The sequence below is a fragment of the Phymastichus coffea genome, unplaced genomic scaffold (assembly GCF_024137745.1).
Source record: "Phymastichus coffea isolate CEN01 unplaced genomic scaffold, Cenicafe_Pcof_1.1 PCOF00013, whole genome shotgun sequence".
In the NCBI taxonomy this organism is placed as follows: Eukaryota; Metazoa; Arthropoda; class Insecta; order Hymenoptera; family Eulophidae; genus Phymastichus; species Phymastichus coffea.
Window position 1 is genome coordinate 3,074,934 of NW_026706824.1, and position 72,089 is coordinate 3,147,022.

The 72,089-nt window shown below is 40.4% G+C and overlaps 2 protein-coding genes across 2 annotated transcripts; both read left to right on the forward strand.

Moving 5' to 3' along the window:
• The first annotated feature begins 6,969 nt into the window (after positions 1–6,969).
• On the forward strand, positions 6,970–8,064 carry LOC131673441 (uncharacterized). The gene has a single exon (XM_058951449.1). It carries the CDS (start codon positions 6,970–6,972, stop codon positions 8,062–8,064), a length of 1,095 nt encoding a protein of 364 aa, XP_058807432.1.
• A 23,841-nt stretch (positions 8,065–31,905) lies between these two features.
• LOC131673449 (coiled-coil domain-containing protein 1-like) lies at positions 31,906–32,370 on the forward strand. Its single transcript, XM_058951461.1, has one exon. It carries the CDS (start codon positions 31,906–31,908, stop codon positions 32,368–32,370), a length of 465 nt encoding a protein of 154 aa, XP_058807444.1.
• The last annotated feature ends 39,719 nt before the right edge of the window (positions 32,371–72,089 follow it).

The following is a 72,089-nucleotide window of genomic DNA, read 5'->3' on the forward strand; positions in this document are numbered from 1 at the left end:
GCTGTTGTTGAAATCTCGGTGTTCTTGGTTCTCGCTGCCTTTGTCGTGTAACTCTGCGGGCAGGGGTAGCCTCTGGTTCTGGTTCTGGTATCACGACGTCTTTTTTGTTGGTTGCTCCGTGTTTCTGCTGCCGCTTGGCGTTTCCTCGGTGCCATCGTGGAAACGAGGTGAACGTGGTTACGGATCCTGAGCTGAATAGAACTGTCTTGCTCAAAATTTATCGAGGTTCCTCACCCGGGGCACCAATTTTAAGGGTTGAGGATTGAGCAGGAACCACAGTTTTTTTTTTTTTTTTTTACAATGAAATTAACACAACACTAGAACCAAAGTTTATTTATAGTTCGCAATAAAACTTAAAGATACCGCGCCAGAGAATCAAAATGTCACAAGGTTGAATTTTAATACATTGTGATTGAACCACGATTGAAGAAAAAAGAAGAGAGAGCCTGCGGAGGCACGCTGCGCTCCCTTTTAAATACATTCGTTGCTATGTATAAAACAATTTATCGTGCATTTACGCTGTCAATTTTTAATAAACAAATGCGCATGTATTCACGACACTAATCGTTCTTCAAATTTAATCAATAAAATTTTCATGGTTCCGTTTTTATCGCATATTGCCCTTCTTTTAATTTTTTCATAATCTTGATTTCTCTCTTTTTCGTAAATTTCCCGCAATTTTGGGCCTTTTCGTATCACGCCTTCTCGACTCGCCCTCACGACCTTATCTCTCTCTCCGTTCTCCCCTCTCCTCTTGCCTGCACCCCCGCTCGCCAGCCTACCGGACCGAAGGTTGATTTAGTCAGGTTTTCCTCGCTAGCCTCCCTTCCCCGTTGAATTTGCTCACGATACGAGGGCTTATCCCTCGTAAGGCCTGCAGCCTCCGAGAGCATTTCTCGGAGCTGATATGACGGCTTCACGGCGACGTTTCTGCGGAATGCGCAAACGTCCACGTCTATGGGTCGAGCTAGTGCTGAGCAAGTGGATAGTGAATCATTTCGAGAAGACAGGCGTGAATAGGCGTATCGTTACAAATTTTTGAGCGTAGTCGCTACATTTTTCTTTTCTTTTCGCGTACAAATTTTTACGAGCGTATTACAAATATGAAGATGAAGCTATGCCAAGTGTTTAGGCCCAGGGATGGTTCCTGGTGCATGTTTCACGCGCGTTTTTTTTTTTTTTTTTTTTTGAAATAGTGTAGTGTGCGCCGCTTACGTTTTTAACAAACAAAAAGTTAATAACTTTCGATAAAAAATGTTTATTGTTTATTGTTGTAATTATTTCAAAATTTTAATGCATTATAAGTATTTTGAAAAAAATCCGACTTCGATATCTTTATTAGTTTTTAAAATATAGCCGTTTGAAAATTTTTTATCATTTTTCTTTAATTGTTAATAACTTTTGATATAATTAATGTATCGTCTCCAAAATTTTGGAAAAATCTCAGTTTTATGTGTACAACAATTGTGCCAAATTAAAAAAAAATCCGTAACCTAAGGGTTACAAGTCAATCGAAATAGCCAAGAATTACCCAATTATCAATATTTTGGGCAAAAAAATAAACGAAAAATCGATATTTTATCACTAAAACGTAAAAGTACGCGATCACTCCTATACCAATTTAAAGATCTTGTAATGCTTAATCTATCATAAAAATTTGAAAAAAAAAAAACGATGGCTTTTTTGAGAAAATTGAGTTTGAAATTTTTTCGAAAAATTGAGGTTTTCCCTCCAATTTTCAATATTTTTGTATTCTGCATGGCGCATTCGAAAGAGTATAAGAAATACAGTAAAACAAGCTATAAATAACATATTTTTATAACCACTACTAATTATGGAAATAAAATACAACGATATGTAAAAGAAACTAAAACTTGTATTAGAATCGTTGAAAATAGCGTGTGTATATAATATCAGCTCATGAACATAACTAACTAACTAATAATAATACAGATTACTTAGCAACCAAACAATCACTTAGTAACCAACAAATTGGAACTTATCGAATATACTACATTGCTCCTCCTTCATTCAAATTGTCGCTCCGACAATCTAAATAAAACAAAATACTCAGAAATCTTGACTCTTGAACCTTGAACCTTGAATCGTGAACCTTGAACCAAGATGTCAACTTTGTCAAGCGAGTTTATTCTTCCGTTAAAGAACAGAAGCCCGTGTCTTGAAAAGCTTCAATCTTAAACCTTGAATCTTCAATCTTAAACCTTGAATCTTCAATCTTAAACCTTGAATCTTCAATCTTAAACCTTGAATCTTCAATCTTAAACCTTGAGTCTGTTGTGTAATGTTGTAGTGTATAACCTGTTGGATTTTTACAAGGGTGGGGAATTATCATGCTGTGGACCTCACCTTGTATATTACCTTGACATTCGTCTTATATCTCACGGGAAAAACCACAGCTCAAAATAACCGTGAGAAAGGTAAGTGTGTTACCTATCGTGGTATGTAGCTAACCTATCAATATGTACAATCTTCTTTTTGTGTTTTGGTGATTGCTGGATGCAGAAAACCACGTCGTTAATCTTTTTGACGATTCTGTAAGGTCCTACCCAAGTACTCTGAAGTTTTGGTGTTTTTCCTTTGACTTTGCGAGGGTTGGGTTCAAGAACCATACTTTTTGGTTTACTGGAACATGAACATGTCTAGCTGTCTTATCATAAGTTTTCTTTGTTCTTTGAGAAGCAATAGCGATGTTTTGTCGTGCCGAATTGTGTATAGTGTTAAGTGTTGATTTTAACTGTTGTACGTAATCAGTAGTTAACAATTCTTCTCGGTTGGGAGGTGATCCTCGTAATAAATCCAACGGAAGTCGTAGATCGGCACCAGTGTACATTTCAGCTGGTGTAACGCCGGTGGTAGCATGAGTCGAGGATCTGTAAGCCAAAAGATATAAGGCAACCCACCGATCCCAATCTTTTTGATTGTCTGCGATGTATTTAGATAAATAGTCTAAAATTGTTTTGTTCTGTCTTTCTACTTGTCCATTTGATTGAGGGTGTAGGGGTGTTGTTCGTGTTTTGTTAATACCTAACAGATCAGATAACTCTTTTATTAAAATAGCATCAAAATTAGTGCCTTGATCAGTATGGATTTCTAAAGGAACTCCATATCGACATACAATTTCTCGAACAAGCACTTCAGCAATAGTTTTTGTTCGCATATTAGGAAGAGGAAAAGCTTCTACCCATTTCGTAAAACAATCAGTTATAACTAACAGATACTTATTTCCTAAAGAAGAAATTGGAAAACGGCCTAAAATATCCATTTGAAGTCTTTCAAATGGTAATCCTACATTATAAATCTTCATCTGATTATGACCTTTATCAGATGGACCTTTTCTAGCAACACAAGTGGAACAAGACTTACACCAATTTTCAACATCTCTTTTATAAGAAACCCAATAAAATCTTTTACGAATCTTATCTAAGGTTTTATTTACACCAAAATGACCTCCTGACGGAGAATCGTGAGCTTCTTTCAAAACGATATTGGTAAAGTTTTTCGGTACAATCAATTGAAGAATTTTGAACTTCAAATTTGGGCTAATCCATTCTTTATATAAGATATCATCTACAACTAACAACGAATCCCATTGAGACAAGTATAATTTTATAGATTCATCCTCCGAAGAAACATCTTGCCATAAAAGTTTGATGTTATTCTTTTTACAATTTAAAATGGTCTTAATGACATTGTCCTGATGTTGATGTTTTCGCCAATCAGTTAATGAAGACTCTTCAAAACAAATACGACCTACAGTACAACTGTTATTTAAGAATTTAAATTCTAATTTCGCACAATAAGTACAAGATAAACTGTTACAGGGTCTTCTCGAGAGTCCATCTGCATTACCATGCGAAATACCTTTACGATGTAAAACTTGAAAGTCATATTGATCAAGTTTTCCTATCCATCTTGCTAACTGACCATCTAAGTCCTTAAACGAAAGTAGCCATGTTAAAGCAGAATGATCAGTTCTGATGAAGAAAGGTCGACCGCATAAATAATGATGAAAGTTTTTACAGAATCTATAACTGCTAGTAATTCGCGACGAGTTACACAATAATTTCTTTCTGCCTTAGACAAGACGCGACTATAATAACCTATAACGACTTCTCTATTATCCTGATTTTGAGAAAGGACAGAACCTAAACCATGATTAGAAGCATCAGTATCCAACAGAAAAGGTGAATTTAACCGAGGAAAAGCTAAGATAGGTGGCGAAGACAGAGCCTTTTTCAGATTTAAAAATGCAGTTTGACATTCATCCGTCCAAACAAAAATATCTTTTCGATCTGCCAAATTGTACAAAGGTTTAGCTATAGAAGAGAAACCTTTAATGAAACGCCTATAATAAGAACACAATCCAGTAAAACTTTTAATTTGATCTTTGTTTACCGGAATCGGCCATTGAGTTATCGTTTCAATTTTCTTAGGATCTGTTTTCTTGCTGAATTCGGACACTATATGACCAAGATATTCTACTTCACGTTGGAAAAAATTACATTTCTTTTTATTTAATCTCAAATTTGCTTGCCGAATCCTTGAAAAAACAGTCCTAAGGTTGTCTATCATGTCATCAAATGATTTAGCCATAACCATGACATCATCTAGATAGATTAAGCAAATATCATCAAGAATATCTCGAAGAATTTTCTCCATTAGTCGCTCGAAAGTAGCGGGAGCATTGCACAACCCGAAAGCCATAACAATAAATTGCCATAAACCGTTACCAATTGAAAAAGCAGTTTTTTCTCTATCTTCTTCACGGATTTTTACCTGCCAATAACCGCTTTTTAAGTCTAAAGTGGAAAACCAAGAATTTCCAGCCAGTTTGTCTAGAGTGTGATCTATTCTAGGTAAAGGATAAGAATCTTTAACTGTTTTTGAATTTAATTTACGAAAATCAACGCAAAATCTCCACGCACCATCTTTTTTCTTTTTTAACACTATCGGAGAACACCAAGAACTGGAAGATTCTTCAATAACACCTTGGTCTCGCATGTCTGAAATCATTTTATTGACTTCAGCTTTCAGATGAAATGGTATAGGACGAACCGATTGTTTAATAGGAACTGAATCTGTTAATTGAATTGTATGCTCAATAAGGTTACTTTTACCTGTTACATCGTTATCTTCAAAAATATCTTGAAAATCAGTAAGAAGTTGTGAAAATTTATTCTTTTGAGAAAAATTCAACTCTTTTGAATTTTTCTCAAGTAAATCTTGTAGTTGAGCAGGAAATTCAGTACTTAATTGTATAATTCTACAACAAATTTTTTGGTTAACGTTAGTCCTAACAGAGTTTGGAACATTAGAAAAAATGTCATTAATAGAATCTGCAATTCCGGAATTATTCAAAAAATCGCAGCCAAGTATACAATCATCGATTATATCGGCAACAAAAACTATCATACGAACAGAATATTTACCTAAACAAATCTGAACAATAGTCTTAAATTTAATAGGAACACTTTCACCTGTAGGGTATTTCAAAGAATCCTGAATGAGAGGAATGCAAAGGCAATTTTCGTCAACAAATTTTGAATTCAAAATAGAAACATCTGAACCTGAATCAATTTTGAATATGCAAGTCTTATTATCTACCGTGCCTTCGAATTCAAAAGTTTTAAAATTTCTAAGAACTCTACATACCCGAGGAAAAGGAGTAAATTGAGGAGCTCTTACATCAGTAGTTAAACTCGCTCCCGAAAGTCTAACAATATTCAGTTTTCCTGTTGAGAGTTCGGGCAGTGTGTACGAACGTGGTCTTTTTGTTTACAAGCAAAACATTCAACGTTTTTAAGCCAATCCTTAACGTTGAAATCCTTAGCTTTTCCATTCGGAGCTTTCAAGTCAGTTTGTTTGTCTGATATATTTTGCGGTGAAGTTTGAGATGTTTTAATCTCATTCTTTTGTGAAAATGAAGTCCTATTCTCTTCCCTGATAGTTTTAATTTCTTGTGCTCGAGATAAGGCAATCTTTAATGACGTAATTTTTTCTAACTGAAGTATTTCTTTAATCCCTTTATTAAAAGTACCAGTGATGAATTGAGAACAAGCTATTTTATCCTGAACTGCACTAGAACATTCCGAATAAGCTAAAGTAGCTAATCTTTCAATATCAGCAGCCAAAGTCGGAAAATCTTCTCCTAGTTTTTGACATCTGGTGTGAAAGAGTGAATAACTAATAGATTCTAAATGTTTGTCCCCGAATCTTTCTTCTAATTTCTGTATCAGTGAATGAAAAGTTATTGTTTCAGATGTCGGATAACTTCTAAGAATAGATCGAGTATCACCACGTAAGCACGAACCTAAAACTACCATCTTTTTATCATCTGTCCAACGATTAGCTTTTGAAATAAGCTCAAACTGACACAAAAATTCGCAAAGTGGTGCTGAACCATCGTATGTATCGACTTTTAGAGTGTAACCTATCCCTAGATCTGTGAGTGGAATCGGTGTATTCGTTGCTGGATATGCTTGCGCGAGGTTGGGTTGAGTATGTGACAAAATACGTGTGTTTGTGAGGTTAAAGGATAGCGACTTAGCTGGTTGACTTCCCGACGAAGTCGGTTGAACTCTCGACGAAGCTTAGAGAAATCTGTATTACGCGCGCGCAGCTCTGTTACGAGACTCTGCTCTTGGCTGGCCTGTAGCTGTAGCGCCTTTTCAAGTTCACAGCGTTGAGCTTTTTCAGCATCCAGCTGAGCGCGCAATGTTGTCACTTCTTGAAGAAGATCATCGGACATTGCTCGCGACTCGCTCAACGACAGCAATGCCTCTTGCAGAGCCGAGTTAACGGTCGATGCAACAGCAGGAAGTACAGAGTGCAGTGTAGGAGTATCTGGAGGGCCACTTAAATTCGGAAAAAATAAATTAGTACCTGTATGTTGGGTTATGTCTGTGACATCATTGTTGTTCGAAATGTCCTTGTGCCACTGATATTATAATGGATAAAAGGAAAAAAGTGAACATTTTAAAAGAATGTATAAAAACCACACTCAGTATCGAGCATCTAATTTACAAAAGTACACTACCTCCCATGTATAGCTACGAATATAAAATCTTGTATAAGCCAATATCTGTTAATATTGAAATAGGGGTAATATTCCAGAATAAAGATAAACCAAACTCCTTTTTTGAAGAGTACTATGCCAACGATGATAGCCTTAAGATTTACACAGACGGGAGCAAAACTGACGCTGGTCGTTCTGTAGGTAGTGCATGCGTATGTCCCGAGCTAAATCTTGTAATTACTGAAAGTATTTACAAAGTATCATCTATTTATACTGCAGAATGTATTGCGATAAGTCGTGCCATGGACATTGCCATACATAACAAGGAGCGCAATGTTAAGATTTTCTCGGACTCGCTGGGCGCCATATTAGCTTTAAGTAACCCAAACAATACCGTTAAAAGCAATCATTATATTTATGAAATTTTACAGAAAAATGATAAATTCTCTAAGGGTAATAATAGCACAACGTTGACTGTTGTTTGGGTACCTGCACACAGAGGAATCATTGGTAACGAAATGGCTGATAAAGCATCGAAAAAAGCAACTGAACTCCTACCGACGGTCATACAAATACCCCACACTGATTACCGGGCGTTATTTAAGAAAACAGCTGTAAATTCAACAAATAAACTGATAAAAAACCAAGGGCTGACCAAAGGAGTAGATTATTTCAAAAATTACTATGATGATTCGAACACTTCTTGGTACAGTAACAAAGGATACGAAAGAGAGTTTATAACCTCTGTATGCAGGTGCCGAAGCAATCATATTAGCCTCAACGAATCCCTATTTAAAATCAATGTTATTAGTGATCCTAAATGCGAATGCGGCGCAGATACTCAAGAACTTAATCACATAGTTTGGCAATGTCCACTATTTGATGATACAAGAATATTACTACTGCGCTCTCTATCCAAACTCAATTTGTTTCCGCCATTTGATATTAAAACCTTTTTATATAAACCCAATGTCACCGTAATGCGATATATACTTAACTATCTCCAAAAGTCTGGGATCAAACCATAGAACTGCGTATGCATTACTAAAAAATAATTGAATATCTTATCAATCTACACGTTAGTTATAAGCAAACACTGTATTTATAAAAAAAAAAAAAAAAAAAAAAAAAAATTTGTTCTTTATAATATTTAGAATAAGTTTACTAATATGTAAAATATTCATTTTGTAGCTAAATAACTTATATTAGTTAATAAAGCATAATTAAAAAAAAAAAAATGTCCTTGTGTATTAGTGGCGATATCAGAGGCAGCAGCTATTGCAGCAGCAACCGAAGCGGCATCAGCAATATTCGTCGTAATTGTATTAGCGCTTGCCGCTGCCTGCGCTCTTGTCCTCGGTGGTGTCCGGTATGTAGACATAGTTGAGATTCAAACTTAATAGAAGAAACAAATGTCGGATCCCGGACGAGCCCCCAAAATGTTATAACCACTACTAATTAATGAAATAAAATACAACGATATGTAAAAGAAACTAAAACTTGTATTAGAATCGTTGAAAATAGCGTGTGTATATAATATCAGCTCATGAACACAACTAACTAACTAATAATAATACAGATTACTTAGCAACCAAACAATCACTTAGTAACCAACAAATTGGAACGTATCGAATATACTACAATATTAAGTAAAAAAATTAGAAAATATAGAGCATTTTTTTAATTTTAATATTTGATTTTTAAAAAATTTATTTTTTAACCACTTTTTTAAAATACTCGTAAAAAATGATGTAGAGGTCTAATCGAAAAAAAAAATACGTGTCGGCTTATTTTTGAAGTAGAATAACATACTCCACAGCCGAGTCAATCGGAGATATCATTGCCGTAGGCCTGCCCGATCTGAAATGGATCCGGTCAAAAATATCTTATCTTACGCAAAATCATGTATACAGAATATATTTCATTGCCAATTGATTAGAAAAAATTTGCTTGAATGTAAGCATCAAGATATACTTTTACAAATATTTAAACAATACATTACCTAAGCTCCGATTGATTTAGTCCTGTTGAAATGGATTTCGAAGAGCTGTGTAGATGTATGTATGTATGTGTATGGCGCATTCGCGCTTCTCTGCTCTGTCGCCGCTGCTGGCGCGCATAGCGTTCCCTCTTACTTGACTTCTCGACTAGCCGCCGTTCTAGCCGGTACTTTCCTCAATAAAGTGACTTATACATAACTTGTTTTTATTGTGTTTGTGTCCTGCCTCACTGCCCTGCTCCACTACGTACAACAAGTTCCACTTTCAAATTTTCTTAATACTACAAAGTATTGATTCCTAATTCAAAAAGATGCTGCAGATTATTTATCGGATATATGTATGAAGTTTGACATAATAGGAAAACTTACTAAACATGAACTTACAATAGGAATAAGATGCCCTTAATTGTATTTGAAATGTATATTTGAATACAGAAACAAATAGAGCATATACTTTGCAGCAAATTATTGATGAAAATATTAATGTGTGGCGCGACATTCACGAAATTTGTCATAATAACTGTAAATATAAAAAACAAAAAAAAGTATCTCTCCGTATTGATTTAGAAAAGATTTTAATAATTATGATGTCATTATTTTCAGACAATAATAAATTAACTGGATTCAAGATTAATGATGTGCCAAAGGCGAAACTTTCTATCGATGATAAATGTTTTAGGGTAATAAGTGCAATTTTTCATTGTGGACCAAGTTTGGAAAATGGGAATTATTTTAATATATTACGCGAAGAAATTTGCTGGTTTCATACTTCTGATTCTAAATGCATGAAAAAACCATGGCCTAAAGGCTCGAAAGATACAAACTTAATATTTTCATAACAAATAAAAGCATCAAAAAGAAAATGATTATGTAAAGAACATATACAGGGAGATTCAAAAACATATGTAACTATTAATTCCATTCAATTCGTCTCGAAAAATTAATTTATAATTTTGTTCTTAGTTTTTCGATTAAATAATTAGGTAATTAGATAATTAGCTTCAAAGATCTGCCAATCAGCGCACAGCTTTAGAAGAACGGGTGCTTGGTGGCGAGCGCGGAGCAATGAGGGGGGGCTAGCGGCGCGCGGCGCCGCTGATTGCAAGCGGTGCTCAACCCAATCGTGCAACACGGAGCTCCCATGTCTACATACTGATATACATATTCATTGATTGAACGCGTATCAATAATAAGAACGGTTCAATACCGATTGACTTATAACAATGATGCACGTGAAAGCTTTTGTGTTTATTTTGCGAAATAGATTATTTTGTATTCGTGGTCGTCGAATTCAAACTTGCTGTCTTACTTAAGAATTATATTCATTTAATACTGAAAATCGCTACGATCGGCTACTACATCATTGCTTTTTTTTGCATTTGAGAAAATTGCGATCAATAGGTAGAGGCGTACAGTGTGTTTCCAATTAGCTTGGTTATACGTTTTTTTGAGATTAAGAAATAAAATAATAATAAATAAATACTGACAACCCTCGGCTGAAAATTCCCATGTGAGAAATTCACCCCTGATGTGTCATCACACTTGGAAAAAAGTCTCAATTCGCCTGTGCGAGACGATTTACACTAGTCACACACAGAAAATCCATCCTAAAATTTCTCACGCGTGCGAATCGTATCACATCTGAATTTCAGACTATGGGTGAGACTCTAATAGGGCCTATAATAGAAGGAGCTTTAAATCTCAGAGAAAAAACGCGTTTTGGCAAGTAGGCGGCTCGTAAACAAAAATGCTGTCGCTACGATGGCTTGCAGCAACTCGGCGCCTCGAATCAAGTAAGTGAAATTTGAATTTCAGTAATGATCATTAGTCATGAAATTATTTCCAGCACATAATAATTATAAAGAAAATATCGCAATGCTGAAGACTAGATCTACAATACATTGCGCATTTCTGAAATATCATTATCAATCTAACGAGCAAGCTACAATTATCAAAATAGTTAGGATTATTGTAGAACCCATTAGAACTTTAAGTCGTAGTCTGGGAAGCGAAACGCTTTTCATAAAGTGCGTAAATGTGTGTACATCAATTTTTCTAAGTTGAATTAAGAATTATAAATAATAAAAAACTGAAAATTATAAAAGTCGTCGCCACTTTTCGGTTAAAAGAAAGTCCAAAAACAAATTTCCATAATTTTTTTTTAAATCAATATCTCGTTGCACTGTTCCGTATGGTAACTTCATCGTTTAAAAAACCGACATACGAAAGAAGATCCGTAATGAATCAAAGGTGCCGGGCTGCTCGGAGAGAGTAGTGGATGTGGCGAAGGTGCGGATTTTGAGAAGAATAAACGAAACGGGGGATGAGACTGGGGGGCATGAGAACAGACGAACGCAGTGCGACCTAAGAGAATTGCGGACGCAGACGGGGCGTCCCATTGAGGTTTATTTTGAATTTAAAATGAGCAAAAATCTTATCACCGTCGATTTTGGCTCTCAAAAAATTTTAAAAACAGCAAGTTGTACCTTGAAGGGCCTAGAATGAAAAAGGATACCGATTTTTGCGATTACAAAGTTCGGTGTGATACTTTTTCTCGAGCTCACAGTCAAAAACTGGGAAATTCAGTTTTTCGCTTCCAGCAAGGTCGCGCTGGCAACTGTACGCTCCACAATTGTTTTTCGATCTCGAACATGTGTTTCCCATTGTATTTTTCATCGCTGAACACGAAACTGAAATTAAATTGTTTCGACAACTTAAAAGTTCGACAAAATTTGATACGCGGAAACAGAAAAAGTCACCCTACTGTTTTCGCGTTTCCTGGACGCAAGTTTCAAGTCAATTGTCATCACAGCTGTCATGACAACTGCTAACTGCCAAACTGGCAATTTGACTTTAGATTCAGGATCAACGACAAAAAATACAATGGAAAAAACTTTTTTTGGAAAAAACATGATGCTTTCAAAATTTTTTTAGAGCCGATCGACGGTCATAGGACTTTTGCTCTTCCATGATCATAATAAACCACAGTGCGGCCTCAGAAAAGCTGCGTACGAAGCGAGGCTCAAGTAAAAATTTTGATGACGCCGAGGTTTAGGCGAAGAGGGCAGACGTGCGCTAAGCTGCTCTGAGATAAAGGTCACATAATTCAGTGGCTCGGGGAGGAAAAGAAGACGAGCACGACGCGGCCTTAGAAATAGGAAGCTGGGACTTGATTAAGCAGGGCAGACGAGCGCAGCGATGACTGAAAATACAATAAGCGAAGCATCGGCGCTCGGAAGATAGCAGACGAGCCCAGTGCTGTTCGGGAAAAGTCAAAGGAGCCAAGCGCTGGTCAGATGAGGGCGGACGGGCCCAGTGCTGCTCAAAAAAGGAGCGGATGAGCCTAGTGTTGCTACGATAAAGGGGCATGAGTCCAGTGTGGAAATGTAAAAAGGCAGATTAGCGAGGGTAACGTTAAAAAGCGTAGACGAACGAAGGGCTGCGTCTAGAAGGGCAGACGGGCAGAAGGCTACGTCAGAATAGGACGACCGAGCGGAGTGCTCTGCGATGTAGGGTAGACGAGCAGAGACCTAGGTCACATTATGACGAACGAGTGGTGGGCTGCGTCCAAAAGGGTAGACGATCAGAGGGCTATGTTAAAACAGGACAGACGAGCGGAGGGCTGGGTAAAATGGGGAAGACGAGCGGAAGGCTGCGTCATAAAGAGCAGACGAGCAGAGGACTTCGTCGGAATTAGACGGACGGTGGGAGGGATTCGTCAAAATAAGACGGACGAGTGGAGGGCAAGGTGTAATAAGACGGACGAGCGGAGGGCAGAGTATAAAAAGAGGGACGAGCGGAGGGCTGGGTAAAATAAGACGGCTGCGTCTAAAAGGGCAGACGAGCAGAGGGCTGCGTCGAAATTAGATGGACGGTGGTAGGGATTCGTCGAAATTAGACGGACGGTGAAAGGGAGATGTCCAAATAAGACGGACGATCAGAGGACAGCGTCATGAAAGGCAGACGAGCAGAGGGCTACGTCGAAAAGGGCAGACGCGCTGGAGGCTGGGCGGAATAGGGCGGACAAGCGGAGGGCTGAGTATAAAATGAGGGACGAGCGGAGGGCTGGGTGAAGTAAGACGGACGAGCGGAGGGCTGCGTCCAATAGGGCAGACGAGCAGAGGGCTGCGTTGAAATTAGACGGACGACGAGAGGGAGACGTCGAAATAAGACGGACCAGCGGAGGGCAAAGTGTAATATTAAGACTGACGAGCGGAGGGCTACGTCGAAATTAGACAGACGACGAGAGGGAGACGACGAAATAAGACGGAGGGGCAGAGGGCAGCGTCGTGAATGGTAGATGAGCAGCGGGCTACGACGAAAAAAGCATGCGAGCGGAGGACGGTGTGAAATAGGCCGGATGAGCGGACGACAACGTTAAACAAGTCGGACGAGGAGAGGGCTGTGTGCAATAGGACGGACGATCGGAGGGCTGTGTGAAATAGGGCAGAATAGCGGTGGGCTGCATTCTGAAGCCTAGTGTGGCCTTAGAGGAAATGCAGGCGAAGTCGGAGTTTTGTAACAAGCTTAAGACTAGCGCAGACTGCTCTTGCAATAGATCTGGACGGAATTCAGGCTCGGGAAAAAGGGCTATGCACAGTGAGTAATAAGTAAAAACAAATGAGCACCTCTCCGGGGTACATGCAATTTTTGTGTTAATTGTTTGCAGAAAAAATTACAAATAAAAATAATTGCGAAAGAAGAAAGTTTTTATATTAATGTCCCGTATACTGCGTACCCATCCATACTAGCCACCATAAAAATTCGTCGGAAAATGATTGGCGCGTATTTATTTATTTGTAAGAAGAAGATTTAAACCCATGTAAACAACGATGCTTAAAGACGTAACTCGGTTTTAGAAAATTAGTATCCGGCATAACAGCGTAAACTCGGCAAGCTTTTCAGTTTGAATGAAAGATACGGGCGAACTCATGAAACTACATTCACCATCCTATTCTTCGTAAGAAAACTACGTTAAAGTCATGTACGTATACTATATGAGTTGAAAAAAACGTTTCATGGATTGTCGAGAAATTCGGAGGAAAACTTTCGCCTGTGGATCGATCGACGTATGGAATTTGCTTTGTTGATATACTACTGTGGGCAAAAAGTAAGGTGAATTTTCAATTTAAACTTCGCGGGCTTAACATTTCGGGCTAGTTCTTTTTTTCTTGAGTTGGTAGGACTGCGAATGACATCTGGAACAAATTTCATGTCAATGTCATCATCAGTAATATATTTACGCTTGTGTTTACCAAACGACCAAGAGTGCATGTTTCGATTTTTACAATGTCTGATTTAATTGAGCAAAGAAGTGCCATCAAATTTTGTTTGCGGAATGAAATTTCGGCTGCGGAAACGTTGAGGATGTTGCGGAAGGCCTTTGGTGATTCTACCATGTCGCAGAAAAATGTTTATAAGTGGTACAAAGACTTCAAAGAGGGTCGAGAACGCGTTGATGACTTGGAGCACTCCGGACGACCATCGACGTCAACAGATGACCAACACGTCAATAAAGTGAAGGAATTAGTGCTCGAAAATCGTCGGTTGACTGTTAGAGACCTTACTGATATGATCGGAATATCAGAAGGATCTGTGAAAACAATTTTGAAAGACCATTTGGGCCTACGAAAAGTCAAATCTCGTTGCACCATCTCACACTGCACTCGTTCTTCGTGACCATTTCGCCAAAAATTCGACGCATATCGTTCCGCAACCACCGTATTCGCCTGATTTGGCTCCGTGTGACTTCTGGCTATTCCCAAAACTCAAGAGACCACTCCGGGGAACGCGTTTCGAGTCGATTGAGGAGATAAGAGCTGAATCGAAGAAGGCGCTGATGGCTATACCGGAAAGGGATTATTTGGCATGTTTCGAGGATTGGAAAAAACGTTGGCATAAGTGTATTTTATCGGGAGGGGATTACTTCGAAGGGGATGACATTGATGTAGAAGAATAAATAAAGATTTTTCATTTTACAACCAAATTCACCTTACTTTTTGCCCACAGTACTTAGACTTTCAAATAATTTTTTTAACAATGTGATACGTGTTTTTCAAGTATTATTTATCCCAGAACACTATGGTATAATTTGTTGCAAAACTGAACTGCAAATTGCTAGAAACGATAATTCGAATTTGCCAGAAAATTTTTTTGATTTATTAAAGGTTGTTTGGTTCTAGTTCTATTTTTTCAAACTATACAACAAATATAATTATACCATCGTATTCTATATCTGTAAAAATTACATCGAAAACAGGTATCGAATTGTTATAAATAATTTTAGGAACCCTCGAATATTCTACAAATAAAAGTACTATATGCTGATTAACTGAAATAGCAGCTCAACTCACCCATCATATCAACACAAACGAGCTTTTACAAATTGGTGGATCTACCATTCGAAAAGTTCTGTACAATTACATTCTTCTGTACAAAGCATTGAACATTTTTTTTCAATTCCATTATTCAAAGAAGTGCATTTTTTGACAATTTTGACCGCGGGAGTGTTTAGGTGCGTGGTTTTTGCAATTCGTAAATTGTTACCGATCCTCTTCGACCAGTGAGGGTCCAGCTGATTACTTCTATGCCTTTTTTGTTCCCACAGTTCTGTTAATACATACACGAATATAATTTTGTATCTGGAGTACATCATCTGGTGTGACGACGCCATTAGAATTTTGAAAGGAGAGGAGTGCATCTATATTTTTGCCTTCTCTTCTCAACCAGTTTCTGAAAACGTTCACCCGAGGATCATTCGCAGATAACTTGCAGCCATATATTTTTTTAATCCCCACACTGTCTTGTGCAAACCAATATTTCTTGGATCTTGGTTTATGTTATGTTGACTATACAAGCTGAAAAAAAAATGTAATATTCACATTACAAAGAGGGAAGCTGAGAATAAAGCTTCAGAATTTTCGAAGATCAGAGAAAGAAAACTGTCTGACTTTTTTTATATGTTAAACTTGAAAGTATTCACGTCAGCATGAATTTTTTCAGTGTTTTTTTCCGTTGAAATATTAATGGAAAAAAATGACAAAGTAAGTTGCTTATATACGGGCTCTTACAAAGAGCAAAATAAACAAAACGAATTGATAGAGTGTAAAATCTTTAATAATTGAGAGATCGTTTTCGAAAACGATGCCAAGAAAGAATAAATATTATGAAAACCGTCTACGAAGTTAGAGTCGCGATTTCCGTTGAAAAACCTTATTAACCCATTAACGTCCAGAATGTCAAAATTTCTTGCACGTTTTCAAAGTGATTTTTTCCTATGTAATTGGCGTTGAAAAAATTCTTGAACCACTTATTCTGATGTAAAATTGCATGCTCTTTCAGAATCCGTTGCCAGAATCATGATAAAACTCACAGAAAAAGAGATATGCTCGATTGAAACATAAAAAATACCTAAATTTTCGAAAAAAAAAATTTTTAGGATTTTTTTTCGAAGTGTTACGGTGAAGATATCATCTTGCGACCCTGATCAAAGGTGATCATGGGATTTGAAGTTTAACAGGGAATTTTTTTGTTTACCTTGAACCATCGCTTCTTTATAAAATGGCGGAAAAAACGAATTTTTTTTTTTTCAATCTTCATCAACTTTTTTCTCAAAATCTATGGTCTTTAGAAAAAAATTCATAAAAACAAAAATGCCTTAGAATCGCTCGAAGAACATTCTCAAATTTTTTCAGAATTTGTTGAGACAATTTTTGATTTTCCGGGAAACTTGGGAAATGGAATTTTCAAAAATGTCTCCAAAAATTCTGAAAAAATTTGACAATATTCCTCAAGCGATTCTGAGGCATTTTTGTTCTTATGAATTTTTTTCTAAAGTCCATAGATTTTGAGAAAAAAATTGATGAAGATTGAAAAAAAAAAAAATTCGTTTTTTCCGCCATTTTGTAATGAAGCGATGGTTCAAGGTAAACAAAAAAATTCCCTGTTAAACTTCAAATCCCCTGATCACCTTTGATCACGGTCGCAAGGTGATATCTTCACCGTAACACTTCGAAAAAAAATCCTAAAAATTTTTTTTTTCGAAAATTTAGGTATTTTTTATGTTTCAATCGAGCATATCTCTTTTTCTGTGAGTTTTATCATGATTCTGGCAACGGATTCTGAAAGAGCATGCAATTTTACATCAGAATATGTGGTTCAAGAATTTTTTCAACGCCAATTACATAGGAAAAAATCACTTTGAAAACGTGCAAGAAATTTTGACATTTTGGACGTTAATGGGTTAAATAATTGACACGCGAGTGGAAATTATTGGTTGTCCGGAAAGGTGCGCGGGGAGCACAGCGACGCGCGCGGCCAGAGCGGACCCATGTCCTGCCCCTCCCGCGGAACACCATCGAATATACATTAATTTAATATTTAAATTGATGTTCTTTCAGTTGTTTGTTAAAATTGCGTCTCGAAAAATCATAGATTAAAGTAACAATTGTACCTATTGTGACGGTAAACGTCAAGTTAGCGCTAACCATTTAACTTTATTGCTGTCTGTGAGGGCAGCACCTCCCGGGGGGACAAAATACGTAACGAAGGAATTCGGCATGCGAGCAGACGGAACGCACGCGGTAGAATTCGAACGTGTGAAGCCTAGACCATCCTAGTGTCCGTCCGCTTTCGCTACCGCAATCGCCAAATCACGTGCCGTTATCAAAGATACGCCAGATCAGCTGACAATCGAGAGTGCCAGATAGCCGTGACAGCTGCCTCCAAGGAGCCATCCGGACACCAGCCGAAGGCCAAGCAGTACACGAGTGTGTGAGGTTTCGCCATCGAGGGCGAAACCACTGTGTGCGCGCATTGGCGACTCGCGAACAAAACGAACAATAAATAACTGTTCCGTGCTGTGCGACTCGTCGTGATTTTTCTCCGATCGCCCACAATTATAAGGTAAGCTGGCCAGCTTGAATTCGTGATCGCGAGCATAAAATAATAATTTGATACTAACATTCGATGCGTGCATGTAACGGCTCTAATAACAAAGAGCAGCGAGCGTACCGGCAAAGCGTATTGCCGACGAGCGAGCGTGCATGTAAACAAACGCGCGGGCTGACCTTTTGTGAATTTTGAGGGACAATAAAAGATCCGAATTACATTACTAACAAGTGTTTTCATTGATTCTCTCATCTCACATAGCTTCCACTCATTCTAGTACAGGTTAATTTCCATTACTGGTTGACTGAGGCCTATTTTCTCGTGCTCTCCCGAATACGTATTGAGCATCGATAGTTTCGCGCTCCCTTTTAGAATAATAGCGTGAATTAAATAATTAAACGGTTTTTACCCCGTTACACTATACATTCATGTTTTGCGTTACATCACAGCCATGTAATTAAAAAAGTTAATATTTTTTAACAAAGATTCCGATGGAACCTTAAACCAGAAACGAAACGTTAATAAAGAATTTAGAGTTTTTATTTGAACATCAGGGTTAGCTCTCAAGACTAAAAGAATATCAATTTAATCACACAACGATGGAGAGTGGAACAAAATCAAGTTAAATTTAATATTATTTTGAGGGTGCGAGTGTATGTCTGCGCGAGTGCAAGGGCGTATGCGTGTATTCGGACACGGGAGATTGTGCATTCGCTCACGCACTGCACTTTTGCGTGCGCGCGTGCATGTGTGTGTCCTTACGTATACGTGCGTGTGTGCGTGCGCGCGTGTGTGTGTGATAAGATTTTACTTACTTTTGCGTGATCATGCGTACTGCAATGCTTATATCCAACAGCCACACTGGTTTTTCAATGAATTCTCTTACACCACCATGTGACACGAGGAATGATCCCAGACAAAGTGTATCTTGTATAGACACGTGAGAACTTGTGACAGCCTTTCTCAATAGCACTAACTGGCTTGCACTCATCAAGTCCAAATTTACATACTTGTCAAGATTATTTGTCAGAGTAATTTTAAGTTTTAAAAGTTAGTGGAGATGTCTGTGAAAATATAAACCACTGAACCTTCCTTCGTTCTTTGACATGACGTTGATGAAAGTTGATACACCACTTTTAGCCTACTAAAATTATTTCAACTACCGGTTTTACTGCGAAAGTTGTTATGACAGATGTTGAAAATATTTACCCCTTTCCACTGTTGATACCTGTTGCATTAGTTACGAATGCATAGTTTTAATACTTGGGTAATTCTTGGCTATTTCGATTGACTTGTAACCCTTAGGTTACGGATTTTTTTTTAATTTGGCACAATTGTTGTACACATAAAACTGAGATTTTTCCCAAATTTTGGAGACAATACATTAATTATATCAAAAGTTATTAACAATTAAAGAAAAATGATAAAAAATTTTCAAACGGCTATATTTTAAAAACTAATAAAGATATCGAAGTCGGATTTTCAAAATACTTATAATGCCTTAAAATTTCGAAATAATTACAACAATAAACAATAAAAATTTTTTTTCGAAAGTTATTAACTTTTTGTTTAAACAATTGCTAATATCTTAAAAAGTATATTTTTTTTTTTGAAAAATTCTTGCTCCTACGTATTCCTGAGGATTTTTGCTATCGAAATCATTCATAAAATTCAAGGGCCCGACATATCGGAAAGCGTAGCCCTAATCAAAAGAAGATGCCTCGGCGTAAGACTGCGGTAGCGCTCCAGCGGACTCACGGTCGAAAGCGATGTTGATTTTTCCATCAAAATATTTTCATAAGCCAGTGAAATATCCTGATGTACGTTAACGGAAAAATAAATTGTGATTGTTATAAGTGATGCGGGCATATCATAGTACAATTGATATGAAGTAATTCAACTCTCCATTTTTGGCCACATCCACTTTAGCCAACTTATTGTATTATAGTGTCCGTTGCGGCCAGGCTTCATAGACATTTCATTCCTACTCGCCTGCGTGCCGCTAACGCGACTTTTGATATGTGTAATGTTGACACGGTAAGGAACTTACAAACCAAAAAATTTCAAAATTAAAGAAAGAATTCGAAAATGACGACGGAGAGACGCATTTCTTTTTGTCTTCATTTTTTTCTAACGATAATCAAGTTGTATGTCGACGATTACGGCGCGAACTCGACTTCCATCGTGGGCAACAGAATGGCTGGTCAATTCACGATTGACGAGTACGTCGACATGTGATTTATTTTGGTGAGGCTGGGCCTGGGCTTGGAAGATCTCGACGAGCTGCTGAGCTATGATCGGCACAATACGGAAGGCCAGTTAACTCCCGAACCATCGACACCACAGTTCGGTGGTTAAGAAATACTGGTTGTGTGGCGGTGACGAATGCAGATGGAGGTTGTCCACGCGAGCTGCGAATTCAACTGCATGAGCCGATCGTTGAAGTTTTCGAAAAGGACCCGACGAAGAGTTTGCCTGTAACTGCCCGTGAAGTTTCCGAAAATCTAGGAGTCATATGTACGTACAGTATGGCACAAAGAGTCATGCGGGATGATGGACAACACGCATATCACTACAGAGCCGTTCAGGAACTTCGTAAGTTATACATGAAAATATAGATTTCTTTTATTATTTTACGGCTGTTACTGCATGTTTGCTTCCTTGAAGAGGAAGCATTGTAAAGGGTTTTGTCGAAAAATTTTTTTTTTCGCTCTAACTTTTTTATTTCTGCAGTTTTCGGGTCGATTTTTTTTTTGTATTCGATAGATGTAATATCATTTAAGATTGTAGTTGAACTGGAATTCGTGAGAAGCTTTCAAAATCGTTTTTCCAGGTTGTCCATTTTCATTTTTATCCGAGTTCACTGCCTAAAAAAATTTTTATTTACACAATTTGACGTCTAATTTTATTTCCTGTTGGGACTTTTTGTGTTGTAGTAAATTAAAACTTTTTTTTCGGTTTGCTGACTATCTGATAGCTATTATAAGCTTACAAACATTTGCAATGAAGTATATTTTTCGCTATTATTGTTGTATGTCTGTTAACCATTGGCATTTTTAGAATTTACAAGATATCTTGATGAAATTCTGTATTCATGTTCATTTTGTAACTATAATTTTTGTAATATCCTCTAACAATGCAAGATCGAATCGTGAAATTAAGGGGAAACGCAAACTCGGCCTCGTGATTTTCCTGAAGAAGGGCGTGTCACTCGAAATCGCTAGTTGCCAACTTTGGTCATAGCGATCTCAACCAAATTTTTAAATATTCAAAATATGAAATTGCAAAGATTGTATATTTGAAAATTTCATCCAGTTTTACTAGTTTTGATACGCCCATTAAATTTTGACACGAAATAGCGGCTATATCCTAAATAAAAAAAAATCGTTGCTCTGCAGCGATACAAACTTCAACATCATTATAAAAACTAATTTTTTTAGAATGTGTAGTTTAGAAATAAACGAATCGAAATTTCTTGGAAAATTTTCCTCCAATTTCTCGAATAAAACCTTAAACTATGAGATGAGTTTTTTGCAGTAGTTTAAGCTTTTTTGACCAAATGGCAAATAGGCAAAGTAGCTATAGTCTTGAAATCAGCTCAGAAATCTGTGTTTTTTTCTTTCCCTTTGCTGTCACAAATTTGTCAATTATCCCAATAGATTGTTGGCAAATTGATCGACACGAAATATCTCAAGCTTCATTGCATTTTATTCCCATTCATTTTTCACGGAGATCACCTGACAATCATTTTCAAACCGATAGGAGTAACTTCGTCGTTTTGTTTTTCCAGTAATCTTTGATGACCATGTGTTAGAATGATTTTTATGAAAAAAATGAATGATTTTTGTGAAAAAAATTTGAAAAAAATCCATTTTTAATTGTTTGATAGAAAGTTTATTCAAGTTTTGAAGTAGTAGTTAGTTTAAAATAACCTACTATAGTTTAAAAACAGTTTTTCTCAAGTTTTAATTTACAAAAAAATTAATTGATGAATGCATTGGATTTTATAGGAATCTGTTTGTTAAACTTGGATTGCCTACTTGATTTTTCTTACTTCAAAATTATCCATATTTATTAGAAGTTTATGAATTTTTTTAGAAATTTGGGGTATCAAAAGACGTATATTCAAATAAAATACCTCGGCTACTTTACTTTAAAAAGTACACATTTTTTAGCTTTCAAGCTAAGCTCTTATGTAAAATTCTAATCAAGAAATTTTGTTAATTCGCATTCATAGAATCTCTCAATTTTTTTAAGTAGCATAGATAATTATACACGATGGTTATTTTGAATATTACTTATACATTCTCAAAACAGATGAAAGATATGCCCAGAACCGATTGCGTTCTGTCAATTCTTGCTGAATGAAATAGATGCTGATCCAGGCTTTATGGATCGAATTCTCTGGACTGACGAATCAACATACGTACGGAAGGGAATGATTAATCAGCACAATGAGCATCAGTGGGCTCATGAAAATCCGCATGTAGCTTGGGAAGGTAAGTGTTTTGAATAGTTAAAGACCCCATGTTCTAAAAAAAATCAATCCCATGAAAATTTTCCTATGCGTGTGCGTCTTCTATTGAAAGAAAATTTATTTTTAGGATACGCTTAATAATAAACATTTTTTAAGCATTTTTCAAACACTTTTTCTAAACCCCCTGCACGAAGACGCGACTCTGCGCACGCTTCAAAAAGCAATGGTACTCCAAGTCGCATCTTTGCGTTCGGAAAACCGAAAATGGTAAAAAGATATATCTAAAAATGTATATTATTACGAGTATCATAAAAATAGGGAAATTTTAATCGGATCGGCAGTTTATTTTGGAATACGGGATCTCCGTACCGGGATCCGGCCGTGAATTTGTCATTGGGTGCGTTAGTTATGATTTATAAAAAAAACAGTCTACGATTTCTAGTGATTGACAAAAAAATTTTTCTCTATCAAAATAAAATTTGTATTTATAGATCTATAAACAATTATTAATGAAAACGTTATTTAGTTCGTTCGAATTGCTTTATCAGTTTATCCACATGGAGGTCCGATTGGTGGGTGAATATATTAAATAAATATAGCGATGATTTAAGTGTAAAGGAAAACTTGATGTTTTATTAAAAGTAGACTAACTACTACAAATACTTAATAGTAGAGACTTAGTCTACGCAAAGACCGCGCATCTCGCAGAGAGTAGAGATGTAAGCGTGTCGGCAGTTCTAGCGTGAGTGACGATTCACTTGTCATACCTCAGCGAAGATAAGATATATCGGGGGAAGGTAAGTCCCACCCACGAAGTCCGTGAAAAGGGTAGCTGAGGACCAACAGGAAAGCAGGGTGATGAGACGTGTTTTGTCACTAACAACAAGGGATTAGCGAGAGCGCAAAGCAATTTTTATTTATTGCGGGCGCGCTATAAAAATTGCAATTCGGCGCGGCAGTTAAGTGGCAGCCGCGTGACAGCTGAACTAAATTATTTTATTGATGATGGGGAAAAACTGAAAGTTTTAACCAAGTAGATCAACAGATAAAGCACGTCCGCCACACCCCCTTACCAGTGATAACGCTATATATTCAAATAGAGAAAAAAAAATAATATACGTGAAAGATACATAAAGAGACATCAGCGCATATATAAGAAAAGAAGAGAAGGAAGAAGAAAAAAAAATGTATAAACGTATAATAAGCTTAGCCTACTTAAATCTAGCTTGAAAGTTGTCTGGTAATCGAAATTTATGGCCAAAGCGTCTAGGTTCAACATTGTTATCGCCGTTTGCATTCGAAGGTCCTGGCTGCGGCTGATTAGTAAGTGCAGAAGGGGCCTGAATCGGTGGCGTGACAATATCGCGGTTACATTCGATTATAATGTCATAATCGTCGTCGTCTTCGGTGCGCCGTTGTTCGTTTTCATCAAATTTTTCTACGTCGCTACTTACAGTGAAAAGGGTCCTGAGTCTATCGATACACGGAAAAAAAAGTAAGCATAGAGCAAGTGCGTAATTTCGCATCCAACGGCAAGCACAGAAGCCTAGACCTCAGATAGGTAAAGGTTCGACTAATTGCTAGTCGGCACCCACTGTACTGTCGTTAGCTGCAGAACTATAGTATGGGCAGGTCACTATGCGGACGCAGGCCAACTCGAGCGCGCTAGACTTAAATTTGCTCCAGTACGGACTTGGCAAGACCCATGGCTGATACGCTTAGTATGGTCTAAAGTAGCCCGATTTTTACGATTCGAAAACGGAAATGTTTATTTTTTTATATAGAAGCTAACGTTTTATATTTAATTAAGAATAAATGATTCATTGAAGTAGTCAATTATTTCGATATTTCTTGATTGACCTTTTTGGAGAGCAGGTCAAAAACGCCGGACCGCTGGCCGGATCCTACACAGCAGGGAGCCCGGCCGAGTGGCCGCTATCATTTGATCTTCTTACTCTTCTCTAAAAATACCAAGCTACTAGATTTTCAATAAATAATTCTAAATATTTAAAATATATAAAAAAATAAACATTTCCGTTTTCGAATCGTAAAAATCGGCTACTTTAGACCATACTAAGCGTATCAGCCATGGGTCTTGCCAAGTCCGTACTGGAGCAAATTTAAGTCTAGCGCGCTCGAGTTGGCCTGCGTCCGCATAGTGACCTGCCCATACTATAGTTCTGCAGCTAACGACAGTACAGTGGGTGCCGACTAGCAATTAGTCGAACCTTTACCTATCTGAGGTCTAGGCTTCTGTGCTTGCCGTTGGATGCGAAATTCCGCACTTGCTCTATGCTTACTTTTTTTTCCGTGTAGATACGCGTACCTTTTTACCGTTAATATCAATTAAGAAGGATTTATCATTGCGCTCTATGACTTTATACGGGCCGTCGTAGGTAGTTTCCGACGGACCGCGGACTGCGTCGTTACGTAGAAAAACATACGGCGAAGTTGACAATTCTTTAAAAATAAATACTTTTTTCTCGCCGTGTCGACGTACGGGTGAAGGTTTAACATCATTGAGGCGTTTTTTCAGGTTATCAATGAAATTAGATGTTGGATTTTGATCAATGTTCGTTGTGAAAAATTTCACTGGAAGGCGTAAACCGGCGCCGTAAACGAGCTCGGCTGCCGTAGCTCCGAGGTCTTCCTTAATGGTACAACGGATGCCAAGAAAAACAATCGGTAAAACGAATACCCAATCGTCCCCGTCGTGGCATTTGATAGCGGCTTTAAGTTGTCTATGAAGCCTTTTTACCAGACCGTTGCTTTGCGGGTGATAACTTGTCGTACGAATGCGCTTCGTACCTAACAATTTACATAATTCAGCAAATAGTGCGAACTCGAATTGGCGTCCTTGATCGGTTGTAATACGCGCGGGAACGCCAAAGCGAGCGATCCAGGTCGACAGCAAAGCTTTCGCGACAGTAAAGGCTTCCATATCGGCCATAGGAACAACTTCGGGCCAGCGAGTAAAGCGATCGATGCACGTGAAACAGTATCGAAAACGTTGACTGTAACTCATTGTAATAATGTCGATGTGAATGTGCTCAAATCGATTAGCTAATTGCTCAAATTGTTGAACAGGCGCGGAAACGTGTCGAGTAACTTTGCATCGCTGGCACGAAACGCAGGCACGCGTCCATGCTTTACAATCTTTGGTCATCGCCGGCCAAACAAAACGTGAAGTGACAAGCTTCTGAGTAGCGCGCATACCTGGATGAGATAGACTGTGTAGAGAATTAAACACGGCACGGCGCAGAGACGCAGGTACGAAGGGTCGTACGGCATCGGTCACAACATCGCAGTATAAATGCACGTTTTGTTCCGGAAAATACACTTTTTTGAGTTTAAGTACGTATTTTTCTGAATTGAGGAACTCGCATAGTTCTGGATCGGCTTTTTGAGCGTAAGCAAGTGAGTCGTGATCTACTGATGATGCAATTGTTTCAACGCGTGATAATGCATCGGCTACCACGTTTTCCTCGCCTTTAATGTGCTTAATATCAGTAGTAAATTGTGAAATGTAGTCGAGATGTCTAAACTGACGCGGAGAACATTTATCTAAATTCTGACGGAAAGCAAAAGTTATCGGTTTATGATCAGTAAAAATCGTGAACGGTCTAAAAGCGCGTGGTTGCCAATCATTACGAGGTGTGTTCAAAAATTACCCGAAATTTTTAAATTTCGCGGGTCTGGAGAGTCCGATTGACAAAATTTTTTTTTATTGTGTTGGTGTACATGCCCCTGAAGTATGATAAAATTTTCAGCTATATTCACTGTTTACTTTGTCTGCGGTAGTCGCTAAGGTATGACGTGTTTTTATGAGCTCGGCGATTTTCGTTTTTTAAAAGAAATGGATCAAAGAGTTTGTATTAAATTTTGCGTAAAAAATGAAATAAAGTGTAACAAAGTGTGTGAAATCTTACAAAAAGCCTATGGTGAGTCTGCTATGAAAAAAATAAGTGTTTACGAGTGGTATAAACGTTTCCAAGATGGCCGCGAAGAGGTTGAAGATGACGAACGCTCCGGTCAACCCAGCATGTCAACAATCGATGAAAATGTGAAAAAAGTGGAAAAAATGGTTCTGAAGGATCGCCGAATCACAATTAGAGAAGTTGCTGATGAAGTTGGCATATCAATTGGCTCATGTCATAACATTTTTTCAAATGTTTTGGGCATGAAACGGGTGGCAGCAAAATTCATTCCAAAACTGCTAAACTTCAACCAAAAAAACAATCGCATGAACATCGCTCAGGAGCTGTTAACCGACGTCAACGACGATCCAAGTTTGCTTGAAAGGGTTATAACTGTGATGAAACATGGGTGTAGGGTTATAATGTCGAAACCAAAGCACAATCGTCCACCTGGAAGCATTCAACGTCACCAAGAGCGAAAAAAGCACGTCAAGTTCGATCAAATGTGAAGATTTTGCTTATAGTTTTCTTTGACTGCAGGGGCGTGGTGCATCATGAGTTCTTATCACAAGCTCGTACGATTAATAAGGAGTATTACCTTGAAGTTATGCGACGTTTGCGTGAAGCAATCCGAAAAAAAACGCCCCGATTTATGGAAAAACAATTCATGGCTTTTGCATCACGATAACGCACCTGCTCACTCGTCGTTGCTTGTTCGTAATTTTTTTGCCAAAAACAATACCGTAGTCGTGCCTCAACCTCCATATTCACCAGATATGGCTCCGTGTGACTTTTTCCTGTTCCCAAAGTTGAAGAGACCCATGAAAGGACGGTGTTTTTCCTCGATTGAAGAAATAAAGGCCGAATCGCTGAGAGTGCTCAAGGACATACCAAAAAGTGAATATCAAGAGTGCTTCGAAGATTGGAAAAAACACTGGCATAAGTGTATTATATCTGGGGGGGAGGGGGATTACTTTGAAGGGGACCACATAAATGTAAACGAATAAATAAATATTTTTTTGGAAAAACGATAATTCCGGGTACTTTTTGAACACACCTCGTATTCACGAGTTGCTGCAGTGCACCGCCGATAGCAAAGTCCCCAGCGTCGACGACAATACTAATGGGCGAACCAGGTGCGGGGTGCGCGAGCAGAGCGGCGTTCGCGAGAGCGCTTTTCGAATTCGTAAAAGCGGCGCGTCCACTTGACGGGCTCATTGCCTTTTTTTGATCCTTTACCTTTTTTCGATCCTTTCAAGAGATCGTTCAAAAGTTGCAAGATTTCTGCAGCGCGAGGAACAAATCTTCGATAAAAATTGAACATTCCGAGATAACGACGTAAACCTCTAATAGAATTTGGCAAAGTTAATTTCAAAATATCATTAATGCGTTCTTTCATTGGCTTAATGCCTTCAGCGTTGACCGAATAACCGAGAAATGTGATTTCGCTTACTCCGAAAATACACTTTCCAACTTTAATTACGACGCCGTATTTCAAAAAGCGATCGAATAAAACCTTAAGATGCTCAAAGTGTAGTTCCTCGTCTTCAGACGCAATCAAAAAATTGTCGATGTACGGGTATACAAAGTCTAATCCGCGAACGATTTCGTCGACGAAACGCTGACATGTTTGTGCTGCATTACTTAACCCGAACATCATCATCGTAGGCTCGAATAGACCAAAAGGCGTTACAAGCGCGGCTTTTTCGATATCCTCGGGCGCTATAGGTATTTGATTAAAAGCACGGATTAAATAAACTTTCGAAAATACCTTTTTCCCATGGAGATTTTGCGCGAAATCTTCGATGTGCGGTGGGGTATAACTGTCGGGGATGGTGCGCTCGTTGAGAGCGCGGTAGTCGCCACACGGTCGTAGGCCTCCATCCTTCTTGGCTACGACGTGGATAGGCGTTGACCAAGGGCTCTTGGAAGGCCGTATTACTTCCTGCTGCAGCCACACGTCGAATTCAGCCTTAACTGCTTTCAGACGGTCGATGTCGAGACGACGAGGCTTGGCTTGTACAGGTGGGCCAGGCGTGGTCTTTATGTGATGCTGCACTCGACGCTTAATTAATCCTTTACGAAAGATTGGCGATCGCGTCAAGTCCGGATATTTTTCAACGAGCTTATAGTACTCCGATTCACCGGTCACAGTTTTTACGGAGGCTGTCTCGTTACCATTGCTGGCGCATCCACGCGTTGATAAGCCGGTTGCTTTATCGATCAAAGTCTTATTTTTCGGATCTATCAATAAACGGATGTGCGACAAAAAGTCTAGGCTGATTATCGCGGCACTTACATCGGCAATAATGAAGGGCCACTTGAACTCGCGACGTAGAGACAAGTTCAAGTTGAAAGGCAACACCCGTAAGTATTGATTTTTGATCCGTTCGCCGCGAAAAGTTGGTACTCACTTAATTTCACCTTCTTAAACATCTATTTTCGCGGGTACACGCATACATCAGCACCGGTGTCGATGAGAAAAAATCTGTTTGTGTTAAAGTCTGTGACTTAAACTCAGCGTTGCGTGCAACCGTCGGTGCTCGCCATGTTCACTGACGGCGCGCATCGTTTCCCGTCCACGTGCAATCTCTGCGGCATTTAGTTGCATTCTCTTTAAATTTTCGGTGGTAGTAGCAGAGTCGGTCGTTTGCACCGGGTGCTGGCGTATTGTCGCGTTTGCTTCCGATCTGCTGCTCGCCGCGTGGACGTGAGCGGCTATGACCATGTCCTTGTGCTATCGCGTTTAATTGCATAGCCAACTGCTTGATCTGCTCAGACAGTGCAGAATAATCATCGACAGTGTTGACCTGTTTGCTCGTCGTGTGTTTCACTTCATGCACAGCGTCTGCGAGGTTCAAAATCTTCGCCGCGTCCGTCTCGTTAGAAGCTGCTAAGACTGTCTGCAATTGCGACGGCAAGCGCGTTTTCCATACCTGTATCATGAAGTCTTCGGTAGTGTTTGAGGTGGCAAGCGACTTCAGACTGCGAAAAAACTCGGAAGGCTTTCTATCACCCATCTGCTCGCTTTCCATAAGCTTGCGGACTCGCGAACTGTCAGACTCGATGAGACGATCGATTATTTTTGTTTTGAGGTTTGTGTACCTGTTTTCATCCGGCGGAGACTCCAGGATGTCTTCCACTTGATCAATAGCTTTTTCAGTCAAACTCGAGAGGGTATGACAATACTTGAGATTGTCATCTGTGATAGAGCAGGAGATAAACTGTACCTCGAGTAGCAAAAACCACATTTCAATTTTGTTCTCCATAAATGGCGGCGTACGAAAGTGTCGTGCTGCGTGCACACACACTACTTGTCCGGAAATACCACCGCCTTCGACGCCGTTGGTCAAAGTCATTTTCACAAGCGTTGGTTACACTATACACAAACACTGAACGATCACGAAAAATTTTACGTAAAAGTTTTCATTTCACCGCGTTCACCCTTTTAAATCACGTCGGGGTTACCAATTGAGGTTCGTTTGGTGGGTGAATATATTAAATAAATATGGCGATGATTTAAGTGTAAAGGAAAACTTGATGTTTTATTAAAAGTAGACTAACTACTACAAATACTTAATAGTAGAGACTTAGTCTACGCAAAGACCGCGCATCTCGCAGAGAGTAGAGATGTAAGCGTGTCGGCAGTTCTAGCGTGAGTGACGATTCACTCGTCATATCTCAGCGAAGATGCTTCCCTTGGGAATCGGGGGAAGGTAAGTCTCACCCACGAAGTCCTGAAAAGGGTAGCTGAGGACCAACGGGAAAGCAGGGTGATGAGATGTGTTTTGTCGCTAACAACAAGGGATTAGAGAGAGAGCAAAGCAATTTTCATTTATTGCGGGCGCACCATAAAAATCGAAATTCGGTGCGGCAGTTAAGCGGCAGCCGCGCAACAGCTGAACTAAATTATTTTATTGATGCTGGGGAAAAACTGAAAGTTTTAACCAAGTAGATCAACAGATAAAGCACGTCCGCCACACACACTTAAACAATGGGACGATAAAGTCAAAACTGATTCACAGTTCATACATTATTATGAGTATTAAACTAAATCACGAAGAAAATGTAGTTCGTATATGCATCTATAAGTGCGAAAGACTATTTAAGAGCAATAATTTTTTGTGAAGTGAGATGTTCATTCGCCGTTTTTAAAAATTATCATGCACTGATACTTTATTTCGTAGTACGAATGTATACAATTCTTCACGTATTTTTCAGTCAAATTTTCCTTTAATAGCCTTAAGATTGTGGGCACGTAGAAGAGAAAAAACAAAATAGAACAAATGCAATCATAAAAGATTAAAATACTAACATAAATATTACTTTTTGTATATAATATGGTTAAATTATTAAACTGCAATTCTTTGTACGGTATGACTCGCTTCGCTCACGTTGTCTCAAAAAACACAATACGACATATGCGTAGATAGGAGACGTCTTGCGTCGCCAAACATCTATCAAAATGTGCTATAAACTGAAAAATTTATAAATTTTGTTCATTATTTCCAGATCGATTTCAAAATCGGTATTCAGTCAATATGTGGACAGGCTAGATTGGTAATCAAGTTATTGGTCCGGTACAACTTCCAAACCCACTGAACGATGAAAATTACCCTGAGTTCCTGCAGGATATACTTCCAGAAATGCTTGATGAATATGATGTGCCAGAAGAACTGCAAGAAAATCTTATTTTCATGCATGACGGTGCACCAGCACATACTGCTGCGAATGTAAGGAATTATCTTGATCAGGTAATTATTATAGTATACATTGTTGTTGGAAATATGTAAAAGCATCTCACCTATTTTGCTGCACGTCTCGCTCTCTCTTGGCGGCTAGTGGCGTTGCCGCTCAATTCGTTCTAGTCTCTTCCGTGACGCGGACGCCAAAAGCTTTCTCTCGAATAAAGCATTTCTTTTCTACAACTGTCTATTCACTTATTCTACCTGCTTTGAAGGGTAAACCCTTCCTTGCCAAAAATTGTATTACGCGATTTCTCTTTAATGAAAGTTTTAACGCTCTGAAATTTCATGTAGGATAATTTTGTCGTGGCATTATGCCAGTTATTTGCTGAAGGGAATATTGCTCTGACTTGAAAGAAAATTTAATTACTTTTATATTATTCTTTATAAAAATATAAAAGTCGTTCTAGGACAAATAGCCTTATGAAAATTTTCTACTTTGTATCATACTTGACGAGTTTTATTTCCGTCGCTCAAAGATTCTCAAATCTTAATTAAAATCCGCTCTCCTCCTCTTTCCCTTTTATTTCAACTCTACTTTGAATATAAAATTTTTTAATCTCTACGTATGCTGCCAGTATTTTGATTACTCGTACTACTTCAGTCTACAGAAGTTTTAAAACCAACACGGCTTCATTAGTATACTTCGGGAAGCATGTGAGAGTGCATTCACAGTACAGCGCTAGAAACCAAATATGTATATGTCTGTACATGCACCTGCATGTACAACTGTCGGCTAGAAAAATTATTGGTTTCATAACAAATTTTACGCAGGTATATTAAAATCGCTTATAAAATATTTTAATTCTTCAAGGTATATGGCGTCCGTTGGATAGGCAATAATGGTCCAGTACGCTGGCCAGCAAGATCTCCTGATTTATTGGGGTACATCGAAAGAAGCAGTTTATCACAATGGCGACCTCAATAACCCAAATGAAATGATTCAAAGAATCCAAAATCACGCCCAGCATCTAGAACCCGAAAAAATACATCAGATAAGACGTAGAGCTATTTTGTGTATTCAGCAACAGGGGGGGCATTTCGAACAATGCTTGGATGGTGATGATGGTAGTAATGGTGATGATGATGTTGCTGAGGAGGAGGACGAGAATGGTGATGATGTTGTTGAGGAGGAGGACGAGAATGGTGATGATATTGATGTTGATAGCAATGATGAAAATGGAGAAGATGATGATGATGATATGAACAACGATGGTGAAAATGATGGCAGCGAAGACGGTGAGGCTGATGATAGTATGGATGAAGATGATGACGACATTGGCAACGATCCGGATTGGAAGATATGAATTTACATGTTTTTTATATTTTTTCTTTTCTACTAAGGTTATACTAAAAACTAGTCAGCCTAATAGTAGACGAAATTCGAATAATTCGATAAAACGTTATACTCTGTGTAAATAAAGATGATTTATTATATAAATCTGTTTTTTCAATCATCTCCCTTAGCTGTTTTGGTTGTTCTCAATACGTGCCTCAATTATTTAAATTTTCATACACCACTGAGTTCATCACAAACAGTTATGGATAAGTGGACTTATGAAAAAATTTTTCTAGGATTGAGGTAATTAGATAAATAATTATAAAGAAGAGTGATAATTTACTCGTTCAACTTATAAAACTGGAATCAAGACAGATAATTGTGGGTGAGGTGACAGAATGTCAACTGACGAAAGGTCAAATAAGCGTACGGTGGTGAGACCATTCTCGTTATTCTACCTTTTTTTCCGCTCTCGTCCTTCCTTTCCCATATTTCCCAAAACATAGACTACGTCTAACTCTTGATCATTGACACTTATACCACAGCTTACCTTTGGTCTGTTGCATTACCTGTTCCGCCCGTTGCTTTTGTCTTTTCAATATTATCTTCACGTCTTCTACGGCTAAACCTGGCCACACTATGCTCCTTTGCCTTTCTACCAAAGTCCATGTTTGACTCTAACTCTTCTATCAAGAAGCACTGAGCACATCTGCCCTTCACACAAATCTCTATATGTCTGACACACTTCTGAGACCGACCTCAGGTTGACCGCTGTTTCTTCCGAGTTGTTGCTCTACCTTCCCATCTTCTTAAACTATGCTCGCTCCGCCCTATTTTTTGAGACTCCGCTTCGGCTAACTCTTTCTCCAAGTCAGAATGGCCTCGTCCGCTCTCTTTTCCGAATCCAACTTCGTCTAACTCTATTTCAAACCTGCATTGGACACATCTGTTCTCTTTTTCCGAGAACCCGCTCCGTTTGACATAATTTCTAGTTAGCAATGTGGTCGTCTGGGATCATTTCTGCGCCCTTGCTCCGTCGGACCCATTCCTAAGACCCTACTATGACCGCCTTATCTTGTCCCCAAGCCGCCTCCTATTATTGCTCGTCGTTAACTGTCAATCCAAGTTGACACTATGCTCGATTGGCCTTTTCCAGAGAAGAAATGGGCTCGACCACCTTCTTATTCGAGCCCTACTTAGCCTGACCCTTTTCCAAGGCCACCCCCTGCTCGTCTAGCCTACAACTAGCACCCTCGCTTTTATGTGCCGTTATTCCCAGTCAGCACTACGTTTGCCTAAACGTTTTTCCGCACCCTCACTCCGACTAACCCTTTACTAAAGCAACACTGGGCTCCTTCGCCAATTTTTTCGAGTCCGCACTGCATGAATCTTTTGCTAGGCCTCCCCATGTTCGACTAGCTACAATCTATGCAACCGCTTCGTCTGCCGTTTTTTCCATTCAGCACAACGCATCTGCACTCTTTTCTGCGGACTCGGATACGGACATAACCCTGTGCTCGTCTACCCTTCTGAACGCAACCCCCAGCTCGTCCGTCCATTTTCACCCAGCCCTCAGCTTGTCTGCTCTTTTGGACATGGCGCTCTACACGTCCGCCCTATTTCACACAGCCCTCCGCTCCATCCGCCCTATTTCACCCAGTCCTTGGCTCGTCTGCCCTTTTTGACATAGCGCTCTGCTCGTCTGCCCTTGAGGATGCAGCTGTCTACTCGTCCGTCCTATTTCACACAGCCCTCCGCTAGTGTGCCTTATTTCACCCAGCCCTCTGCCCGTCCGTCTTATTTCGACGTCTCCCCCTCGCCGTCCGCCTAATTTCGACGTAGCCCTCGGCTCGCAAGCCCTTTTAGACGCAGCCCTTCGCGCGTTCGCCTTATTTCACGCGGCCCACCACCCGCCCGTCTCATTTTACTCTGCCCTCCGCTCGTCTGCCCTATTTCATCAAGCCCACAGCTCATTTGTCCTTTCTGACATTGCCCTCCGCTCGTCCGTTCTATTGCGACCCGCCCTCCGCTCGTCCGTCACATTTAGACGTAGCCCCTAGCTCGTCCGTCTCATTTCGCCTTGACTTCCACTCATTCGCCCTATTCCGCCCAGCCCTCAGGTCGTCTGCTCTTTTCGACGTAGCTCTCTGCTCGTCTGCCTTTCGTGACGCTGCCCTCTGATCGTCCGTCTTATTTGGACGTCTCCCTTTCACCGTCCGTCTAATTTCGACGAATCCATACCACCGTCCGTCTTATTTCGACGGATCCTCCCACCGTCCGTCTAATTTCGACGAATCCCTACCACCGTCCATCTTATTTCGATGGATCCCTCCCACCGTCCGTCTAATTTCGACGCAGCCCTCTGCTCGTCTGCCCTTTTGGACGCAGCCCTCTGCTCGTCCGTCTTATTTCACCCAGCCCTCCGCTCGTCCGTCTTATTTCGACGAATCCCTCGCACCGTCCGTCTAATTTCGACGCAGCCCTCTGCTCGTCTGCCCTTTATGACACAGCTCTCAGCCCGTCTTTCCCATTTTACACAGCCCTCCGCTCGTCTGTCCTGTTTTAACATAGCCCTCTGATCGTCTACCCTTTTGGACGCAGCCCTCCACTCGTTCGTCATATTGTGACCTAGGTCTCTGCTCGTCTGCCCTACGTCACAGAGCCCTCCGCTCGGCCGTCCTATTCTGATGTAGCCTTCTGCCCGTCTGTCCTTCTAGACGCAGCCCTTCGTTCGTCTACACTTTTTAACGTTGCTCTCGCTAATCTGCTTTTTTACATTTCCATACTGGACTCATACCCCTTTATCGTAGCAACACTAGGCTCGTCCGCTCCTTTTTAGAGCCGTACTGGGCTCGTCCGCCCTCATCAGACCAGCGCTCGGCTCCTTTGACTTTTCCCGAACAGCACTGGGCTCGTCTGCTATCTTCCCAGCGCCGTTGCTTCGCTTGTCGTATTTTCAGTCATCGCTGCGCTCGTCTGCCCTGCTTAATCAAGTCCCAGCTTCCTCCTGACTATTTCTAAGGCCGCGCCGTGCTCGTCTTTTTTTCCTCCCCGAGTCTCTGCTATATGTGACCTTTTTCTCAGAGCAGCTTAGCGCACGTCTGCCCTCTTCGCCTAAACCTCGGCGTCATCAGAATTTTTACTTGAGCCTCGCTTTGTTCGCAGCTTTTCTGAGGCCGCACTATAGTTTATTATGATCATGGAAGAGCAAAAATCTTATGACCGTCGATGTCGGCCCTAAAAAATTTTTGAACGTATCATGTTTTTTCCAGAAAAAGTTTTTTCCATTGTATTTTTTGTCGTTGACCCTGAATCTAAAGTCAAATTGCCAGTTTGACAGTTAGCAGTTGTCATGACAGCTGTGATAACAATTGACTTCAAACTCGCGTAAAGGAAACGCGAAAACAGTAGGGTGACTTTTTCTGTTTCCGCGTATAAAAATTTTGTCGAACTTTTAAATTGTCGAAACAATTTAATGTCAGATTCGTGTTCAGCGATGAAAAATACAATGGGAAACAAATTTTTCGAGATCGAAAAACAATTGTGGAGCATACAATTGCCAGCGCGACCTTGCTGGAAGCGAAAAACTGAATTTCCCAGTTTTTGACTGTGAGCTCGAGAAAAAGTATCACACCGAACTTTCTAATCGCAAAAATCGGTATCCTTTTTCATTCTAGGCCCTTCAAGGTACAACTTATTGCTTTCAAAATTTTTTCAGAGTCAAAATCGGCGGTGATAAGATTTTTGCTCATTTTAAATTCAAAATAAACCGCAATGGGCCGCCCCGTCTGCGTCCGCAATTCTCTTAGGTCACACTGCGTTCGTCTGTCCTCATGCCCCCCAACCTCATCCCCCGTTTCGTTTATTCTTCTCAAAATCCGCACCTTCGCCACATCCACTACTCTCTCCGAGCATCCTGGCACCTTTGACTCATTACGTATCTTCTTTCGTATGTCGGTTTTTTAAATGATGAAGTTACCATGCGGAACAGGGCAACGAGAGATTGATTTTAAAAAAAATTATGGAAATTTGTTTTTGGAATTTCTTTTCACCGAAAAGTGGCGACGACTTTTTTAATTTTGAGTTTTTATTATTTATAAATCTTAATTCAACTTAGAAAAATTGATGTACACACATTTACGCACTTTATGAAAAGCGTTTCGCTTCCCAGACTACGACTTAAAGTTCTAATGGGTTCTACAATAATCCTAACTATTTTGATAATTGTAGCTTGCTCGTTAGATTGATAATGATATTTCAGAAATGCGCAATGTATTGTAGATCTAGTCTTCAGCATTGCGATATTTTCTTTATAATTATTATGTGCTGGAAATAATTTCATGACTAATGATCATTACTGAAATTCAAATTTCACTTACTTGATTCGAGGCGCCGAGTTGCTGCAAGCCATCGTAGCGACAGCATTTTTGTTTACGAGCCGCCTACTTGCCAAAACGCGTTTTTTCTCTGAGATTTAAAGCTCCTTCTATTATAGGCCCTATTAGAGTCTCACCCATAGTCTGAAATTCAGATGTGATACGATTCGCACGCGTGAGAAATTTTAGGATGGATTTTCTGTGTGTGACTAGTGTAAATCGTCTCGCACACGCGAATTGAGACTTTGTTCCAAGTGTGATGACACATCAGGGGTGAATTTCTCACATGGGAATTTTCAGCCGAGGGTTGTCAGTATTTATTTATTATTATTTTATTTCTTAATCTCAAAAAAACGTATAACCAAGCTAATTGGAAACACACTGTACGCCTCTACGTATTGATCGCAATTTTCTCAAATGCAAAAAAAGCAATGATGTAGTAGCCGATCACAGCGATTTTCAGCATTAAATGAACATAATTCTTAAGTAAGACGGCGAGTTTAAATTCGACTACCACGAATACTAAATAACCTATTTCGCAAAATAAACACAAAAGCTTTCACGTGCTTCATTGTTAATAGTCAATCGGTATTGAACCGTTCTTATTATTGATACGCGTTTAATTAATGAATACGTATATCAGTATGTAGACATGGGAGCCCCGTGTTGCACGTTTGGGTTGAGCACCGCTTGCAATCAGCGGCGGCGCGCGCCGTTGGCCCCCTCACTGCTCCGCGCTCGCCACCAAGCGCCCGTTCTTCTAAAGCTGTGCGCTGATTGGCAAATCTTTGAAGCTAATTATCTAATTACCTAATTATTTAATCGAAAAACTAAGAACAAAATTCTAAATTAATTTTTCGAGACGAATCGAATGGAATTATTAGTTACATATGTTTTTGAATCACCCTCTGTAATGCATATAATGTAATATTAAGAAATTTGCTAACTAGGTAACATATATCATTGCAATAAATACTGTTGCAATCAACTCTTATTATTGTAATTAATAATAACTATAGCTTACCTGAAAATAATTGGTATCTCCATATAAACACTTTTAACAAAGTAAAGAGTTGCATGAATGCTTACTATAGTTAAATAAATTAAGTAATTTAAGTATCTAAATAACTTAAATAAATTTTTTAATAGTACGATGTGTGTTCAAAAAGTAAGGTTACTTTTCAAATTTCACGGGCAACGTACTTTCGATTATCGATTTTATTGTTTTGTTATGTTGGTACACTCTTCCCGAACATCTGTACCAAGTTTCAAGTGTATAGCATTTTTTGTTTGGTTGTAAGAGGCGTAAAGGTTATAAGTGTTTTGCGTGCTCGGCGATTTCTTGCTATCGAAAAATATGGATCAAAGGATTTGCATCAAATTTTGTGTAAAAAATAAAATAAAGTGCTCCGAAACACTTGAAATGTCGACGGTGGCATACGGTAAAACTGTTCTGAGTAAAAAAAATGTTTACAAGTCGTACAAACTCTTCCAAGATGGCCGGGAAGATGCCAATGACGAGCCTTGCTCTGGACGCCCAAGCACGTCAACAACTGATGAAAACGTTCAACAGTGAAGAAAATTGTTCTAGAAAATCGGTGAATCACTATCAGAGAAGTTGCTGAGGATGTTGGTATATCGCTTGGCTCGTGCCATGAATTTTTTTCTAACGTTTTGGGCATGAGACGTGTGTCAGTGAAGTTTGTTCCGAAATTGCTAAATTTTGACCAAAAGAACCGTCGCATGAGCATCGCTCAAGAACTGTTGAATGACGTCAACGACGACCCAGATCTACTCATAAGGGTCATAACAGATGAGCCAAGACCGAAAAAAGCACGCCAAGTTCGATCAAATGTCAAAGATTTGCTCACTGTTTTCTTCGATTACCATGGCGTGATGCATCAGAAGTTCTTACCATATGGACGTACGGTCAATAAACAGTATTATCTTGAAGTTATGCGCCGTTTGCGAGAAGCAATACGAAGAAAACGCTCAGAATTGTGGAAAAACAATTCATGGCTTTTGCATCACGATAATGCCCCTGCTCACTCATCTTTGCCTGTGAGAGATTTTTTGGCCAAAAACAACACCACAATCATGCCTCAGCCACCATATTCACCAGATTTGGCTCCATGTGACTTTCTCTTGTTCCCAAAACTAAAGAGACCAATGAAAGGACGGAGATTTGCAACGATTGAAGAGATAAAGACTGCATCGCTGGAAGAGCTCAAGGCTATACCGAAAAGTGCTTATGAGAAGTGCTTTGAGGATTGCAAAAACCGTTGGCATAAGTGTATTGTATCTGAGGGGGATACTGTGAAGGGGACAACAATATTGATAAATAAATAAATATTTTTTCTTAAAAATACAAAGTCACCTTACTTTTTGAACACACCTCGTATAGTCTCAATTACAATATAATAATCTTTGAAATATATTATTTCTTAACGATCCTATTTCAATACCATAAACAAATTTTTATAAAGTGAAATGTTGCATTACTTTATTTTTAAATGCATTAATTTATTTTTTTAAATAACTATTTGTATCGAAATTGCTTAAATATTGTGTTTAAAGTTTTGAAAGTAGTGAAATCTATCTAAAGACGGTACAAATGCTATAAATTACTTTCAAATGATTTACATAACTTATTAAATAGTAAGTGAACTTTAGCATAGCGAACTACATTCAAATAAATAATCTACTGGACACAAACATTACAGAAAAGGATGTTATTGATTATAGAGTTTGAAAGTAGTAATGAAAAACTTTATCTGAAAGTAGAACGAATACTAAAAACTGTCGTTGAAAATAGCTTTCATATTTAATTGTCATAATTTCAATAGTGTTACGTCGATACAAAGAAAACGTACGTGACGAACTATGATAAATAAATATCACACAACGGGTTATTGTAACTGTATGTATGTATGTATGTATTTTATTAGTCCATACCTTTCGGTTTTGGACGACTTCCAGTACAATCCGTTTACATAGTTTTTACTAAATTGGGAGTATAATAATAATAATAATAATAATCACAATAACCATACTAACAAAAATAATACTAATAACAATAATACATAAGTAAATAAGTTACAAAAGTTAAATAAGTTACATATATTCATCATTAAAGTTCTTAAGGTTTTCAACTGTTTATATTAGTTTCACACTTAGGTTTCACACACTTTCTTTTCACTTTCCACGCTGTCTGTTTCTATTCTCCTTCTCTGTATTTTTTTTAGTATATCTATGTCTTGTCCTTCTGCTCTTAAGACCATCTGCCATTCTTCTTCTATTTTTATTTCTTTACATTCTCCAATCATGTGTTCAATACTTTCTATTTCTTTTTTACAGCTTCTGCATAATTTTTCTTCTCCTTCCTTCCAGTAGTCTTTTGCTTTGAGCTCGTTGCCACATCTAAACCTAGCCAGTAGTTTTTTATCTTTTACTTTCATTCTTGACTCTAAATACTTTGGTTTGTTTTCTTCTCTTATATCTTTATAAAATTTATTGTACGATGAGTCTTCAATTTTCTGTAGTCGTTTTGAAGTTTCCTTATTTTCCAACTTAGTGATTATTTTTTGGGTAATATCTTCGTTTCTTGTTCTCATTTCGTCCATTTTTTCTTTTGTCAGACCTACTTCATTTAGCATGTTTAGCCGCAACTTAGCCCATTTTCCTTGCTGTCCTATTCCGCCTTCTCTCTCTCTTTCTTTTAGACATTCTATTACTAGTATTTTGTTTGATGATCTGATGTTTTATTCGTATTGCACTGCTCTTTCTACAGCTTTTATCATCATGCTTTCTAATTTGCTTTCTTCTATTACTATGTAATTTGGTGTCATCACATCTAGTCCTAAAATCCATTTAAAGTATTTTCGTGTTATGCTGTCCATCCTTTCATCTCTTTTCCATCCCCATATTTCTGCTCCAAATAGTACTATGCTTTCTACCAGTGCTTTAAGCATCTTCACTCTTCTGCTGTAGTTTTCTTTAAAAATTCTTTCTCCGATACTTCATGTGCTTTTCATTGCTATTATTGCTTTTCTTTTTCTATCCGTTAAATGTTTTTCAAAACCTCCGTTTTTTTGTAGAATGTATCCTAAATATTTTATTTCTTTAACTTCTTCTAATTCTTTGTCGCCCCAGTACCATTTCCTATCTTTCTTTTTATTTCCTTCTTCAAATACTAAAATTTTGGTTTTTTCTGAGCTTAGTAGTGTAACGGCTAGCCGTAACTTAGTTTTTTTTATTTAATTATTAAATATGACGAACGAAGTGGGAACCTTCCTGATTTCCCACGATGAAAACGCATTCGAAATATAAACTTCGATAGTGGCCCGAGCCTGCGTACTCAAGCTTACAATCAACGCTCTATCCTGCTTTGTCCCACACGCATGTGTTGACAGGGGCCTACGATCATCGCGTATACATCGTGAAGTGTTATCACGCTGATAATGGAAGGGGACCATAAAAATGCAATCTATCTTTTTTTTCCCACTGATTTTTAAGAAAATATCCGTAATATTAAATAGATTTTCATCAATTTTGTAAGCCATTATAATGCGCATCTTTTTGTCACCGAATAACCAATAAATAGAACAATAATGTATTTTATAATAAATCGTAAAAGGTTTGAATTTTTCTGAATGTTTATAATAGTCACTATGTATCGTCATAATTAATTAAGTTTAGTACAATTATGTATAAGTAATTATAAGCTATAGCGTTACTCTTGCTCTTAAAAGTGGCACTCCGAGAGCCATCTCTGGAGAAAAGGGCCCAAGTTAAAAAGGGACCGCCCTTTCTCTCTCTGAAAATTCACGCCCACAGACCAATAAAGAAATTCTGGATATGATTAGAAAATTTCCCACCAATACATAATTTAGCCGTTATCGCTTCATGGGCCTGAGGAAAGGGATTTCCACCCAACCACCCACGGCTTATAAAAAGCTCTGTAAAAGAATGGAGAGCAAGTTAGAGTAAGTGCGGAGTGAGCACCAGGAAGTCCCTAATAAGAAGTTTTTACCAGTGAGTGAGTCCCGGAGGAAGCATCAAAGAAGAAAAGTCACCCAAGTATATTCAGAGCATATAGACAGAGAAAGAGGCCAAAGAGCAGAGAGAACGCAACTTTAATAATAAGTGATTTGATAAAATAAAAGTAAGTAAAATCTTAAATCTGGCTATCCTTTTCTTTCTTTAAGTAATCCGCCTTTCTTTTGGAAATTCATTAAGCGTGAGTCTGGTGAATTTCCATTAAAGCCCCTTAAGAACACATTAAGCGTGAGTCTGGTGTGTTCGTAATAACATTTGGTTATTACATTCCGCGTTAGCATACAGTTTTCTCAACGCAACAATATTGCTCGTCCCGGCTTATGTGTTACACGATAGCCAAATCAGAGCAACCCTGAGCTTACGCTTGCTCCAAGCGTACCTGAGAGTGACCCCGACGTCACAGTAGCATTTTTTTAATTTCTAAATATTTTTTAAATCTTTTCAACATAAACTCCATGTCTTCTTGATTTTCTGCCAGTAATATTATATCATCTGCATATTTTAGAGTCCAAATTTTTATTTTTCCGATTACTACACCTCCTCTTATCCCTTTTTTCATATATTCTTCTAAATCTGACAAATATATATTAAATAGCGTGGAACTTACAGGGCACCCTTGTGTCACTTCTCTGGTTGTCCAGAATTCTGTGGATATTTTGTTTCCTACTTTCACTACATTGTTTGTTTCTTCATATATTTCTATGATCCTGTTTCTTAGTTTTACACTTACTGTTTTTTCTTTTAATCATTCTGTTAGTATTTTCCTGTCTACTCTGTCAAAAGCTTCTTTCAAATCTGCGAAACATCCAATCACTTTCATTTTGTTTTGTCCTAATCTTTGGTCTATTATGTGGTTGAGTACATATACGGCATCCATGACCCCTCTTCCTCTTCTAAATCCGAATTGCCCTTCTTCTAACTTACACTCTACTTCGTTTATCAGTCGCTCGTTTAGTATGCTTGCATATATTTTATACGCTGTGCTCGTTAATGTGACTCTTCTGTAGTTTTTAACGTTTCTTGGATCTTCTTATTTGTGTATTGGGCTAGTAACACCTTTTCTCCACTCTTCTGGTATATCTCCATCTTTCCATACCTTATTCAACATTTTTAATAAGACGACTCCTATAGATTGTGGCATGTTCTTCCATATTTCGTTTTCTAGTGTATCCTCACCTGGTGCTTTTTTATTTTTTAATTTTTTGATTCGCGCTATTAATTCTCGTTCTGTTATTCTGTCGTCACTATTTCCTTCATCCCCCTCACTTTCCTTTTTTCCGCATTCAACCTTTGTTTTTTTTTTCTACACCTTCTAGTTTTTCCATGAAGTGCTTCTTCCACGTATCTATTTCAATATTTTCGTCAATCTTTTCTCTTTTCTTCCTAAATTTATTTATAAATTTCCATATTCATTTTCTGTTTTGATATTTTTTATTTTTTCTTCCTCCTCTCTATCATGTTCTTCGCGTCTTTCTTGATACCATTCTCTGTACACTTTTTTAGCCTTTATGTATTCATTTCTAGTGCATTGTCCTTTTTTCCATTTTCTTATTATTTGTCTTAATTTTCTTTTTCTTGATTTCCATTCGTTGTCGTGCCACGTTTTATTTCCGAGTTCCCATATCTTCTTTTTTCTACTTACAGTAGGGACTGCTTCTGTGATTTTGTTTTTCAATTCTTTCCATATTTCTTCAATATTTTCCTCTTTGCATTCCCAATCTTCACATTTCTCATGATAAATTTCTATCCCTTCCTCTGTCCAATTTCTTCTGTGATAGTATTCTTCTGCCTCGTTATCTTGTATTTTTTTATTCATATTTTCATCGTTTATCTGTATCTCCATTGGTAAGTGATCCGAGTCTGTCCTATCACCTACGTTTATGTGCTTAACTTCACCTATCGTCCTTTGGTTACTTATTATACAGGGTGTCCAAAAAGTAACGATACGCCTGAGAAATTTTCTAAGCCGGTTATTTTTTTGACCGGGTGAAGGTTGATCTCGAAGTAACTTTTTACGAGGAATCCGATGGTAACCTTGGATTTGACCTTGAACCTCATTTTCAAGGTTATTTTGAGGTCAACCTCATTTTTTTAAATGGAAACCCCTATTTTTTATGGCGGAATCGGAAAGAGCGGAAAATTTTACGTCCAGATATGTATTAAGGTATGAGGTTGAGGTAACCCCTAGAGGTCAACTGGAGGTCAAAGTATGAATTCTTAAAAATCTCGCGAATTCAGTGGTTAAACAAAACAAACAAAAGGATAACCCCAGGTAACTTTCAACGGTGCTCTTTAATTTGTCCTTGAACCTCATTTTCAAGGTTATTTTGAGGTCAACCTCATTTTTTTTAATGGGTACCCCTATTTTTTATGGCGGAATCGAAAAAAGTGAAGACTCTCACGTATGGATGAGTTGAGGTTTGAGGTTAATGTGACCTCTAGGGGTCAGATGAAGGTCGAACTGTGGCTTTGTAATAGTACCGGGATTTTAGTGGTACAAGGAAGCAAATGAAGGTCATGGAAACCCCCATTTTCGACAGCGGCAATCGAAAGAGCGGAAAATTTCACATCCAAATATCTACTTAGATCATAAGTCAAGGGCGAACTTAAAGTTTAAGGTCAGTCGAAGGTCATCCAAACTTAAAGACGCCCTAAAATTTTTTAAAGTTTTTTTCATAATGGAGAAGGGTATTTATTTAGTAATTGCCCATCGGCGATCCGTAACCTTGAATTTAACCTTCAACCTCATTATCAAGGTTTTTTCAAGATCAATTTTTTTTACTTTTAGCGTTACCCATGAGCAACGACGTGGACGTAGTAAAATCTGTCCCTTTAGGGTGCTTTATTTTCGTGAGTTCCCCTCGCCTCTCACGATCGGGGTGCTTGATTTTCGTGAGTTCCCCTCGCCTATCAACAATGATTTTTTACGCTTATTTTCTTAATAACTTGATTAGCCGGTTAAACTTTTTAAGGTTACTATCCCATACCTATTCATTGAAAATCCACTAACAATTTCACTTGGTTCTATCCTTAGGAAATGTACTATGCCTAACTTTATCGTTTTGAGCTTATTCTTCGGGACAATTGCATTTTCAAAAATTAATTTTTAAAAAAGCAACATATTTGAAAAGATTTTACCATTCGAAAATCTCCATAAAGCATTAGTGCATTAGTCGGACTGTAGTAGATTTTTTTTTGTAAAAGTACTCAAATTATAATTTTCATTTTTTGAAAACATTTATTTGGGTTGCAAACTTTTTGTTTTTAATTCTGATTGATTTTTGAGTAAATTTCGATTCGCTGACTTAAAATGGAACGCCTCACTGAACGAGAAAGAATATTACTTCTTATGATGAGAGGCTGGAGTGGAGTAGAAAGATCTTACAGGGCAGTGAGAAATCTTTTTAATGAGACATTTCGGGTTAATAGAACTCCAATTGCTGTGTCTACTGTTCAGAATACTATTTCAAGGTTTGTAAATTTTGGCCATGTCAGAAATCTACCTAAGTCAGGCAGACCACGCTCAGCAACAAATGAAGAGAATTTATTAAATGTTCTATTATCATTCACTGAAAATCCACATAATTCCATCCGCAGAGTTGCTCAAGAGCATGACATAAGTACATCGTCCGTACATATCATTTTAAAAACAGCAAAATTCCATCCGTTTAAAGTACACCTGGTTCACAAGTTGAATGAAGACGATTTCGATCGTGGTGTTGAGTTTTGTGAAGATATGATTGCACGCATAATTGAAATTCCAAATCTTCCATCAAACATAGTTTTCTCTGATGAAGCAACTTTTCAACTTGACGGAACTCGACAGAAATCGACATAATTGCAGGTACTGGGCTGCGGAAAATCCACACTGGATGCGAGAAGATAAATCGCAATATCCGCAGAAGTTGAATGTTTGGGCTGGAATAGTGAATAATCGAATCATAGGGCCATTCTTTATTGATGGTAACTTAAACGCTCAAAATTATGAAGAGATGCTTCGTAATCAAATAGTTCCAGCAATTAGAGAAATAGTCGGAGACAACTTCGAAAATACATGGTAGCAGCAGGATGATGCTGCAGCTCACTATGGACGAGACGTTCGAATTTACTTGCATGAGGTGTTTGATAATCGGTGGATAGGAAGGAGAGGCACAATTGAATGGCCAGCTAGGTCCCCCGATTTGACGCCTTTAGATTATTTCTATTGGGGTTATCTAAAGGATTGGGTATACAAAACTAAACCCCAAAACTTGGACGAATTACGTCAAAGGATCATAGACGAATCAGCTCTCATTCCCACTGAAATGATCCAAAATGCTGTTGATGCTTTTTACCACCGATTAGCTTACTGTCAAGAAGTGAACGGTGAACAATTCGAGCACTTAAAATAAGATGTGCTGATGTAAGATAAATCATACGTGAGAGGCCAGGGGAACTCACGAAAATCAAGCACCTCGATCGTGAGAGGCGAGGGGAACTCACGAAAATCAAGCACCCCGATCGTGAGAGGCGAGGGGAACTCACGAAAATAAAGCACCCCAAGGGGACAGATTTTACTACGTCCACGTCGTTGTTCCTGGGTAACGCTAAAAGTAAAAAAAATTGATCTTGAAAAAACCTTGATAATGAGGTTGAAGGTTAAATTCAAGGTTACGGATCTCCGATGGGCAATTACTAAATAAATACCCTTCTCCATTATGAAAAAAACTTTAAAAAATTTTAGGGCGTCTTTAAGTTTGGATGACCTTCAACTGACCTTAAACTTTAAGTTCGCCCTTGACTTATGATCTAAGTAGATATTTGGATGTGAAATTTTCCGCTCTTTCGATTGCCGCTGTCGAAAATGGGGGTTTCCATGACCTTCATTTGCTTCCTTGTACCACTAAAATCCCGGTACTATTACAAAGCCACAGTTCGACCTTCATCTGACCCCTAGAGGTCACATTAACCTCAAACCTCAACTCATCCATACGTGAGAGTCTTCACTTTTTTCGATTCCGCCATAAAAAATAGGGGCACCCATTAAAAAAAATGAGGTTGACCTCAAATTAACCTTGAAAATGAGGTTCAAGGACAAATTAAAGAGCACCGTTGTAAGTTACCTGGGGTTATCCTTTTGTTTGTTTTGTTTAACCACTGAATTCGCGAGATTTTTAAGAATTCATACTTTGACCTCCAGTTGACCTCTAGGGGTTACCTCAACCTCATACCTCAATACATATCTGGACGTAAAATTTTCCGCTCTTTCCGATTCCGCCATAAAAAATAGGGGTTTCCATTTAAAAAAATGAGGTTGACCTCAAAATAACCTTGAAAATGAGGTTCAAGGTCAAATCCAAGGTTACCATCGGATTCCTCGTAAAAAGTTACTTCAAGAACAACCTTCACCCGGTTAAAAAAATAACCGGCTTAGAAAATTTCTCAGGTGTATCGTTACTTTTTGGACACCCTGTATAGTCGATGACTGATGCTCCATTTTTTCCAACATACGTATACTCTCCGTTATCTCCAAAGTTCCCATTTAAAATTGACCATCCTTCTTTTTCTATTTCGCTTATTAATCTCCTTCCTTCTACGTTTGTCACTGAGTCTTTTGTTTTTCGTTTAATGTTGCTTTCAGTTTCACATTCTATTAGTCCTCCTTCTTCACCTGTTCTTGCGTTCCAATCTCCTAGTATAATTAAATAATCTTCTTCTTTTTCTTCATAATTTTCTTTGATCACTTTTATTGTTTCTTTAACGTTTTGACTGTATACTGTTACTATCTTATACTTTTTGTTGTCATGACTCACATGTCTCATGACTACGTTACTGCTCCACTCACTATACACCATTTCTTTTATTTCACTTCTCACCTCAGATACGATTCCCCCCATCGCCCTCCCTTTCTTCTTTTTTCTTGTGGCATAATTACATTTCCATTCAAAATTTGTAGGAAGTCTTCTTTTAATTTTTTCCCGTGTTTTCTTTTCTATCCAGGTTTCTACTAAACACACTATGTCAAAATTGCTTAAATATTTCCACGTTTCATTATCTTTATTTGTTATCCCTGCTATATTCCAGTAACATATCTTGAGTCTTGCTTCGTCTTGCTCCAGTCCTACGTCCGAGTCCTATTCTCGTTCCTTCGTTTCTATTGCTTTTAGTGTCTCGCTCCATTCATCCCACTTGGATCATTTCTCGTTTATTTTCATTTTCAAATAACCTACCTTGACAGTATTACCTTTATTTCTTTCCTGTTTCACCGCTGATCTCAAATGTCGCTGTATTTTTCTCTCTTTCTCTGTCAAGTCATCATCAATATAAATTCCTCTTTTGAGGTTAGCTTTGTTCATCATAACTTGCTTTTTCATCTGCCAGTTTTCTAGCTTGGCTATAGTCATTTTGTATTTCTTTTTCCTATTGTTGTTATTTATTGTAAATGCTTTTTCCACTTTTACATCTGTGTTAATACTGTCCTTTAAATATTCCTCGACTTTTTCTTTTATGTTTTCTTCTGTAAACTCTTCTCCCTTTATAACAATATTTAGTTTTCTTTTTTCTCTCTCACCCTTTTCCCTATCCCACTCAAGTTTCATCACTCTGTCTAGCAAGTTTTCTCTCTCGTTTTTCCAATTCTGCCTTTCTTGCTCCCACTCTTCTTCTTTTGCTTTCCACTGTCTTTATCTAACTCACTAACTCTCACTAACTCACTAACTTTCACTAACTCATCTTTAATATTTTTTACACGTTTTTCAAACTTCTGTTGTATATTCCCTTCCATTCGTGTCATTTTTTCATCAAACTTTGTTCCGAGTTCTTTGATCGCATTGATCATTTTCTTTTCTAGATCTGCGTCTGTTTTCGGAGGCATTATAAAGCTATCGATTGTTCTATTATTTATCAAGCCCTTGTTTCTCGTGATTATTGTTCTTTTGTCGGAATCACTGCTCATCACCTATCTGTTCCGAGTGTATTTCATGTATTGTTTTGTCCGACCTAACCTCAAATGTTTTCGTTCGTCGTAATCACACTTATTACTTTTGTATCCTTGAATATTCAGACTATTTTTCTATTTTGTTCAATAGGATTTTCTTTTAGTTTTACTATTTGCTCGTTTTTACTATTTCTATTAATGTTTAACTTTAATTGTTTAATAAAAATCACTCGCGTTTTTTCGCCACGTGCGTTTGTGCTCGTCGCTCAACCGGAAGTCCGGGTTATTGTAACTAACCGGGTATCGATAATTTAATTTTCTGTCATATCAACCCTCCCGGGAACATTTGTAAATCTATCTAGCGGGATAGATTAGTCTAAGCACGTTCTCCATAATATTTCCGCGAATATTACGCACCGCATATTAATTCGGCGAAAACACAGGAAGGGGCACATCAGCCTATGGTATAAAAAGGCTGGATCGGGATCCGCGCAAAGTAGTTTAGTTCACACAATACACAGTTCGCGCAGTTCATATTACAGTTTACATTAGTGCTTAGATTAGCACTCATACCCTAGTACTCGTACTTATAGTGATTTAGTTATTTCTATGTCTCGCTATCCAGTTACTCAGAACCGGAATTATACTCTGCTAAGCATTATACACTTGTCTTTAAACAATAAATCTTAAATCAAGTGCAAACACCTGAGACTGTTTGTAAAAACCTCTTCTTAAATCCAATCCTAACAAGGTAAAAAACTAAGTTATCTACCTTGTAACGGGGATTTAGTCCACTACAATATTTAATAACCGAGAGATGTGTAATAGATGACGAAGCGGGCTCGTGCAATGGCCTTGCACGACCGACCCGGTAGCACAGACTGCCGATGGACTTGCCGGGTGGCAACGGCCCGCGGAGATCGTCGTAGGTCGCGTAGCTGAAATCGCCAAGGTGTAGGAAACGAAAGGAATGATAGAAGGCGCAGAGTGAAAGAGGCGATAGGTGTGATAGAAAAATATGTATATTCTACGTGTATTTGTACAGGGCAGTGCAGAGAGAGAAGCAAAGCGAGTAATGCGAGAGAGACGCAAAGAACGAGTAGTACTTATATCGGCTGCCGTTGTTGGTGAGATTAGCCACGAGGCTCGACAGTAAAAGTTCGGCCTACCGAACGACAATGCACGCCGCAACCGGTAGCACTCAATCTAGCACTCAATCTAGCCACGAGGCGACGCAAATCACAAAATGAATGTCGTCGTCAATGGCACAGCCAAGCTACGAATCCCTCACGCCGTCGCACGCGTGTCACCAGTTCGAGAGGCGTCAGCTAATTGCCTCCCCTTTGTCAAGTAGCACATGTTTTTCGCGGCACCCGGCTCGCCAGTCCTACCAACCTACGCGGTCTCTCTCTCTGCTAGCGTTCTCTGTCTTACCTTAGTTCAGCTGCTATCGTCCGCTGCGGCTGCTAGTAATATAATATAAAAGTAGATACGTGAATATGTACATATATTATTGATATATAATTAATGTGGAGAGAGACATAACGAGTCGATGACAAACTCGTTATGTCCCCCCACCCTCAGACGTTGGTAGCACGGTACCAACTCGAACTTAGGTCTCTCTCGTAATGAAGGTACAAGTCATGGATGGATAAATAGTTTATTCAAATAAATAAATCTTCGACTTTTTCCTATTGATGGTAAGGCCCGCCTCTATTTAGAATTAACGTGAGCCATTTCACATGATCAGCGAATGTATCAGTCGCAATGATCAAATCATCTAAATAGGCAAAAGCGTGAGGCTCCATTTCGGGCATGATTATTTTGTCAGCCAACGATTGAAATGTAGCAGGGCCGCCTGCCAAGCCATAAGGCATACGAACGAATTTGTACAAGCCCATACCCGGAACTGTGAAAGCCGTGATTGGTATCGATCTCTGTGTGAGAGGTATCTGCCAGAGGGCTCCAGAACAATCTAAAGCACTTATATATTTGGCGTACAGAATCTTGCGTAAGATCACGTCCATATAAGGCAATGGATATGCTGAAACTTTCGACACCGCATTAACTTTACGGTAGTCAACGCAAAATCGATATGTACCATCAGGTTTCAATATCATAACTACGGGGCTTGACCATTTGCTCTGGGACTTCCGACTATTCCCATTTGCAACATCTTGTGCACTTGCTCGTGCATTTCGTCCTCTATTCTCTTAGATACCGAGTAATATCTTTGTTTAATTGGGCTCGGGCAGCTGAGGTCTATGTCGTGTGCGATCCAACTCGTGCAACCTAACCGTTCGCACGAGGAATCAGGCAGCAAATTCTGCATGACTTCTTCGATCGTTTCTCTCCCCAGCGAGGCTAAGGCCATTGTCTCTTCAGCTTTCTCCGAAGAGAGAACTACAGGCACACCTTCTTCGCAGCCCTCAAACGTCAGCCTGTTAGATCTAGGGTCTAGCATAGCCGAAAGGGGGCGCTTGAAGTCGGCTCCTAAAGTGCAGTCAGTGTCAACTTCGTTTAAAATGAGAGAGTCAATCGAATGCGTTACCCCACCCAAGGTGAAGGGTAACTCTACGCTACCTACAATGGGTACGTAGTGGCCATCCACTGCCTTCGCTCCTGGGCCCACATACGGTCGCACGCGCTTGTTCAAAGCAGCTGCGATTGAAATGGCGTTGGGGCCAAGGACGGTACGAGAAGCTCCGGTGTCTCAAGACCTCGAAAAATATAATCGCTGACTTTAACAGTCAGCCACCACCTGGGGAACTTATCGATTAGGGCGCTTGCAACGGTAACTCCATCGCGAGTAGACTGCACGTCGGAAGAGTTAGCTCGGGCTAGCATTGAGTCACTCACCGTGTTGTGCGGCACCTGCGCTACTCCCATTACGCCACTAACATCAAAGGTCCTGGTGATCGAGGGAGCAGTAAGGACCTCATCTACTGACTCCCTCGCTCTTTTTTTGAATCCTCATCATTCAGCTGTTTAGTCGAGCATTCTGGGCAAGTGGCTCGGGTGTAACCGGGTCAACTGCAATTCCAGCAGAGAAGATTGCCATTAGGGCCAGACTCCTTATCCTTGTTTTTACTGGATTTAGGAGAAATTACTATGGCTCGATTGCCACCCTATCGTCCCCAGCTTCTTCTACCACCTCGGCCACGTCCGTTGCCACGAGGCGAGTTCCCATTCGAACGGTGAAAAGTTTCGTTTGGGGCTACTTTTCCGTTAGAACTTTCGTTCTTCTCGGATGAAGCAGGAAACTTGGAGATGTCAGCATTTCCTTTGGCTTTCTTCTCCAGGATCTTCGTGATTATATCCTCCAACTCTAACTCCTTCACTGGCTGAGTTTTCTCACTTAGAGAGGATAACGATGGCTTAGCCTTGGTCGCTTTGACTCGCGGCTTGTAGGCCGTTTCAGGGTATCGACTCTGATCGGCTGAGGGTGGTGGCCTCCATTGGCCATCTTCATCATCCTCGGCTTCTTGAGCTTTGGCCAGAAGTACTTGCAAATCTGTGAGATTGTCTCTAAAGTGCTTCAATCTTTTTCTCAATCGAGGCAGCAGGTTGTCGATGATGAGGTTAACTTGTTCCTGCATGCTCCATGGAGGATCAACTCTTTTCATGATAGTAAGTAGTAAGACAATGTACTCAACTACAGGCTCGTCAGTACCTTGTATACGCAGCTGAGCTTCTACCTTCAGACTCCTCTTGTTCCTCTTCGATTTGCTATAAGTCTTAAGGGCCGCTTCCTTAAAGTCGCTAAACGTTTTCCACGAGGGCCTTAAGGCACGATACCAGAAGAGAGCTGCCTTCTCGAAAAGGGGAGTCATTGAATCTAGTAGCTCGTCATCGGCCACCCTATCTAACCGTCTATTTTCCTCAACGCGTTCCAGAAATTCTTCGATGCTTAGTCCTTCGCCTCCTGAAAATTTTATCTTCCATTCTTTCACAGTTTTTCCTAAGGGTTTGCTGGGAGAGTACCTAGAGGGCGTGGAATTAAACGTAGTCGCTTGCTATGGGTTAGCAGTGAAACTTTGACTACTTATGGGAACGCTAATCGTCGTTTGTTGCGATGGCATTTCTGCTGACGTACTGGGCAGGACCCCCCTCCCCCAGCTCGAGGACACGGGGGTGAATGAGCTTACGAGGGATGCCACGGGGGCGAGCGACGAAGCAATGTGAAAGGACGTTCCCCTCTCCCCGACCGAGCTTGCAGGAAGAGGCATCGCAGGTAAAAACGACGTAGTAATCGGAAATGACGACGGCGTTGGCCTTATAGAAAAAACCGTAGAGGATTGAGTTGTCGAATTAAACAACGGAGCTTGCGGGTTGAGCGATGATTGTATCTGTGAATGTGCAGTGTTGTGAAATTGGCTTGATAAATCATAATAATTTAATTCGAATGTATCTTGGAATTGTACATTCTTACTTTGCGCAGTAGCCAGCCGTTCTTGCTCTGCAAGGTGAGCCGTTGACACAACTATTTTTAGTTGTTCCTGCAAACTTTTATTAACTGCATTTAAATCGATCTTTTCTCTTTCAGCTTTGGCTAGACTCTCTCGCAATTGTGCAACTTCTGATATTATTTTATCCTTTTCTCGTTTTTCTGCTGCTACATGTCTGAGGAATTCTTTCTGCACGGCAGAATAATCCGATTCTGCTTGCCAAGCTCGTCTTAGTTCGGATGCTGCGCCATAAGGCATAAAATGCACTTTAGCGTCTGGCATCGTTACTTTGACCATGCGCGTTTCTTCTGAAGTTGCGTAGATTCCTGTGGAGTATCTACTCGCATTCGCTGCATTTATTGACGTTGTAATGGTTGTTGTTGTTGCTGTTGACATTATATATTTTCCTATATTTGGCCGTGGTTCGATTGTTGTGCTGTTGAAATCAAATCTTCGACGTCTTGTATTCACCAGTTCATATGTACCTTCATTGTCATTATCTCTGTGTTCTTCTTGTATACAGAGTATCTTCTTGTATCTTCTTGCAGAGTTACAGAATTATCTATGGCTGTGCCATGTGGCGAGCTTGTTGTCAATTGTTCGTTGTCATCTAAGTTCACCTGTTCTGTTGCGTCGAGAGCTGCTTCTGCATTCATTGCGGTTTGTAAATCTCTCTTAATTTCTGCTGGCAGAGTGTCTGAGATGAAGAACATACGGCTAAGATTGTCTCGTCTTTCTTGTGCTTCTTCTTCATTCAAATCTTGCGTTGCTATGAAATCTTCCGCTGTATAATCGCCGTTTAACCTACGGAATAGCGATACGCACGCTCGTATAACGATCCGTCGGTTCGCAATTCCAATTGTGTCAATGCGCCGTCAACTTGTACACTAGACAAGTTTTTAATCCAAGTTGTTAATTTTCTATCAATATCCTCTTTGAATATTGATAGATCGCTAATTGACCAGTTTGTTGCCATTGTATATCTATTTAACAATGGGTTAAACGCAACGTTGACGTTTTACAAAAACAAAAAAAAAAAACACGATAGCAAGACAATCCAACCAAGAAGAAAAAAAAAACAACAACAATTAAATTATTGTAATATACATGAAATATTTCTGTGTCAAACTGCAGCAATAATTATAATTCGTATATAAAAAAAATTGACGAGATATTTGAAATAAATATCAGGCTTGTGTTGGTATTAGCAACGCAACGTATAAGCCAAAATGTAACGGGTGCGAGAGAGAGAAAAGGAAACAAAAAAAAATTTTATTATGTTATTTATGCGTTGCAACTGGACGCAGAGTTGAATTAGCCAACGCCTCGTCAACTAAACTACTCAAAAGAAAATATCGGAACAAATTATAGATTAATTAGTATATATTGAAATCATAAAAAAAAATTGTATAAAATATTAATTATATAAGGCTTAGCCACGCAATATTTACTGTGATTTCGAATCACACATATAGCATTCGAAATATACAATTTTCGTGTATACGGCCAGCGTGGCAACCTTGAAAATAAATATGATTTTCCAACTTTGAATATTCGAATAAAATCTATAATTCTCCTTTGCTTAGAATATCGGTGTATCGCTCGACGAGTTGACACTTGTTCGCTAGCGTCGCACATGTGGCTCGCCACGCGGCTCGTGTTTGTCAACAACACGTCGCGAGAGATCGCGCACTCCTTGTCCTTGTAAGAACGCCTATGGAAAAATTTCTCTCGGTGCGATTTTCGCTACGCAGCCAGCGCCCCAGGTTAGGCGCCAAAATGTAACGGAGATTTAGTCCGCTACAATATTTAATAACCGAGAGATGCGTAATAGATGACGAAGCGGGCTCGTGCAATGGCCTTGCACGACCGACTCGGTAGCACAGACTGCCGATGGACTTGCCGGGTAGCAACGGTCCGCGGAGAGCGTCGTAGGTCGCGTGGCTGAAATCGTAAAGGTGTAGGAAACGAAAGGAATGATAGAAGGCGCAGAGTGAAAGAGGCGATAGGTGTGATAGAAAAATATGTATATTCTACGTGTGTTTGTACAGGGCAGTGCAGAGAGAGAAGCAAAGCGGGTAATGCGAGAGAGACGCAAAGAACGAGTAGTACTTACATTGGCTGCCGTTGTCGGTGAGATTAGCCACGAGGCTCGACAGTAAAAGTTCGGCCTACCGAACGCCAGTGCACGCCGCAACCGGTAGCATTCAATCTAGCACTCAATCTAGCCACGCGGCGACGCAAATCACAAAACGTATGTCGTCGTCAATGGCACAGCCAAGCTACGAATCCCTCACGCCGTCGTACGCGTGTCACCAGTTCGAGAGGCGTCAGCTAATTGCCTCCCCTTTGTCAAGCAGCACATGTCTTTCGTGGCACCCGGCTCGCCAGTCCTACCAACCTACGCGGTCTCTCTCTCTGCTAGCGTTCTCTGTCTTACCTTAGTTCAGCTGCTATCGTCCGCTGCGGCTGCTAGTAGTATAATATAAAAGTAGATACGTGAATATGTATATATATATTATTGATATATAATTAATGTGGAGAGAGACATAACGAGTCGATGACAAACTCGTTATAACCTAAACACGCTACATATAATAAAGGCGCTATCCCTTTAACCAACCTCTGCTTAACTCCTAACTAAGATCCAACTTTTACCAACGCGACAGTATTTTAAACATAATTACGTCTAGCTGTAATATCTCCTCGCCTAGACATAACAATAGTATATTTATTTATTCAATATATTATCATAATTACAATTATTACAATATTGGAATATATAAAGTTTTGAAAAAAGTGATAGAGTGAAAATAATGGTATAATATTAGGTGTGACTTATACGTTGAATGCTAGTCACCAATAATTTATATAAATTTTATATAACTTTCATTCTTGCCGGGCCTTTTCGCCAATAGTATAAAACCCGAGATTACCTATCATTCCCCCGAAAGCGTTAACCTGAATATTCATTACCCCGAAAAAAGTCCCGAATGATAATTCCCCCGAACGACAAATTACCCGAAAGCAGTACCCCGAATGATGAATTCCCTGAAAAAATTTAAATCTCCCGAAATACTGATTCCACTTGCTGATGGCAAAAAACCACACTAACTTATATTCTTTCATAACACATGTTATGAAAGAACAGGGAGACACAGAAATATCGGTCGTCGAAGTTTCACCGGGACGGAAAATTAAAGCCGTTCCGAAAAAGAATTGGGTTGAAGCTCAAACAAGAGTGCAAAGAATCGTGAATTACGAAAATTATGAAATTTTGGATTATTACAAAGCTGTTGGATAGACCGTTGCATTATAAAGTTGATATAAATAAATTAAGTATAAAAATATATAAAAATATATTATATATAAATAAAATTTTTCGGGGGTTTGTTAAAATAATAGGTTCGGGGAATAATTGATTCGGGGGATTGTTCATTCGGGGAGACGCTTTCGGGGTAATGATCTGGAACACAAGCACGAACCAGGATTCTATAAAAAAGATATATTATTCGCAGTTGTTGCTATCTCAGATAAGAAATAATTTATTGAGTAAATCAGATCATGTTTATAACCTAATAACTTCAGAAAAGGTTGAAGATAGGTCAATAGTAATAAGTAAAACCAATAACCCAATAATCTAAAAATATATATGTTATGGTATAATCAAATATGGAACAACATTAAAATTAGAGTAAATTTTAATTAATTATTCTATTCAGATACAAAATTTCGTTATATTTTAATCAGGCAAAAGGCCCGGCAAGAATGAAAGTTATATAAATTTTTTATAAATTATTGGTGACTAGCATTTAACGTATTACTTTTTTCAAAACTCTATATATTCCAATATTGTAATATTTGCAATTATGATAATATATTTAATAAATAAATATACTATTGAAATTATGACAATTAAATATGAAAGCTATTTTCAACGACAGTTTTTAGCATTCGTTCTATTTTCAGATAAACTTTTTCATTACTACTTTCAAACTCTATAATCAATAACATCCTTTTTTGTAATGTTTGTGTACGGTAGATTATTTATTTGAATGTAGTTCGCTATGCTAAAGTTAACTTACTATTTAATAAGTTATGTAAATCATCTGAAAGTAATTTATAGCATTTTTGCCGTCTTTAGATAGATTTCACTACTTTCAAAACTTTAAAAACAATATTTAAGCAATTTCGATAAAAATAAATTTTAAATAGTTATTTAAAAAAATAAAGTAATGCATTTAAAAATAAAGTAATGCAACATTTCACTTTATAAAATTTTGTTTATGGTATTGAAGTAGGATCGTTAACAAATAATATATTTCAAAGATTAATATATTGTAATTGAGACTATACTATTAAAAAATTTATTTAAGTTATTTAATTACTTAAATTACTTAATTTATTTAACTTATCGTAAGCATTAATGCAACTTTTTACTTTGTCAAAAGTGTTTTTATGGAGATAATAAGGTAAAAGACTTTAAGAATATATTGTTTAATTTTATGGATCCATCTTAACAAATATATTGAAAATGAAACATCAATTAGTAGATAATAAGTTACACAAACCAGCACGTCCAAACTATCCTCATCGAAAAGTCAATATACGTCGAATTAATGAGACATGGCAAGCTGATTTTGTTGAGATGCAAGGCTATTTCAGAGAGAACAGAGGTATTCGCTATCTATTAACTATTATAGATACGTTCTCTAAATATGCTTTGGGGGTTCCAGTAAAAGAGAAAACTGCTACAGATGTCATTAAGGCATTGAAGTCTGTATTAAAAAAATAGTGCATTCCTAAAAATCTCCAAATGGATAGAGGCCAAGTGTTCTACAATACAAATTTTCAAAATTTAATGAAAAAATATAAAATAATATTCTACTGATAGCAATTTTACTAGGGGGGGTCAATAAGTCTTTACAAAATCAAAGATATGGCCATCGCCACGCTTAAATTATGATGTTTTTGGTAAGCATTACTATAAACTAGATATCGTACAAAGTTTCAGCTCGATTCATTAAGTCGTTTTTTTGTGAGCGATGGTTGAACAAGAAGTTATTGGTTTATTTGAAAAATGGAAAAAACAGAGTTTCGAGCGGTGATAAAACATTTTCATTTAAAAGACCTTATACCAAAAGAAATCACAGTTGAGTTGAACGCCGTTCATGGCAAGTCTGCCCCTTTTTTCAAGACTGTTTATAACTGGCAGATAAAGAGATCTAGAATGTTCTGTTTTCTACTGCTACTGCTACTACTACTACTGCTGCTCCTGATACTATATGAACTACTGCTCGATTCTTGAGACAGAACGAAGCTCTTCGAGGCTCGCAGCTTTTTTAAAACCTGTCCTCACTACTTTAGTTTTCGAGTCGCCACAAACACCTTCCTCTACTTTCAATTAGATTTCTATTTTATTTAACGTATACGAGGGGTGTTCAAAAATTAAGCTGAATTTTTATTTTTATGAAAAAATATTTATTTATTCATCAATATTTATGTTGTTAGCTTCGAACAGAATGGACTTCATATTAACTTCTTATCGCTATTTGAGGATCTAATCCCACAACAACGTATTTCGAGCCACCCAAATGGCCTCCTCTATATCTTATTTATTATTTCTATTAAGGATTAGTGAGAGCCGCAACCATCGTTCTCACCTGTGAGGTACTTTTACTACTAACATTGCTTATGAGACCTGTACAGAAAGTGGAACTCAGCGGAAAGGACGCATAAGTAATTACTTCTACCTCCCAAAAAGGGATTTTAAAGAATAATTGAATTTGGATTAAAATCGTGGTTAAAATTTAAAATATATATTTATTACTTATTCGCTATATACATTTATACATTTTTCTAAGTTACTTGTTAAATTCAAAGTTGGAGACTTCTCGATGATGTAGAAACAATTGCATCTTCTGTGTGGCTTCTTACAGTTTCTATAGCATCTTCTCATCTTTTTCTATCGCCTAGCTTACTCGCAACACCTCCATTTCATCTACTGTTACTACAACGTTAAATCCGTAGCGAGTGTTCAGCCATTTCATTTTAGTTAACATATATGTACAGTTATAATCTAACTGTGACACAGTCTCTCCAGGTAAGAAAGCTGATTGTGCAATATAGTGATTGATGAGAAATCCGTTCTACAAAAAAAAATAAAATCAATTATTAATTGACTATATACTTTTTATTACTATTAGATTTAGAGTTAGAGAACTATACAAGAAATTTACTTTTATTTGAATTACTTACTTAATTGAATTTACTAGAGAGCTTTAAATAGTGGAGGAAGAGAAGGATTAGGAAGAGACTGCTGTTTCAAGCAAATGCTGAACAATTGCGTTGGACTGGATTTTTCCGCTACATAACCAGCATTCCCTCTCTTAGAGATCGTCATTTCCCTCTTTTTTCACCTGTGACGGGCAAAGCGACCGTTGAGTTCGCACGCCCTGTTCGCATCTCTCTCTCTCTTCCGCGTGCCTTTCCCTGAGCCGTTGCCACATCGCTCTCAGTTGATTAAAGCCAAGTATCGACGCACGATGTGGCTTTGTTGCAGGTTTGATTCCTGATCGGCGGAGATGTCTGGCGTTGGAGGGTGGAGCGAGAGCGGAGAGCAGAGGAGGAAGAGAGAGAGAGAAATAGTGTCGCCGGCATGAGTCGCACATGTGTGCGTAGTCGGCGGTGCTCGGCCGATTGGATACCTGTAGGGAGGGGCGCGGGAGACGCCGAGAAAAAAGCGCGAGATCGCGGTATTAGTTTTATTCGCGGCTTTGACCAGCAACGAATTCAGAGCTAGGTAACCCTAGCGACGAAAAAGTGCGTGACCAGTTACTGCTAACGAGTGTATAGTATTGAAGAGGAAAACCAGCTTCGCCTACATAGATATCCACCTTTTCGAGGACTACGTAGTGGGCCCAGCGGACGTAGACCTCCACAGCAGCGCTTCCTCCTAAAGTCAGGTACCCTTTTTCATTTCTCGGTGCGCGCCTCGATTTCTCTCTCTCTCTGAGCATCGTATCGGCCAGACGCGGACGAGTGGCTGCGTGCGTGAATTCGCACCGCACTCGTGTGAACTCGCGGGAAAGTTGTAAGGCGATGTCCTGTCTCGTCTCCTGTACGTTAATTCGCACGGAACGGACTAGCCTGGATTTGGGTGACACACATGTCGAACGCCGCATTTAAAAAAAAAAGGAGAGTAGTAATAAAATGTAAATAATTATTTGAAAGGATGAGTTTCTTTGTGCAACCTGTCTCTCTCGTAATTAGGTAAACCGCGATTATTGACACTACCGGGCGACATAAGCCCTCGTTGATTTTCCGCGACGAAGCGAATACGCCTTCCGAGTCCCTCCCCTTAAATTAATTTGTAACGCAACGTTGTTCGGGCTTATTTTCCACGTGGAATTCAAAATTACTAACGTACGTGTTACATGGCATCCCTTGTGGGGACCTCGCGGCAATCGGGATTGAAATAGGCGCGTGAAAGAGAGACAGGACGCGAAATTATAAAGTGGAAAAGCAATTCGCGGAAACAAAGGGATTCGAAAAGTTCGTTTGAGGCCGAGAGGGGAGGTGATCGAACGATCGGCCGATCTGCGTTAAGTCGCAGCTCGAACAGTGTTTGTTTACAGTCCTCATCTCGGGTTCACAGAGCGCGCCGATCGAGAGAGAGATACGCTGTCAAATTTGTAGCATGGTTGTGTTATCGTTGCTACGCTCAGGCACGAGCGAGTGAGTCATCGACCTAACGTGTCGAAAGCCACTACTGACCATACGTATAGTATACGGCCAGTAAAAGGGCGGATAAACGAGTAAAGTTAAGAGACAGTTATTGTCAGAGCGGTCAGTTAGACGCCTATTATCGGGAAAGGCGGCGCTCTGGTACCGGAATAATGAAAATACTTGGCGAATCCTCAGGGGGGTTCCTCGCGGATTTAAAGGAGGAATTTAGAAGACATTATAAAAGGGAGGATTTATACCAGGAGTTACGGTTACGGACACAGGCTGAGGGAGAGACGCTGGGTGATTATCTGACCGCTTTCCAATGTATCGTTCCCCGTTTTGATAGGCCTCCTTCGGAAAAAAGGCAGGTGGCGATTTGCAAAGAAGGCTTGCATACCACCTTTGCGAGATATTTGTACATTTGTACGGAAAGCCGTTCGCTACGCTCAAGGAGCTGAAAAGAGTAGGTTGCGAATTCGAACGTCAGCGGGCGAGGGAGAAGAGGTGGCGACCACCTCCGGCGGCCGAAAGTATGCTGGTTCAGGACGCGGCGTACCGAACTTTGGCGGGACCTGCGAGAAAAGTGGCAAGGACCGCGGTGATAGAAGCGGAAAAGAGCGCAGCGGTGACACCGGAGGATGGATCGGGTGCGCGACGTTCAAGGAGGCGGTCAAAGGGAAAGAGCAGCGACACGTCAAAGAACGAAGTACTTACGGTTGCAGCACAACAAGGCGAAAATAATAGGCCGACCTCTGATGCCGGGAGGGGGGGGGGGGGGTAAGTGCGAATAATTCCGCACCCTCGGCCGCTCCGGCAGACCAGTACGGACGCGAGCCTCGGTTCCGCCGAGTTTGGTTCCCTAGCAGAGGGGCACGCAGCGAAGCAGTGAGGGCGTAGGCGTGAGTTCGTGGGCATTCGGAGGAAATTGTTTCTCATATGGAGGACAGAGGCATAGGAGTTTCCAGTGTCCGAATTGCGTTGATCGCGAGGGAGGGAGGCCGCCCCCACCTGTTATCGGTGTAGACAGGCCGGACACTTTGCCAATATGTGTTCGGGGGCCATGGTTAGCTGCCAGGTTTGAGGGACCGCGAGGGTGGTCTTCCAGAACTGCCCCACGTGCGCAGATGGTCTGGCACCACAGCGAAACTCGCAGGCGGGGGCCGAAACTCGCTCGTCGACCCCTGCTTGAGTCTGCTCGGGCGCGCGCCGGGAATCGGTGGTCGAGGATCCCGCGAGCTGTGCGAGGGTGTCAGAGACGCCTTCCGTTGTAGCGGAAGGAAGAGCCGAGGCAAGCTCGGATGATCGGTTCGCGAGCCCGCGTGAAGATAATAACGCAGCCCAGGTGGCCGTAGTGGAGAATAGATTTTTTCTAGCCATCAAGATAAATGGAAACAGTTATTTAGCATTGTTAGATTCGGGTGCGTAGGTCACGGTCGTGGGCCCAGGATTAGCGAATAGGTTTAAGTCACGATTAAGGCCACCAACGATATTTATAACAGGAGTGTCAGGCAAGGAGCCGGATCCTTTGGGCGATCTGAAATTATACTTCAAGATAGGAGGGAAGAGCGGGACGTTGATCGCATGTGCCGTGGCGCAGTGCGCGAATGACCTGATCTTTGGCGCGTATTTTTGGAATGCATGGATGCAGGATATCAGCATCGAGAGATGAGAATGGCGACCTAGGGGCTCGCGAGAATGGATCCCCTTCGCGAATAATGCGGACGGGACGGTACATGTGTTCGCCGAGTGCGCCGAACTTGTGAGTTATGTAAAGGCGCAACGTGAACGGGTGTTGGCGTTGGTGCACCGCATAGTGCCAGAACTCGGAATTGCCGTGACGAATTTAATCAAACACGTGATAGACGTGGGGGATGCGAGACCCATTAAAACGCCTATACGTCGGATGTCGCCACCGATCTTGAAGTTTACTCGGGAAGAGACGACGAAAATGTGGCGCGCGGGGATAATCAGGCCGTCAGATAGTTAATGGAGTAGCGCGCCGGTCGTGGTGAAAAAGGCAGACAGGACGTATCGATTTTATCTGGACTTCCGTCCAGTAAATAAAGTGACAAAAATCGATGCGTACCCGATGCCTAGTCTCGACACAATTCTGGATTGATTGCGCGGCGCCGTATTTTTGTCAAAGGTTCATCTTAGGTCGGCATTTTGGCAGATCCCCTTGGACGAGAAAAGTAAACAATTTACGGCGTTTGCGATTCCAGGGTTGGGACTGTGGGAGTTTGAAAGAATGCCCTTTGGCCTGGTAAACGCGCCCGCGACATTCATGCGCTTCACGGACGCTCTATTCGGATCGGAGTTTGCGCATAACGTCTTCTGGTATATGGACGACCTATTGACTACCAATACAACGCTCACTAGAGCGCGAATTTCGAGGACCACGTGCAGTGGTGGAAAGAGCACTGCGGCGTTTAGTTGAGATAGGCTTGGAGATCAACCTTAAAAAGTCGGACTTCTTTTGTACGCAAGTGACCTATCTTGGCTATAGGCTGGATAGGGAGGACCTGCGCCCAGACCCGGACCGGATTCAGCCGATTATGGACTACCCGGTGCCTCGATCGATGGAATGGCTTCGTAGATTCCTGGGTATGGTGGGTTGGTATGCGAGGTTTATCGAAAACGAAAGCGACATAAAAGTACCGCTCACAAAATTATTGAGGTGTGACGGAGAATCTCGGCTAGGCCGATCTCGTCCGTTTAGCTCTCGCCAATGTCCGTGCGCCGCGCCAGGCTGAGAGTGTGTACGTTTGGCACACACACTCATGCTTAGACCTTTTGTTTGCGAGGTGCTGAACACGGGCTGAGCTGACTGCTGGAGCGACGCAGATGGCGCAGAAGAAGAGAGAAAGAGAGAGAGAGAGAGAGAGAGAGCGCGCTCGAATTGCGGATCGCCGCGGAAAATTTCGAGAGTCTCTGCTAGGCTTTGAGCAGAGAAAGTCATGCGCGCGGATTAACCGAAAGGTCGCGGTTTTTCCAAGTTGGCCCCGCGACCTCGTCGACGTCTCGTTCGCTTTCGGGGACATGCCCGGTGCGCGGACGAGCATTTTTACGTGTGAGGCTGGGTCGCGCCCAGCCGTGTTTTGAAGGATACACGGCACCGGTGCGAGTGGGTAATCGGCGAGGCGCGTGGGTGCACGCGCGAGCAATTTGGACGTACTACAGCACCGAGCAACAGGGAGGAGGCGGAGACAACAGCAGCAGCAATCAACGAGCGAGTTCCGGATTGAGAGAGCAGCATCGTAGAGCAAGGGAGAGAACGAGTGAGGAGATAAATAGCGACGACAACAAACATCAGCGAGACGGTCAGCGAGGAGCGCACCAGTGACGTCACGCGGTGGAGCGTTCTTGCCGTCAGAAAGGCTGAAGGTCGAGGTCGGTGCCGTGTTTTCCTCTTATCTCTCTCTCTTGCATGTTTGGGCGCCAGCTTATAGGTGGTAGTACGGCAGACCTGCTGGCTATCCCGTTGGTAGTTTACCAGCGGAAAGTATTTTGTCGGGCATTATTATAGCGATTTAATTTATAAAGAGAATCGGCAGGCTGATCAGCCACCGATTCACCTTTCGCGTTCGGATTCATTGTTGTGCCGCTCGTAGTGTATAAGCGCGAGATCGCTGTCTTGTAACTCATTGTTGACGATTAAAGGATTAGTGTTAATCCGCTGTTGTGTTTATTCGCCGCTGTATCACTCCTCATCCCGACTTCGAATCTGTGCGTTTAACGTGTTTATGCTCGATGCGTTATTCAGTCGTGGGAACGTCTTTTGCTTCCCGAATCCCCGAATAAATAATTTGTGCGGACGGTCGCGAGCAACCCAGACGGGTACGGCCGGAATTCTCCGTTACAGAGGAAAGATCAGCTGTGGGTTTGGAGCGAAGAGCAACAGGAGGCCTTTGAGCGACTGAAAAGATCGCTCACTGAGGCTCCTATGCTTGCGAGACCGGACTTTGAACGGACAATTTATCTGCATTGCGATGGCTCCTCATACGCGGTGGGACCGTGTTTAGTGCAGACTTTCGAGGACGGGGAGCACCCGATTTGCTACGCAAGTCGTATGTTAAACGCGCATAAGAAACGATGTACGGTAAGCTAAATTCAATTCTTGGCGGTTTGGTTCGTAGTTAAGAAGTTTAGGCCGTATATCGAGGGGTTTCACTTTGTAGTAGTGACGGATCATAGCGCGTTGACGAGACTTCTAGGCAAGCGAGATCTGACCGACCGACTCGAGCGTTGGGTGCTGGATTTTCAACAGTCTCGCGCGAGTTTGAGGACGAGGCGGAGGTCGGCGAATTTGCGACAATCAAGGACTCTTGGTATCAGCGGAGACGCTAAGAAGTTCAAGAGCGGCCGGAGAAATATAAAAATTGGAAGGTAGAGGACGGCCTGTTGTATCGCTATATGACCGACTATTTGCTTGATGCGGTTACCAATCGTGAGGAGTGCTGGCGAATGGTCGTTCCGCTCGAGTATCAGGAAAGGATCTCGCGGGATACCCATTGTGCGCCCTCGGCGGGACATTTCGGTCAGGACCAGACTGCGATCGGATAATAAGGAAATATTATTGGCCAGGGGTACGATATGACGTACAGACATTCGTAAACTAATGTCGGGTTTGCCAAAAATATAAGGTCGAGCAGAAAGTACCAAAGGGGTTGATGGGAAGACGGGTGATTGAGCGCCCTTGGGTGGTGGTTGCGACGAACGTGATAGAGTTGCCGCGAAGCAAGAATGATTTCGGTATATGGTAGTCTTCCAGGATCTCTTTACTAAGTGAGTCGAGCTCAAATCGTTGAGCTCTGCGGACGGAAAATCGCTCTCGCACGCGTTTGAGGAGTTGATCCTGTTCCGATTGGAAACGCCCGAGTACTTAGTTAGTAACGCGATAGCTTGTCAAAGTAAGGTGTTTCAGGATACGCTTCGAGAATACGGCGTTGAGCATGTATTCTGCCCCCCTTACCATCAACAGAGTGATCCAGTAGAGAGAGTTAACCGGACGCTAAAGACTATGATAGCTATGTTCGTGCACAGCGATCACCGGACTTGGAACCTCTACCTACACGAATTCAAGCATGCGATTATCACCGCGACCCAGTCTTCTACGAAGGTTACGCCGACGTTCCTGAATTTCGGTCGAAATCCTCGGCCGGTGAGAGGCTTAAGGAGGAAAGTAGAGCGGCGCTCTCCAATCCGACCGCCGTCGGATAATGAAGTGGAAGGGTTGGATTATTACTTTTTTGTTTTCTTTTTGATATTTTAACCGAAAAGGGACCAAATAACTAATGAGCGTTAAATTTACAGATGGAGAAAGAGATCACGAAGTTGGCTGCTCTGACTGCCAAGATAGGCGTCGGGAGCGGGCCTTCCCCGAGACAGGACGAGACGATGGCCCCGGAACCCGAGAACACGGAGGCGGGCGTGGCTGAGCATTCGTTAACTTTGGCTCAACCCGAGCAGCCGCTTGCCGGTTCCACGGAGGGTGACGGAGAAGGAGTGCTCCCGGACTCGTGCGACTTAGGGGGCACGCTCGGAGAAGTGGCTCCCAGGACCCAAGAAACTCGGAGCACGCGAGTGCTGGGGCGAGCTGTGGCCATGGTCGCGGAGCTCTCGGCCTACCGCGTCCTGAGCGTGGGTCCAGGATTTCCCGAGGAGAAACTGGGTACAGAGGAAGGAGAGGCGGCCAGCCTGATCGTCGATAGCAACGCGGCAGAGATGGAGTTGAAGGAGCTCCTGCTAAGAAGTCCTCCAGCGCAGCCGCAGGAGCTGGAGGGCAAGACGCCTGTGCGTGAATTCGCACGTCCGTCGAGCCCCGGAGGCTCTGTGGATCTGCCGGCCTGCCGTTGGCGGCAGCCGCGGACCAGCCCCGGAAAATAAGTTTCATGGATTTCATCAACGGGCGGCTGCAGTTGGCGGGGGAGCCGACTCCGAGGATTGCAGCGAGCTCGGCAAGGGCGATGGCGATGGTGCGGCCGGGGGAGCACGTTCATGAACCCATGGAGTGGGTGTCCTTGCACCGACAGCAGCTAGACACCAGGTTTAGCTTCCGCCGGCGGGGGCCGCCGTCGAACATCACGCCTGCCGGGTATCTCGAAGACGAGCGAAGGAGGAACGCGGAGGAGCAGCGAAGCAGCAGCAAGCGGAAGAAGAGGAAAAGTAGGGGCCCGGATTTCTCGGTAAGCCATTGTGTCTCGTCCCTAACTGAGGCCGATGCAGAAGAACGGGAGGGCCTTCAATGAGCAGGATGGAAACCGAGATCGGCCGCCACCGTACCGGGGACGCTAGACCAGGGAATGTGAGCGTAAATTCGCATCATTCCCATGGCGAGGAGTCCGCGAAGGTGATGATCTTGGGGAGGCACCCGCGTCTGCTGGAGATTGGACGAGCCCGTGAACTGCCGTGCCTCTGTCGCTCCCGGGTGGTGCGTGTTTCGCCTCCGCGTCCTACCGAGACGCTGGTGGTGGGTGATCGGGGGGGGGGGGGGCCGAGGTGGAGGGGACTCCGTGATGCCCGCCACGGAGCCTCACGAGTCGGCTAGTCAGGTGTCGGTGGCCGAATCGCCGCTTCTGGTGTTCCGGGCTGGACGGTGGGTCCGAGAGACGCCTGCCTACTGCTGTCCGGCCCGAGCCAGGGCAAGAAGAGGAAAAGGTGCCGACTAATCTGGGGAGGAACTCACAGCCCCCACTTCTTCCACGTCAGGATTCCAGCCGCACGGATCAGGGAGGAGGACGTGAGGCCGTTCACCTGCTTTAACTGCAGGACTGGGGTGCATCGCCGCTCGAGATGCCCGGAGCCGCCGAGCCAGAGAGATTGCTGCCGTAATTGCGGACGCTTGGACGTGACAGTCGTCCACTGCGTACGATGTGCTGCCGCCTACGCCAGATATCTACGGGCTCAGACGGGGGTCGGCCGTGTGACGGAGGTGTTTGGGGAGCAACAGCCCGAGGAGGGATAGGGACCCCGACAGATAAATGAAGGGATGGAAGAGTCCCAGGGGGAAAAAGCTGAAGACGGGACTGCAGCCGAGCCGCGCAAGAAGACACAGCGTCATGGTGGCCGTTTACGACGAGACCGGATAGCGAGAAAAAGAGCTCTGGAAGCTGAGAAGGCCAGCCCGGACACCGCAATCTTAAGGTTACGGAAGGATGCGCGGCAGGAACACCAGGCTGCTAGTTCCCGTCAGCGAGACGCCGAGACCACCCTGCGGCGCACTCCGCCGGGGTCCGGTGATGACGCGGAGAGGACTGATCCTGCCCCTGGTCCCTCGGAGAAGCCTTTTCACTCCCGAGCGGAGGTTGTGGGGTCGACGGCTGAAGAATTATGGACGAACGAGCAGGCCGAGGAGTTAGATGGGCTGGCTGGGATGGTTAATCCTAGCCACCCCACCACGGCTGAGTACATCAGGTCGGCTGGACAACGCTTTGCGTTGCAAGCCAGCACACCTGATGTCCAGGGTACCAACTAAGGTGATTGGGTGAGTAGTGGTGAAGGTTAATTTTTTTTTTTTTTGTGTTTTGTTAAGTAGAGCGAATGTTGAATCTGGACGTTGGCGTGTACGAATATTGCCCTTTGTCTTGTTTCCATTTTCTGTCCCTATGAGTGCCCGGGACCGTTGGCGGCGGTGCTGGGGGGGAGATTGGGTATCTGTAGGGAGGGGCGCGGGAGACGCCGAGAAAAAAGCGCGAAATCGCGGTATTAGTATGGCTTTGACCAGCAACGAATTCCGAGCTAGGTAAGCCTAGCGACGAAAAAGTGCGTGACCAGTTACTGCTAACGAGTGTATAGTATTGAAGAGGAAAACCAGCTTCGCCTACATAGATATCCACCTTTTCGAGGACTACGTAGTGGGCCCAGCGGACGTAGACTTCCACAGCAGCGCTTCCTCCTAAGGTCAGGTACCCTTTTTCATTTCTCGGTGCGCACCTCGATTTCTCTCTCTGAGCATCGTATCGGCCAGATGCGGACGAGTGGCTACGTGCGTGAATTCGCACCTCACTCGTGTGAACTCGCGGGAAAGTTGTAAGGCGATGTCCTGTCTCGTCTCCTGTGCGTTAATTCGCACGGAACGGACTAGTCTGGATTTGGGTGACACACATGTCGAACGCCGCATGTAAAAAAAAAAGGAGAGTTGTAATAAAATGTAAATAATTATTTGAAAGGATGAGTTTCTTTGTGCAACCTGTCTCTCTCGTAATTAGGTAAATCGCGATTATTAACACTACCGGACGACATAAGCTCTCGTTGATTTTCGGCGATGAAGCGAATACGCCTTCCGAGTCCCTCCCCTTAAAATAATTTCTAACGCAACGTTGTTCGGGCTTATTTTCCACGTGGAATTCAAAATTACTAACGTACGTGTTACACACCCACTACTCTATCTTGAGCGGTATCTGTAAAGATTTCCTCTCTTCCAACTTTTTCCTTTCTAAAAGATCTTTCTTCACCACTACTACCTTCTCCCCCACTACTACCTTTCACTAAGCGACATCTATTGACTATTGATGAAGTTATATTTGTGCTTCCCTCTATGGTCATTTTTTTCATCTTCTACTTTTTTTCCACCTCTTTTCGGCGTAGCGCTGCAACTCTATCTTTTAGTTTTGAAATTTCTATCGTTTTGTAATGTCCCCATGGAAGTGTATCAGTTTTTATCATCGAGTATACATCTTTTATAGTCAAGAGATCTTAAAGCTATCTTCTAATCGCTTTCAGTTCGTACGCAATTGTGATAGGATAATGTGATTGCAACAATTTGTTCCAATGCTCTTTGCTATGTATTTTGAACGAAAGATATTTAGACTTCTCTCTGTCGTCTTCAACTTTTTCCGAAAATACGTCAGCATCGTCTTGTTCGTTACAACATATTTAACAGGTTTCCTATGTCGTAAATTATATGATTTTTTTTCAAATGTCAGGTTGTCTTCACATTTCTGTACAGATGTAATATCTCTTAAATAGCAAAGTCGTTCACATGAAATACAAGGAATGCTGAATCTTTTACACAATGAAATCCTTTACAAATACAAAGAAATACATGAATTCTTTACACAATGGATAAACTAGGAGGATCACTATCAATATTCTAATACTCAATAATACTTTTTTCATATTTTTCTTTGATTTTGACTTCGTCTAAATATATCACATCATCTGGGCAATGAAATTTAATGCTTGAGTCATTGAAAGACTTTCCTAAATTTTTTAATTCAGCTATATCATGTGCATTTAGTATATCATCAGTTTGAATAGTGCGATAACCATCAGTATTTTATAAATTTGTCGTTTTATTTTTTGCAAATAAGGATAATGGGCCAATAAATGACTAAACTTTAAAAACATTGATTTGCACGAAAGTGGTTGGTTACAACAAACTTTTGGATTTCTTGTTTCACAAGGACACATATCGATATTTAGATAAAATTGGGAACTGTTAATGTAAGACACATTCGGTATGGCTTTGAATAAATCTGCCAATATTTGTGATACATATGGCTCAAGAGTTTTACAAGTTTCATTACAAAACCACGTAGTTAATGATTCCAATGGAAGAATATTTGTCACGTGATCTTTTGTATTAAGAACAATACTTTTTAAAATTTTAAGTGCATCTTTGAGATCATATGATGTTTTTGCGAAATAAGCTGCCGATTTGGAACAATGTTATGCTAGTCCACATAAAGCAGTTGCAACAAATAGCAAATAGAAACTTCAACATCGTTTTTTCACTTTCTGATTAATGTTTGGACATGTTCGACTGCCTGATCTCTAGCATAAATGACTGCAGTAACAATTTGTTTAGCTTCTATTAATGCCAATAATGAAGGACAATTGATATTTTGTACAAAAGTTTTTACGTAATATTCTTTAGATTGTAAAAGGTATCGGTGCTAAGACGCATATTGATATTTTTAGATTTCCGTCTGATTTTTGGCGTTCGAATCATACATCTTTTTAGATTTTCTAAAATAGAAGGCTTTTTTGAAAAACTTAATATCTTTTTTATTATTCTTATGTCATCAGCCAACTGTTTCTATTACAAATATCTCGAGGAACCTATTGTAACTTTATTTATTCATAATAACTTTTGCTGGTTTTTCTTTTTGTCTGTGAAGTTTCATAAACTGTTGATTTTTGTAAATTTTTTTTTGTTGATACTAAATTTTACGTCTCTAGGAAATGTCTTCTCTATCAGATTCATAATAATTTTGAAACTTATTTGCAAATGATTTTTAACAAATTTTGGTTTATGTTTCTGATTTTAAAGGTTCATGAAATGTCGAGATGCGTCGAGATATTCACGAATTCGATACATTGGATTTACCAGAACCAAATCAGTTCAATATTCCAAGATCTAATAAGAAAGTGATTGGTAAGATGAAAGAAGAGATCACCGGAATTGAGTTTTTTGGACTCAGAAACAAAATGTATAGCGCCAGACTTCAGAATAAAATTGCAATAAAGAAGGCAAAAGGGATAAAGAATTCTGTGTAATGCTACAATTACATTCGAAGACTATGTCAAATGTCTCCGAAAAAATGTGATTTTAAGCCGACAGTAAAAGTCTATCAGATTACGTCATCATTAGTTACACAGCGAGAGATAAACAAAGATCGCATTCAGTGCGCATGACGATAAATGCTTCTTGCTATCTGGAATCACCGATACACTTCTTTGGGATCATTAAGATATTCTATTCGTGGAAAAGAAGGGAATAGAGACGGTGGAAATGGTCACAGTCGAGCCGCCAAACGTGGCTGGATACAGAATCGAAGAATATGATTACCAGACTGATACGTGTTGAAATAAGATTCGGTGCGAAAGTCGTAGTTGAAGTGAACGATGAGTTTCAGATGTTTCTATCAAATAAGGTATCGACTGCATTGATAGTGAATGAAAAACTGCTGAGCGATATGGTAGATTATAATTAATATTATTATAATAAAATTAAATTATTTCTCACCTACAAAGGTTGTAACGGTCCTATCTATGAGCTCTTCTCTTATTTTTACTGAATTACTGCAACCCGCTAAACTCGTCAATCTACTTACATCCTTTAGTATATTAAACGGCGTCACCTTACATATTATATGATTGTATTAGTGCTAGAATCCAATTTCATAACCATAGAAGGAGCGTGATGTCACTCTACTTACAGATATTTATTTATTTATTTATTTATTTAAGTCCAGAGTAAATATACATTAATAATGGT

Bases quoted from the DNA above. Each gene is read 5' to 3' on its own strand.
- LOC131673449 (XM_058951461.1), top strand. From the start codon at position 31,906: ATGGTCCAGTACGCTGGCCAGCAAGATCTCCTGATTTATTGGGGTACA.
- LOC131673441 (XM_058951449.1), top strand. From the start codon at position 6,970: ATGGATAAAAGGAAAAAAGTGAACATTTTAAAAGAATGTATAAAAACC.